This window comes from Momordica charantia (genome assembly GCF_013281855.1).
Source record: "Momordica charantia cultivar OHB3-1 chromosome 1 unlocalized genomic scaffold, Mcharantia_2.0 BLBB01000001.1, whole genome shotgun sequence".
Lineage (NCBI taxonomy): Eukaryota > Viridiplantae > Streptophyta > Magnoliopsida > Cucurbitales > Cucurbitaceae > Momordica > Momordica charantia.
The window spans coordinates 17,932,235-18,001,355 of NW_028275157.1; the positions used below are offsets into that span (position 1 = coordinate 17,932,235).

The 69,121-nt window shown below is 31.8% G+C and overlaps 5 protein-coding genes across 16 annotated transcripts; 2 read left to right on the plus strand and 3 right to left on the minus strand.

Moving 5' to 3' along the window:
* The first annotated feature begins 167 nt into the window (after window positions 1-167).
* On the plus strand, window positions 168-3,218 carry LOC111005991 (Peroxidase superfamily protein). 5 transcript variants are annotated; one of them, XM_022277730.2, is made up of 6 exons: window positions 168-326; window positions 1,269-1,357; window positions 1,855-1,981; window positions 2,205-2,396; window positions 2,473-2,635; window positions 2,717-3,218. In XM_022277730.2, exons 2-6 carry the CDS (start codon window positions 1,344-1,346, stop codon window positions 3,124-3,126), a joined length of 906 nt encoding a protein of 301 aa, XP_022133422.1. In that variant the 5' UTR covers window positions 168-326; window positions 1,269-1,343; the 3' UTR covers window positions 3,127-3,218. The 5 variants fall into 5 exon arrangements, with proteins under 5 accessions (XP_022133422.1, XP_022133425.1, XP_087982321.1 ...); XM_088126195.1 differs by having other exon boundaries at window positions 190-326; window positions 1,826-1,981; XM_022277733.2 differs by lacking the exon at window positions 1,269-1,357 and having other exon boundaries at window positions 181-326; window positions 1,826-1,981.
* A 6,864-nt stretch (window positions 3,219-10,082) lies between these two features.
* Window positions 10,083-14,805, plus strand: LOC111005932 (CDPK-related kinase 5). The gene is made up of 11 exons (XM_022277631.2): window positions 10,083-11,069; window positions 11,844-11,974; window positions 12,126-12,167; window positions 12,292-12,400; window positions 12,808-12,886; window positions 12,993-13,289; window positions 13,369-13,481; window positions 13,659-13,766; window positions 13,843-13,905; window positions 13,990-14,157; window positions 14,316-14,805. The coding sequence occupies exons 1-11, from the start codon at window positions 10,467-10,469 to the stop codon at window positions 14,451-14,453; spliced, it is 1,851 nt and encodes a 616-aa protein (XP_022133323.2). The 5' UTR covers window positions 10,083-10,466; the 3' UTR covers window positions 14,454-14,805.
* A 762-nt stretch (window positions 14,806-15,567) lies between these two features.
* Window positions 15,568-17,790, minus strand: LOC111005261 (NAD(P)-binding Rossmann-fold superfamily protein). Its single transcript, XM_022276698.2, has 5 exons — window positions 17,255-17,790; window positions 16,907-17,166; window positions 16,700-16,793; window positions 16,288-16,399; window positions 15,568-16,164 (listed from the first exon to the last, which is right to left on the minus strand). Exons 1-5 carry the CDS (start codon window positions 17,388-17,390, stop codon window positions 15,954-15,956), a joined length of 813 nt encoding a protein of 270 aa, XP_022132390.1. The 5' UTR covers window positions 17,391-17,790; the 3' UTR covers window positions 15,568-15,953.
* Window positions 17,791-24,590: 6,800 nt separating this feature from the next.
* On the minus strand, window positions 24,591-28,481 carry LOC111005958 (ternary complex factor MIP1 leucine-zipper protein (Protein of unknown function, DUF547)). Of its 4 annotated transcripts, none has more exons than XM_088127700.1 (12): window positions 28,291-28,481; window positions 27,967-28,189; window positions 27,748-27,815; window positions 27,385-27,495; window positions 27,177-27,293; window positions 26,511-27,047; window positions 26,103-26,428; window positions 25,919-26,018; window positions 25,743-25,802; window positions 25,495-25,578; window positions 25,240-25,356; window positions 24,591-25,079 (listed from the first exon to the last, which is right to left on the minus strand). In XM_088127700.1, the coding sequence occupies exons 3-12, from the start codon at window positions 27,802-27,804 to the stop codon at window positions 24,777-24,779; spliced, it is 1,812 nt and encodes a 603-aa protein (XP_087983826.1). In that variant the 5' UTR covers window positions 27,805-27,815; window positions 27,967-28,189; window positions 28,291-28,481; the 3' UTR covers window positions 24,591-24,776. The 4 variants fall into 4 exon arrangements, with proteins under 4 accessions (XP_087983826.1, XP_087983821.1, XP_022133370.1 ...); XM_088127695.1 differs by having other exon boundaries at window positions 27,385-27,498; XM_022277678.2 differs by having other exon boundaries at window positions 27,748-27,862.
* Window positions 28,482-32,771: 4,290 nt separating this feature from the next.
* LOC111005538 (uncharacterized) lies at window positions 32,772-39,751 on the minus strand. Of its 5 annotated transcripts, XR_015790339.1 has the most exons (5): window positions 39,549-39,751; window positions 36,780-38,622; window positions 34,299-36,227; window positions 33,767-33,878; window positions 32,772-33,239 (listed from the first exon to the last, which is right to left on the minus strand). XR_015790339.1 is itself a non-coding variant. In XM_022277056.2 (4 exons), the coding sequence occupies exons 1-4, from the start codon at window positions 39,593-39,595 to the stop codon at window positions 33,231-33,233; spliced, it is 3,828 nt and encodes a 1,275-aa protein (XP_022132748.2). In that variant the 5' UTR covers window positions 39,596-39,751; the 3' UTR covers window positions 32,772-33,230. The 5 variants fall into 5 exon arrangements, 4 of the variants coding, with proteins under 4 accessions (XP_022132748.2, XP_087979211.1, XP_022132750.2 ...); XM_022277056.2 differs by lacking the exon at window positions 33,767-33,878; XM_088123085.1 differs by lacking the exon at window positions 32,772-33,239 and having other exon boundaries at window positions 33,260-33,878.
* Window positions 39,752-69,121: the final 29,370 nt, after the last annotated feature.

Here is a 69,121-nt window from a genome sequence, read left to right on the forward strand (position 1 = left end):
TAGTTTATTTAAATAGTTAATTAAATTGAGCTAATTATTTAAATATTTATAGATTAATAAACAATTAGTTTAGATTTAGTTTAAATTAGATTAAGCCCAAATTAAAATTACAATATTTTAAAAATTAATTTTGAAATAATTATAGTTAAATAATTCGTTTTTTTTTACAATATTAGAAAAAAAATAAGTCCAACACATTTCTCCGGTGAGACCAAGGATTTCGCCGACGTAACCGGCGATCTTAAGAAGAAGGGCTGTGGACTGAAAACTCTCCGTCGACGGGCGATCCTAGGCGATGGTGATGGCCATTCCTGCACTTCATATCGGTGAATCACTAAACTCACTCATTCCATTAGGGTTTACTTTATTCCAATCATTGTTTTCTCGAATGAAATGCAGAATTTTCAACCGAGTTGGTTTCAGAATTCCTAATGCTACGGTCTAAAAGCAAAAAGTTAGAAAGAAAGAATAAGAGAATTCGTGGTTCCTCCTTTACACTTTTGAAGTTTACCTGCTACTATGACAATAATTCAATCAAAGATAAATGCTAAAGATTGTAATTCGTACTGTATGTATCGTAAATGGAACTTTTATTTCTCCTGAGGATACTCATAAAAATGTTCTTGATTCTGAAATAACATTCTTTTCCTAACATTTTTACTCATTGGAATTTGGGGCTTTTTCATTTGGCTACATACAGAAGTGTTTAGTTTAGTTTCATTATTTGATTAAATTTACATACTATTCGTGCGCACACACTCACACTCATGAATGAATGATATAAAAAATTGTATAGTTTAAACATGATGCATATAATTCACTTAAATCAACGAGGATTTGTGAAGTTTATAAAATAAAGTTCATTTTGAAGCATACATCATAATCAGGAAAATGGGCCTTATGGTTTCTGTGGTCTATATTGCTGTGAGAGTAAGCAGTGGTATTTCCTATGATTTGCTTGGTAGAGTCTGATTCAGCAACCAAAAATAGTAGCCAAGTTGGATAAGAATTTTCTGCTAAAGTTGTAAGTGAAGTCATCGGGTGCCGAAATAGCTATCTACTCCCACATAGCCCAGTTTTAAATTTCCTTAATGGTTCTTAGACGGCTTATTTCTTTAGCTTTTCTCTGCATGGCATGAACTCCTTTTGGCTTTTAGGTCTGTATATACATATTCAATGAAATCATCCATGTTCTTCTGCCTCCCCCATTAATTAAAGTCGATATATCAATAGAAAATTCCTCATTCTTTTAGCACGATTTCTGGCAGAACAAGCCTCCCCCATCTTCCACTAGTGGACTGACTACTGACGGAAAGCCATTTGCTGGCGGCCCATTATTGGAGATGAATAAAGAAAGGTGAGCTTTGGGTGCAGGTTTTTCTTCTCGTGAGAGGAAGTAAGTCAAACTTCTTGGGAGTGTTGTGTTGTACATTAGTTTTTATATTCCTTTTTTTTCCCTGGAAGTGGAGTGCCATGAAAGTGTGATATGCATCACTTTATCACTATAGCAATTTTGATTTTCAACAAGATGGGGCCTAGCTTAGCTCTGAAAAAATTGTGAGGTTGTACCAAACTCAATCCAAAAAAATATTTTGAGTGGCTGAGCCACTAATCCTATTGGACCGGCTGAAAATTATCATTCTCTTGCCAACTCCTAGCTTCCTTTATTTGTATATAAATAGCTGCCATTGAACACTGATAGTAATACAAAACTTGCATCCATTTATATTTCTACTGCTTTCTCAGAAGCTATTCTGAAGACATGAAGGATAACTCCTCAAAAGTTGTTGTTTTGTTCCTTATAAGCTTCTTTTTTTTGAATCAGCTCCTTGTGTCCTCGCAACTTGATTATAGGTTCTATGATGACTCTTGTCCCAACCTAACAAGGATTGTCAGATATGGCGTCTGGATGGCCCTTTCTAATGATACTAGGATGGCTGCCTCTCTCCTACGGCTTCATTTTCATGATTGCTTTGTCAACGTAATCAGATTTTCTATATAAACAATTGAGTTACTAATAATTTCTGCTTTTTAGAGCAAATGTTCAATGGCTCTTTTTGAAAAGATGTTCTCTTTTCTGTTTTTCGAGTATTTCTTTTTTCACCTCATGGATGACTTCTTTCAAATGAAGTTTAATGGCCTTGGAAGAAAAATAAAAGTGATGCCGATACTAACTGTTAGTAAATTTTTTGTTTCTGCTGTAGGGTTGTGATGGATCAGTGTTGCTTGATGACACTAGCACATTCAAGGGGGAGAAAAATGCGCTCCCGAACATGAACTCTATTCGAGGTTTTGAGGTCATTGATAATATAAAGGCTGTTTTAGAGAGAGTCTGCCCATCCGTCGTTTCATGCACCGATATACTAACTCTAGCAGCAAGAGAGGCTGTCTACTTTGTGAGCAAGTTTTTGGTTTACACATCTCTCCCAAATGTCATGCTTTTGTATATTTTTCTGAAACCTTCCTTTTCAGGCTGGAGGATCATATTGGCCTATTCCACTTGGTCGCCGAGATGGCACAACAGCGAGCGAGAGTGAAGCCAATCAGCTGCCATCACCATTGGAGCCATTGGAGAATATCATTGCAAAATTCACTTCAAAAGGTCTTAATGTAAAGGATGTTGTTGTGCTCTCAGGTAACCTTTCTCATACCCCATCCGCGTACTTCCCTGTCAGCTTCAAATCTATGAAAACTATTCTAATTAACTGACGTTTAGGTGCACACACTTTCGGATTTGCTCGGTGCATGATGTTCAAACACAGGCTCTTCAACTTCAACAACTCTGGAAATCCTGATCCAGAACTCAGCACATCGCTGCGACAGAACTTACAGAGCATGTGTCCTAATCAAGATGACTCCAACAACAAACTGGCTCCCTTGGACGCCTACACGACCAACAAGTTCGACAATGTGTATTACAGGAACCTGGTGAACAAGTTGGGACTTCTGCAGTCGGACCAAGCTCTCATGCAAGACAATACAACTGCTCCTTTTGTGGTAGACTACAGCAGGTACCCATATCTGTTTTACAGGGACTTTGGAGCATCAATGGTGAAGCTGGCCAATATTGGGATCCTCACTGGCCAGAATGGGGAGATTAGGAAGAACTGCAGGGTGGTGAACTAGAACTTAGAAGATTTGCCTTTACAACCTATTTGTAAATTTGACCAACTCTCTTTTTATAATAAATTGTATGTTGGCTAGTGTTTATACTACTACATTTGCTGTTACTTTCTCATCAACTGCCATTCTTTGGCATATAAATCCCGAGTTTAGTAAAACTGTGTGGAGATTTGTGAGTTTATCAAGCTAAATTCGAGCTTGGCAAACACTAACGTGAAACATGATTATAAGCCTAAACCATCCTCCAAGGGCCTCAGAGTTGAATTTGGGCCTGCGTTTGGCCCAAAAACTCAGTTTCTTATGGGCCTGCTGGTGGGAGGCCAGTTCCCCCATAGTTGGCTCCTGCTACCAAACCATTCAAAAAATTATAATTAAAGAAAGAAAGGGAAAGCCAAATCAAAATCAAAGTGTTCTTTAAGTAAGAAATCTGTTTAATTAAAAAGAGATCAAAAGGAAATCTCAAGAAGGGATGCTAAGAAATGTAGCACAATGACAAGTTTATCCTCATAGATCAACTGAACTGGCTTCCAGATCTGAGTCAAATTAATATTTGTTTGAATGGTGAGCATGTCAAAACAAAATTAAAAAAAAATCTTTTTAAAATAATATGGTGGGTGCATTAAGTGAATATTTTAAATATTTTTCAAGAAAAATCGAATATGCCTTAATTAACTAAATGTCAAGGGAGATTGTTTTCACATCAATGTCGATTAAAATTTCACTAATTCGTCATTTTCGTATAAAATAACAACTAATGGTTTTGTAAAATTCCACTTGTAAAAAAAAAAAAAAAGGTTTGAATATATATAAATTTGATTTTTGTTCCTTTTTTGCCCTATGTAAACGAAAAACTTAAGTATGCATGCCAGAAGAAATAACATTAAAAAAAACGAGCTTTCAGATTTAATATTTGCAAGCAAACATAATAATTTTTACTCTTAACTCTTAAGCAATCGATCAAATTTCTTGTTTAAAAGAAAATTGTACAGTAAATTTAACTATTGTAATTATATTTATAATTATTTTGGTCTTGTACCATGAAATAGTTCAATTAGCTTTGTACAACACTAATGATAGTAAAAGTTGAAGTTAAAAAAAAATAGTAATTTGAACTAGATGTAATAATATTGTTTAGAATAGATTAAGAGACAAATCAATAATAAAATTTAGGGTGTATACTATTCTAATTTTACAATTTAAAAGAATAGAATTATAAAAATTAATTCATTTAGTATCAATTTCTTCCAAAATATATATAATTTAGGGGGAAATTCCAACTTGGGAAGCAGTTGAGATATATATGTCATTTGAGGAGGGAGGGGGTGAGCCGTCACTTCTGATTAATTAAGTGTGATTGCATCATTTATGTTTCATTGCTTAATTCATATGTATTTGTAAGAGCTTAAGTCATTAGCATAAAAATTCATCATCATCAATGAAAAATAGGAATATATATAATATAATATATATATATATATATATATATATATTATATTTTGCGGTCTCGAATTTTAAAAATTTCATAAGAAATTGTTTATATTGGTGAATAATATATAATAACAACAATTCGTAAAATCTATTAATCTCATTGTAATTATATATTTTTACAATATTTCAAAATAAAGTTATTATTTTTGTTATATTCAGTCGAACCTTTCAATTTTTTCTAATCGAAATATCTATCAAAATGTAATATATATGACGTGTCAATAAAAATTTAGTTCCTTGGATTTGGCGGGCTTTCTTTGCATCAATTGATATGATATTATAGGTTCTCATGAGGTTGCCCAGCTATTTAATATTCCTTAAAATACATATGATTTTTTTTCTTTCCATTTTCATATTATAGTAATCCAATACAATTTATTACTTCATTCAATTATAACCACCACCTTTTTTATGGAAGATATATCCTTTAAAATGTTGACTCCAACGCTGGTTGGAGAGTAAGATACAACCTATCACATAGAACAATAACGAAAGATAATCTTACATGATCTTTGTCTAAGTTACTTCAAAAATATACGGTAATCGATCTATATATGAAGCTCGACTAGAACAATCATCAAATAGCTCGAACACTACCACTAAGGGCTTTTTTTTTCTAATAAAATGACAATTTTATTCTAAGAGTTGTTTTCTCAACTCTGAGTCAAACAAATATTTGTTTGAATGATGAATATGTAAACTAGAAAGTTTTTCTAAAAATTTAATAGTAAGATGAGTCTATTAAATTGGTAATATAAATAATTTCTAAAGAAAATTTTAAAGGATCGAAGAGTAGATTTGTTATAATTTGGATCCCACGGAAGTTTGAAATTTTAAATGGTCAAAGGAATTAAACCATGAATGCTCACCAAGTAGATTGTTTTCTTTCTTTAATAAAAAAAAAGGAAAAGAAAAGAAATGAAAAAGATTGTTATCTTCTCTGTTATTTTATATATATTGTTTTTCTTTACTTCTCCTTCTCTCTCTTTTTCTTTTTTTCTTTCCTTCTTTGAATTGGTAAAACAACACATGCTTGTGTTGTCATTAAAAAAAAAAAAAAAAAAATCATTCTCGTGTAAATTCTAATGTAAAGTTAAAAAAATATAGTTTCAGTAATATTTGAACTTACCCAACTGTCCAGAATTTATGAAAATCAATAAAGTCCAACTAATAAATTATTAAAATCCAAGCTAACAAACATCTAAAATTCAATTATAAAAATTTTGAAATCAAACTAAAAAATATCCCAAAACCAACCACAAAATGATCATCAAGAAAATACCAAGACCCACACAGTACCCTAACACCAAAACCTAACAAAAACAAAAACAAATTTCCTACCCAATTCTGAAAATAACACACATTTTTCGGGTCTCTACTCACTTTTTTATATTTTTTTTCTATTACAACATATGTGTGACAAGAGAATTAAACATTCGACTTTAAAGAGAGTCACTTTAAACTAAGACATATTTCATTTTAATTTAAGAGAGCTAAGTCAATAATAATTTAATGATATATTAAAAAAAACTGATGAGTTAGGAATATTGACATGGACCACATATTATTAACAGTGAGACAAAATTTGATTATGTATGCTTATGGCCGTAAGACATGATGTTATCATTGCCTTCTATTGATTGGACTTCTAATTTCTTGAGCTACGAATCACAATTCACACCACATATATTTTTAACCAATCAAACATAATAATATCGAAATAAGATATGATAAATTTAAATATCAATTTTACTCTTTAATGGTATTATTCAACCTCCAAAATAATAAAGTGAGTATGCAACGAATATTCAAAGAAAATGAAATATAGAAATGTAATATAATGTATGTATGGCTCATCTCATCCAATATATATGCCACATGCATTTAAAGTCAAATTAATGCCTTTTGAGGAAACATGTATGATTAGTATATGATAATCAAGTACAATATGTGAGGTGGAGATTCGAACTCACAGTTTTTTAATTGAAAATCTATGTTTTAACTAGTTAAGCTATATTCAGATTGACATTTAATAATTAAGTTAAGCATTATAAGCTGCTAAGACTTAAATTCTGCAAATGATGTACATATGTTTATATACATTCGAGTTAAAAGGTTTATCACAACTATTTTCTTAATTATATAGGAGGCTGAACTAACTTATTTAATTTTGATGGGGATACACATCATACCTACTATCTTATCCTCCTCTGAGAACATTTTTGACATGCTTGTCATTCAATTTTATAAGCGCTCACTCATGACAAAATTCTTCCATAAAAATTTTAGGGAAAAGTATTTTTTTTTTTTTTTTTTTGTCTAGGTCACTTTGGTCCTTATCTTTCAAAATTATGCACTTTTTTGGTCCCTTGGTTTTTGGAAGAGTTATATATGGTCTCTCAACTAACATATTCATTAGGTATCTCATGGAGAAGATGATTGGGCTGACGTGACATATACAAGTTGGAAAATATATCCTTCATTATGTACCTATATATTCATTCCACGAGTGCTGGGCATTAAGCTCATCACATAGCATAATCGAATAAATTAAATAGGAATGCGACAAAAACCTAACACGTCCATGTACGTATGTGAAAGATAAGATTGCGTTGGTCTCTTCTACGAGATCACTTATCACGATGTCACTTATAAAACACAATCTTAACTTTATTGCGATGCTAGTCAAAAGATCGCGTTATGCGATCCTTATATTTCTAAAACATGTGTGTATATGACGTACATAAAGAAAACATGTGGATTGACATATCCTCGGTAAACTTCCGCAGGTCTTTTTTAATAAAATATGTAACTCTGTCAAGAAGTTATATTTTTTTTTGTCTTTGCGTATATCGTACACGTACGTACGTGTTAAAATATAAGCACTGTGTAATGCAATCTTGTGACTAGCACCGCAATAGGGCTAGCAATCACGTTTTATACAAAGCATTGTATAAGTGCTCGCATTGGAAGACGACCAGCACGATCATATCTTCCACATGTACGCGTGTTAGGATTTACGATTGCATTGCTAAGTTATCCAATCGAACTACATGATGGCCAATAATGGCCAGTTAATATAATGTGGATTAACAATGATATGTATTCCACGTGGACGCTTCAAAGTTTCATTGCATAGTTTTATTTGATCATGTGTTATTACACGATGGGCCTAATATCTAGCACTCTGGGTGAATATCCATATAATGAAGGACATTTTTCCAACTTGGATATATATATGTCATGCGTCGATGCAGTCATATATTTTGCATTAAAAATACCTAATCATTGAGGAATCATTTAAACGCAATCTAAAAATCCAAGGACCAAATGTACACGATTTTGAAATATAGGGATCAAAGTGTCCTGTAGGTAAAATTCAAGGATCAAAGTAAAGTGATACTTTTGCCCAATTTTATTTTAATTATAACTCTTCTATTGGAGCAAATTTTTGTTATTTGAAACTCCTTTTTTTTTTTCTGAAAGGAAATAGGAGTTTATTTACATAATTCTATTTCAACAGTAGTCAAATTTCTCATTTTATAAATAAAGATCTTTACCATATATATACATATGTATTTTCAGAGGATTTTTCTATATATATATGGAGTTTATTTTCATAATTCTAGTTCAACAGTAGTCAAATTTCTAACTTTATAAATAAAGATCTTTACCATATATATACATGTATATTTTCAGAGGATCTTTGCTATAATATTTGCTATAATGGAGATCTTTGCTATATATATATATATATATATATATATATATGTTGCGTAGGATCTTTGCCAAATATATTTTTTGAATGGATCTTTGCCAAATATTTGAGAAAGGAAAGCTCCTCTAATTTCTTTTTTTATTAACCACTTTAGCTTAAAAATTTTTTTAGTACAACAATATGAATTTTCCACTTCAAAAGAGCAAGCAGTGGGGTAAGTGCATATTGACCACTTTAGCTTAAGGTTGTTAAGCTTATATTAATTAAGCTTCTTAATTTTCTTTTTGAGTACAAATAATTTTTTTTTTTTACAATTTACTCAATAATTTGTAATAGTATATATATCTACACTAATATATACAATTTTGGATTTTTTCTTCTTAACTAAATAATTTTAAAAAATCTCAAATAGCCAATAATAGTATGAAGTTGCATAAATTGCTTATTTAATTGCAGAAACCAATTTATTTTAATACATAGAAAAAGTTAGTTCCACGAAATATGGCTACACTTGTTGGGAGGATATTTTACCTTATTAAAAAGGCCATGGTTACAAAATTAAGAAATACATAATTAAGGAATAAATCTCCATTGATACGAAACTTTTTAGGTAATACTGAAAGTAAAGTCATGAAAATTTATATTTAAAGTGGATAATATCATCATTAAAAGATCAGCTGAAGTCGATTATTCCTAACAATAATATCAATAAAATGAAAACTTATATCGGAAGTGAACAATGTCATCATTAAGAGATCAGTTGGAGTCGATTATTCCTAACAACAATACCAATAAAATATAAGAGAATGATAGCTTACGAGAGTTTACGGGCATCTCTTTAAACCATTCATAACAAACATTATAATATTGGAAAATAAAATTGAAGTTAGGAGTGTGGTGGGAAACAGAATCAGGATGGCCCACATGACCCAATTAGATTTGCTGATTTTTATTGAATCAGTCCATAGGATCAAACTTTTTATTCTTTTGGTCGGTCGGGTTGACTTTTCTTATTATTATTATTATTATTATTTTCAGTCTTTCCATTTTCATAATATTTAAGGTGATTATTCGAATTTTTTCAACCCAAACAAATAAAAATAAAAAATAAGCTGGATCCGGCAAACAGGTGGAACCTGAATTTCCATTTTTGGTCAAACCCAACCCATTACTTGGTCTTTTCCAATTTCCCCTGTTGCCTCTATTGCAAGTATTTGTTAGGTATTACCGTTTCATCTGTTAAAAAAAAAAAACAAAAACAAAATCTATTTTCTCCCGTCTCTATTATCCACTTCATTTTTATTTTTGCAAAAAAAAAATATTTTTTTTATTTTTTTAACATGATTTCCCTATTTGTTTTCTTTGGCCACAATTTCTCCAACTAACTATTTAGTTCCTATCCTACATACTCCAAATTGAAAACTTAAAATATAAATGGTATGCTTGTGTAAGAAGCAAACGAACAAAGTGGCGTCGTTTTAGCCTAAGGAGTTAGTTTTGGAAACCCATAATTAATATAGTTAAAATATAATTATACAGAAATTGCCAAATTAACGAATCTTCCCCATTTGGTCGTTATATTTTGGTAAAAAAATAAAAATGCGTTTAATTAATCCCCAAGAAATGAGATACAGAGCATCCAGATTGGCGCCACGTGTCCAAAATTTAAAATGGCGTATTTTCTTGACCTCTCGTTTTCTCGGCCAGCCAAAACAGTGCCTTCTCTTTCCAAGGAGAAAGCTAACAGAAAATATAAGAGGCGATGGGTTGATTCAGTGTCACGTTATTCAATGTTTCATCTGACTTTACTTTTTTTTTTTTTTTTTTTTAATTTTTTGGTGGGTGGGTGTGTCCCTCTAATTCAATTGCAATTGGGGTCCGAAAAAAGGGAAAAAAGTGGAAGGGATCGTCGTTTGGGCTTGTGAGTTGTGATTTGGATCTTCATCTCTGTGGCAGCTCATCAGATAAAATAGAGAAAAAGCTTGATTTCTATTTTTAGTTTTCTGTTACTTGGGTTGGGCAAGTGAAGATTAGAATTTCGAATTTGGGTTTTCAATATACATTACAATTTTTTTGTATCTGCTCGCTCCGACTCGGGAATTCAGTGTTTCATTTGCGGGGTTTTAGGGCGTAATCGATGGGTGTCTGCGTATCCAAACCGTCGACGACGACGACGACGACGGTTCTGGCTATTCCGGCGAGGGGTGGTTCTGTTCAAGCGATTGAAGGTCCGCCGCCATCGCAAGCACCTGCGCCCTCAGTCGACAGCGGAAATCGTAAAAATGAGAGGGAGAGGGAGAGGGAGGGAAAGAAAACTAATTATGAGTTGGAGAATGGTAAGAAGTCACCGTACTTCACCTTTTTCAGTCCCAGCCCCGCCCACTACCTCTTCTCCAAGAAATCTCCGGCGAGATCTCCGGCGAATGCGAGCTCCAACTCCACGCCGAAGCGGTTCTTCAGGAGGCCATTTCCGCCGCCGTCCCCTGCAAAACATATATTGGCAGTACTGGCGAGACGGCAAGGCTCGGTGAAGCCGAATGAGGTATCTATTTCGGAGGGAAACGAGATCGAAGGGCCAGGCCTCGACAAGAGCTTTGGATTCTCCAAGAATTTTAGGAACAAGTATGAACTTGGAGGAGAGGTTGGAAAGGGGCATTTTGGGAACACATGCAGAGCGACGGTCAAGAAAGGGGAACTTAAGGGGCAGCAAGTTGCTGTGAAAGTCATCCCTAAATCAAAGGTGTGGTTTATTTCTTCCCGACTTTGTACTCAATTTAGCTCCTACTTTGCATTAATATATTGCCCTTTATGAGTTTGTGATGTTTTGAAGAAGGATGAATCACTTGTTAATCTTGATATTTCTGAGGCTATGTCGATGAGATCTGGTAATATTATGAGCTAGTAATCAGAAACATCCTCTTACAGATATCCGAATGTCATGGAAAGCTTAGGTGTTAAGAAGAATTGTCTGCATAGATCAATTATTTCATTCTCATCAGTCACAATTTGTTGGCAAACCATAGACTTTTTGAGGTGCATTTAAATGTCAAAATTTTAAAATTGCCTTAGTATGGTGCTGTTCACAGTGCGTTGACTCCACCTAACCTATTAGAAATCTAGAACATGAAATAGTGGAATGTGTTTTGTGCATTGGTAAATGATATCAACTGCTGAGAATAACATATGTTCATAGGTGCTCCTCCACAAACTATTTTGATTTTTATTCTTTTGTAATTTAGAAGATACTAGTATTCTCGCCTTGGGCAGGTGCGGTTGCCCTTGGGTATAGGGGAGAAAAGCTCCGACTCCTAGTTATCAAAATAATAAAAATAATAAGTTACTGGTATTCTGAACCTCTTATTAAATATTTTAATGTTCATTTTGTATCTTATTTGAGTAGTATATAATATATTACTTTGATCTTGAACTTCTGTGAAAGTCTGCGGCATCTTTTTGAATTGGACTTCTGGTACTTTTTTCTGTTAACTAATCCTTTTTCATGAATTGTTGACAGATGACCACTGCCATTGCCATTGAGGATGTAAGAAGGGAAGTGAAGATACTGAAAGCTTTGAGTGGACATAAAAATTTAGTCCATTTCTATGATGCATATGAAGATCATGACAATGTCTATATAGTAATGGAGTAAGCTCCAAACTCTTATTTATAATGAATATATGTGTTTGTGGCACTGTTTTTATGCTCTGCAAATTACTTCTCACCCCTTTTGATTCTGACTAATTTGTAACGAAGTTTCATTTCGGGGGACTGTACTTATGTTCTATGCGATTTTCAGGTTATGTGAAGGAGGGGAGCTCTTGGATAGAATACTCTTCAGGTATCAATTGCATCACTTTTTTCCTGCATTATCTCCAAGGAGTCATTCTACTTAATGGATTTTGGGCCTTTTAAAGGACTTGAAGTTGGCTGGTCGATGATGTTTTTATTTTCCATTATTGCAGAGGTGGGAAATATACAGAAGATGAAGCAAGATCAGTCTTGATACAGGTCCTGAATGTTGCTGCATTTTGCCATCTCCAAGGGGTGGTGCACCGGGATCTTAAGCCCGAGGTAAACTGATAGCAATTTTGTGCTGAATCTGTCTGGAGTTATATTGTTTGCTATCCCATATAATTTCATAACATTGCTCAGATACTCGTTCATTTGGAATTCTAGAAGATACCTACTCCAAAATCCTAATTTCCTATATGGTTAATTTTCCTTCTATTCATAACAAATCCCCATTTGTTGTGCAACCTTACTTTTCCTCTTTCCCTCCTGCCATATATGTATCTTCTCTCCATGATGGAATATAAGGGTTGTGGTGGAAACTGTACGCCAGCCATATTTAGTGCTCAGCCTTGCTAGACTAGTTATACTTCCCTTTCTTTCCCTATTCCACCAGCTATCCTAATGTTCATATTTTTTTCGTTTACAAATTGTTACCTGAATCCTAATGTAGTTTCTTTCTGGATCAGAACTTTTTATACATGTCGAAGGATGAAAGTTCACAATTGAAGGCCATAGATTTTGGTTTATCAGATTTTGTAAAACCAGGTTTGATTTATTTTCTTTTTTCTTCCAAATCCTAAAAGAAACTGCTTTTGCCTTTTAATGGTTCTTGAAAGTTTTGTATAATTGTGACCTTGTGATTTATTTGCAGATGAAAGGCTCAACGACATTGTTGGCAGTGCTTATTATGTAGCTCCTGAAGTTCTCCGTAGATCTTATGGCACAGAGGCCGACGTCTGGAGTATAGGTGTGATTGCATATATTCTGCTGTGTGGCAGCCGTCCATTTTGGGCTAGGACAGAATCTGGCATTTTTAAGGCAGTTTTGAAAGCGGATCCAATTTTTGAAGATCCACCTTGGCCATCTTTATCTTCTGAATCTAAAGATCTTGTTAAGCGCCTACTGAATAAAGACCGAGAGAAAAGAATGACAGCCGCTCAAGCTCTAAGTGAGTGAATTAAAACTTTAAAGTGCTTCATTCTTTTTTATTTCTACCTCTTCTTATCAACTCAGGTGTTTCCATGCAGGCCATCCTTGGTTTAAAAATTGTAAAGAAGTAAAAATTCCTCTTGATATACACGTGCTTAAGCTCATGAGAGTTTATATGTGTTCATCATCTCTCAGAAAAGCTGCTCTAAAGGTATGTACTGTGCCATTCTATTAACTTTTTTCTTTTTCCTTCATGCGGCCTTTTTCTTTATGTATTATCTATTAGTCTGCATCTGTTGTTCTCATTTCTCTTAAATAAACTACTCTTCTATTCCCCCATAACCTGTTCTAGTTTTTTTTATAGTTCCTTTCCTATGGTATTGTGCAGGCATTGTCAAAGACATTGTCTGTAGATGATCTCAACTATTTTAAAATTCAGTTTGCACTGCTGACACCAAACAGAAATGGCACCATAAGCTTGGAAAATATAAAAGAGGTTTGTATCATCTCTCTTCTTTCCTTTTCCTGCCTTTGCCATTTTTTCTGAGATCACATTGTTTTACTCTGTCCAGACCTTGATGAAAAATGGAACAGAGGCCATGAAGGAATCGCGAATCACTGACTTTTTAGCATCGGTAAGATATTTGAAGTGTTCACTGCATAATATCGTCTTAATAGTTTTGTAAAATCATAATTAGATTACCTTTCTTTCCTGCCAGCTCAATGCATTGCAATTCAGAAGAATGGATTTTGAGGAGTTCTGTGCAGCTACAATTAGTGTCCATCAATTGGAGGACCTCAGTCACTGGGAACAACTTGCTCGTGGTGCCTATGAACTTTTTGAAAAGGACGGAAATAGGGCTATAATGATCGAGGAACTAGCTACGGTATGTTCAATCGATAACATGTTTACTAAGTCGTAATTTGACCAAAATTGATAAAATTTTTGGATGTGAGAACTTAGATTTCTATCGATGAAAAAGATCAAACCTTTAACAATCACCCCGTTCTGAAACTCTGGTTTCTGATCTTGTTTACTCTTCAGGAACTCGGTCTGGGCCCTTCAGTCCCAGTTCATGCCGTTATCCACGATTGGATTCGACACACCGATGGGAAGATGAGCTTCCTTGGGTTTGTCAAACTATTACATGGGCCATCAGGCCGAACTGCTAGACGTCCATAACAGGGGTCGTGTTCAAGTAGAAATCAATCTCAAAACTATTGATTACCCTCTGCCTTGGTTAAGTGTAGATTGCAGAATGAGAGGTGGCTAAAAGATTTGGTGTCTATGTTTCACCGGAGCTGCCATCGTTCCCGATCGTGCCGATCGCTCATCTTCAAGCAGCAGAGACTGCAAATCTCAACAGTACTATATCCATGTGATAATAAAGATGAAGAGTAGGTTTAGGCGTTCACAGGTCCCATTTTTAATGTACAGGTGTTGTAAAATATGTTCAGTTTCAGGTGATTAGAAGATTACATTACAACATTTCTGACGATTCAAGAAACGATCTTGTTGAGTTCTCTCTTCTTTACTTGGTGACTCACTGAGATCATAAACCTAATTCTTCATCAAAGAATTCAATGAATTCTTACTGAAGTTTTCTTTGGATGTATTATTTAGAATTAAAAAAAAAAAACAGCGAAGGATACACCTACAACAAATATATATAATTTTCACTATTAAACAAATATGTGACGTTTCATCTGTCAAGAAGGATCTATGTAAGACATCGACAAATTGAAGATTACATTATTGGTGCTTAGTGCTTTGGTGTTTTAAGACCAATTATTGAAGAATTAAAGTTAGCTTAGCATCACTTAAATGCAGAGACAAAATACGATAAGGTGACTATTAGTCAAAATTTAGCCCTATATTTCTATTTGGTCAACCACTAACAAAAGGATGATGTTGTACTAAAGAAACAAAAACAAAAGGATGATGTTCATTATAAATTGGCTTTAATATTGATGTTGCAAAAAATGATGTTATGATTCTTAAAAAGAGGTTTTTTAAATAGCAATGACATGTACATCTTGAGAAGCTCTAAAATCTATTGCACTCCAAAACAGTAAACACCTTCCCGTCCATGTGTCATCTTCAAGAACCACCAAACTAGAGAAAAATCAACTTCCACTAATTTAAATATTATTTCTTTAAAAAATAATAATAATATTTCTAAAGAACAGAGCATTAAATAGAGAAGAAAAAGTCGAGGAAAAGGAGCGCCCCACGAAACCCCACCCTGTCATCTACTGATGGGCCCTCGTGAGAGGGTCCATGGAGGACAAGTAGATCCAATCACAACACCAACATAAATCAATTATCATTAACAAACCCCAATTCAATCATAAACACTAATCAATCCAATCCAGTCTCAACATCATATTTACAAAAACCAAACAGTAGTAGTAATAGTAATCAACAAAACCAGTAGTCAATGAATCCCCAGAAAGAAAAAATCATAGCCAAATTGGAGCATCTTCCTTCTTCTTTAAGGGTAAGAAAAAGCTTTGGATTTTGACAGGCAGGTGGGGGATTCCGAAGGACACATCTGTGAACCTAAATGATTGGTTCCGTTTGGTGGCAGAATAATATAAAAAAATGTGGGTCAACCACAGAGCACGACATTTCCTTTTGGTTTAATTTTCTGTAGAATAAAAACTAGAACTAGAACTAGAACTAGAACAATCTGGGGTTTGAAGGTCGTAGATCAATTTCCTGGGTCCAAGCGGTCCGGTCCTGAAGATGCAAGTGCCAATAAGTGTGAGCCAGCGCATCTGGGTCCATACTCCCATCTCCAATAATCCCACTCTGTAAATGAGATCCAACCGATGATGTTGATGACGACGATGACGATGATGCTCCTCCTCTGTGACACGTTGGACTTGTCCTGAAATCAATCTCTTCAAATTCATTTCGAATCTGGGCGTGTTTGGATGCCGAGAAAATAGAGGGAAAAAACGGAGTATCGGATTCTGGGTGGGAAAAGAAGAAAGAAATAAAGAAATTAAACCTTGGTGGGCCAATGACACCGTCAATGATGATATGAGCGACGTGTATTCCCAGGGGTTGGAGCTCTCTGGCCAGGCACTGAGATAATGCTCTTAATGCGAATTTTCCACAGCCTGTCTCAAATCGTACCCACACAGACAAAACAAATCAATTTTAAATATCAATTCTCTCCTCTTCCTCAATCATCAGGGATACTGATTTGATTTTATTATTGGGCAATTATGTGAGAAAAAGGTTATAGATAATTACGTCAAGGCTTTCAAATTAAATTATAGACTCAAAATATCTCTGAAAAGACATTACACTGCGTGAGATTCTCTCCTGTGCAAGGAAAAAGATCTTCAGGAAAACAAAATTGATTCCATTTTCTTTTTGTTGACAGAAACAGGGAATGTGCAGAGAGTGGAACTCACAAAGGTCAGAGAAACCAGCAAGGCCATTCAGAGAAGCAGAGCAGCCAGTAAACAGAATCGTACCCCTCCCTCTTTCCACCATGCCGGGAAGAACCTAAAATTTCACCACAAAGAAAAATTTAACGAAATGGGTCGAAACTAACGAACTAAAGAATGTTTAAGGGATTCTTGAATTGAAGAGATGGAAATGGAAAGAGGGACTAGTACCTGCTGGGAGCAATGGAAAGCTCCCACTGATGAAACAGCAAGCGATTTCTCAAAAGACTCGAGACCAACGTCGATGAATCTAGTTGGCTGCCGAGAAACTTGTTGATTAGCGTTGTAAATCAGAACCTCCACAAATCCCAGAGATAAAACACCTTCAAATGCCTCCTTCACACTCCTGGAGTCGGAGCAATCTATTCGAATCGCAAACACTTGAGCCTTCTCTTCCCTCGCTATCTCATCCGCAAATCTCGATAGCCTACCTGAAAAATTTTGCACAAGCGAATTGAAATCCCTCACAAAATCCCAAATTCAAAAATGTAATTGAAGACGGGAAATAGGAGAGAGTACCCAAGTCTCTGGCGAGAATAGCGACGGTGTAGCCCTCGTGGGCGAACTTGCGAGCGACGGAACGGCCGAGCTTCGGCCCAACGCCAACAATGGCGACGATGCCTCGGCTGGAGCTTGAGCTCCCCATATTGCGCATCTTGGAAATAGAGAAGCACAAAGCAAAGCAGAGGCACAACAGAATCGTAGTGAATTAGAGAAGAAACCCACCAAGGAAACGAAATCGTTTTTCTACTTCGTCCTGAAAATTGAAGAAATGAACAACTGGGTGAGGGGGAATATGGTTGTTATAGAAGAATGAAGAAAGATGAGTGAATTCAGTAGAATAGAAGATGATGTTCTGTATCGTTGTGTGAGTTCATTGGGAATGCCTCCATTGGAGTTTGGAATTTGGAATTTGGAATTGGGATTTGGGGTTTTAGAGGGTTCTTTGGGTTTCCCCTTTTCTCCTATAAAACTTTCTCCCCACTGCCAATTTGTCACACCCTCCATAATCACTCACCATCTACCCTTCCCCTGCCCTCGCTCCAAATACAAATGAACGACTGAATTTGTATTTAAAATTGATAATAATAGAATTGCCTTTTCGTTTTTATCAAATCAAATATTATTATAAATATGTCTCTATTATTTTTTCTTCTTAAAAAAAATTACTTTTCCATTATATTTTCCTTTGCTTTCAACCTCTTACTTCTACGTTTTTAATGCCATAATTAGTTGCTAGTGTGTGTTTGTTTGTTTATTTTAGGTAAATTTATGTTTAGTGTTTATTGTTTAGGTGTTTCTTTTCTTCTTTAAATTTAATTCAAATTTGTTTCAATATTTTTTAGTTTCATGTGTTTGAGGTGAACTATCGACTACTATGTATCAATATTAATGGTTATCAGAATTAAATGAGTCTTCTGAATGGATTTAAGTTCTGACTGTTCAGTGTTCGAAAATCCAATTGTTTACCCGATTTTTGATAGGCATAAGCCGATTCTGAAGAGCACAAACAAGCGCAAATGTAAGATTCTTCGACAAGACGTCATGATTTTTAGACGATCGAAGAGCCATTAAAGTACGGTCGAAAATCTAGTCAAGAACTCACTTCTATAAATAGAGATTTTCACCTCCCATATTCTCATTAAAGCACGGAAGTCCAAAATATGCAAAAATATATTCTCTCGAATTTACATCGAATTTTGTATTGATTAAGACGTCAGAGTTCTAATCTATTTTGTAGGTCCTTCCTACGCCAATGTCTCCGAATCCAAGCTTGATGAATTTTCGGATGAAACATAGTTTTTCATTATTAATAGATATTAAAATACCCAATCATAAATTTAGATGACACAAATCCGATAAATTTAGGAAAGAAAAAAAAACAGTATTTATGTATATAGTGATGTGTGTAAAACTCTAGAAAAAAAACGCCATTCAAACCGAACATAATTCTTTCATTGAAATTTTGAGAAGTTACAAATTTATTTATGTATTTGGAGATAGCAACAAAAAAGATTAATGCTGTCTCAATCCTAATTTATTTTAATTTGGACTACATGTCGTCTTCTATTGACTAGGATGAAGCCACAATAAAAGATTATAATACAAAGTCTCTCTACACACAACCATTCATGTGAAACTAACATATCTCCTACTATTCCTCCCAAAAATAAAATTAAAAAAAAATTTCATACCATATACTTTCTATAAATCATAAACTCATACGGGTGCATAAATCCTAGTTTTTTGTTTTATTTTCTATTTAATTTATTTGAAAACATTTATGAGTTGTTCTTCAAAATTTGAAAAGAATAAGAATGGTCTGGAACTACATTCCTTTTCTAGTTTTTAGAAATTTGGTTAGAATTTAAAATATGATTTTGAAAAGTAACAATTATCAAATTAGTCTTATAAGGTTTATAAATTAATTTATTTTGAGTGTGTGAAGTGCTTTTCTGTTTCCTTTCATATAAACATGATATTATACTATTTATATTTAAAAATGACTGTTAAACGTTAATTACGTTTCTTCAAAAAAAAAAAAAAAACGTTAATTACGTACCTGACACAACCTTTTCTCCTTGCTACAGTTTTTAGCTAATATTATACCTAGGGTTTCTTAATCTATCTTTTGTCCTTTTGTTTTCTTACAACATATATTTTAAAATAACTTTAGATCATTGCTATTATTATTGTTATTGATGTTTTTGAAGTATAAATAATATTTTTATTAAATGCATTACTAAAAATATAAATTATCACTATTCACTCCTATTATAAATCTTTGTTAAGTCTTTTATCTTTTCGAGATCGTTGACATAAAATCACACTTTTCTTATTTATTTTAAAACCTTTCTTATCATGACGGGAGAAGATTAAAAAAAAGAAAATCTTTATAAAACTTATATGATCAGAAATTAAACTTAAAATACCAAAATCAGTATACAATTAGTATATGTCACCATTGCGAGTTAGATTCTCATTCCGCCGTGTACTAAAAAAAATTGAACTTCGCTTTTTTTTTCTTTCCCTTTCTAAGTCCACCAAATAATGGAAATTGAATGTTTAACTTCTAAAAACAGTAATAAATGATTTATCAACTAAAATTATGATAGACTGGTTTGCGTTCCACGTACCTAAAAATTAATTTTCTATAAAATTAATTGATCGGGGTGATTGTCCCGTCAAATATTTGAGTTATGTAATTAGGTTAGCGTTTCGATCAACTCTATAATTTTTAAAAATAAATAAACCCACCGGCAGGGGCAATAAATGATCTGATTCCTGGCTTTCTGAATCCTGCGGCTGCTGACAAAAGCCACCGTGGCGACTGACAGCACCGCCAACGTGGCTTCCAGGCTTACGTATACGTGTCCACTCCTGCCGGTCTTGGTCCAATTATTAATTAACTTAGAATTACTAAACATATAAATGCCAGCGTAAAAAGCATACAGTGTCTGAATTCTTACACCGTTATTTTACTTAATCAGTCTTTATAATGGTGTCCAGAAAATATGAAAGTAATAAAAAAAAGTAAGGGTTTAAAGCAAGTACAGTGGTGTGCACAGTATTGTAGTTGTCCCGCACGCGACGGGAGGGTGGGTTGGGGTGGATGGATTCTGTCGGATTTCTATTGACGGAAAAGGAAATTCTAAATTTACAAAATTAGACATAACAGAGAAACAACTTTGGGTACCAAATAACCAAACACAATAATTTAACTTCTATGCAAAGTCCTTTAATAATCGTAGAATGCTGAAAATTAAACTATATATAACGAACAATATTAATATCATTATATGTTCTTAAAAAAAAAAAAATCTAAAACTACATCATGTATGCTATGGTATGGTATTGTCCACTTTGAAACTAATCTCATCACTTTACTTTTGAGATCATTCTCTTCTTTAACCAACATTTTGTAATCCAACAATTCTCTCTATGTCACTTGTATACGTGATTGACAATGAAAGTCAATTTCTATCCAACAAATCTAGATAGAGTAGTTGCTACACGAATGATATTGTAGGAATATCATGCACCCCGTTGAGTATTGCGAAAATTTGCAGACTGTACATTGATATTTATCAAGTGATGGATCTAAGATTACAACCAATTTTAGTCAACGTTAACATTGACTGAATTTGATGTATGTTCCTATTTATCATTACGCTAAAACAGATTCAATATCCACATCAACTACAACAACAAATAATATTAGAAAAAAAGAAGATTTTTTTATGTGTATGAGAAAGAAAACAAGTGTGGATAAGAACACCAGGTAGACATGCAGTGTGAGTGTGTGTGGAATTTGAAAGATCTATATTATTCGAAAGAGGCAGGAGTGGGGAAAAGGGAAAGATAGTGGAAGATGGGATTTGATTTCAATCATGGAAAAGAAAAAGAAATAAAAAAAAAAGGGGGGGACCATATACCATATACCATTACCCAACCCAAAAAGTTCCTCTTTTTGGAACCTTCAATTCAATTCCCTCTTCCCCTTTCTTTACCACCTACTTGTTCTTCTTCTTCTTCTTTGACCACTTCCACTACCTCTCTAATTTACCAACATATTGGATATATTCTACCTCTTTAGCTCTATTAACACCTTTTGTTTCCCCTCTTCTTCCTTTCTTTTAATTTTAAAGTTTTATTTTTTTGCCGTTCATCGTTCATCATCCTACTACGATCAAAGTCTCAAGTTGATTACATCATAAGAAGAAAATCATTGGATATATAGGGGAACGATAACATCCCAAAACAAAAAATAAAGTCATAAAAGTTATGTAAAGATCAGCGAGCAAGTATCATATTATTAATATTTATTATCTCAAAATCCATTCTAATATGATCGAATAATGTAATTTTTTAGGATGTGAACTCTAATAACCAAACCCTAAATGATTAAGTTGAGATACAAATATCTCACTTTCTTTTTATAGAATCACTAGTCCTCTCTGAAAATGTAAGTTACAAAATTTAGAACAAAACTATATATGTTGAAAGGGTAATTTGAAGGTAATTAAAATCTTAGAAAACAGAATTAATCCTCCAAACCAACCGTGCAATCCCATCATCATCCATTATCCTAGTGGATCCTGAATTAAGTTGGTATTCCTGTAGAACAGACTTGTGGAATCAGAATGCCTTTATTATTATTGTGGTTTGGATGAGGGGTGGTATAGGTACTGGGCAGCAATTATTACAAAATTATATGAGGAAAAGCGAAGCAATTTATGGTTTAAAAGGAAATCTTGACAAATATAATTCAATGGGCGATGTCCCAAAAAGAGAGGAAAAAATAAAAATAAAGAAAACAGTAGCACTACCCCCACCTTTACTGTGCAGTCTTAAATGTGGTCACATGGGCAGATCTCCACCGCCACCGCCACCGCCGCTCATCTCCGGATACACCTCCACCTCTTCACCATTTCATGCTCATATATAATGCTGCATTATTATTATATACAATATTATTATTGGAATATCATAATATATATATCACTCCCTCTCTCCATGAAGTTTATTTTTCTGTTCTTTAGATTTTAACAGAACTGAATACCTGGGTTCCTCATCCTCTACTCACACTGAATGCTGAGGTTGGAATGGTAATTCACTTCTTTTTTTTAATTTGAGGTGCATGTTAATGGATTCCTATTACCAAATGTTTCACAACTAGGAGAAGAATACAGATTTTTTTTTTGGAAATTTTAAGGATTTTATATTTATTATTTTATTTTATTATGTTATTTTACTTATTTAACTTGGTAAGTAATTCTTTCTAATAAATAGGAGGGAGTGACTGCAACTTGTTAAACATGGAGGGAGTGTTTCCTAATAAAAGGGGTAGAATCTTAACGCTGTCCAAAAAAGAGTTTTCACATGTATTCCGAGCAGAGTTTCCCACAAATTATATTTCAGTAAAATATAAAGAATTTTGTTTTGAATTTTATGGTTTTGAGCATACAAGCAATTGGGTGTTCGTAAGAGAACTTAACTGCTACATAAGATCTCTCGAAGGATTATTGTATCTTCCTAGTGAGGTGCCAAATAACTCAGAACAGTGTGGTCACATCTTCTCTATGGACAGCACGTAGAAACGTGCCTCAATCTAAAATTTACAGGCTTTTCCTACCTCTATATTTTGTTGTAATTTAATTAAATTAAATGTTTATATTTATTATTTCATAAATTTCATTTCCCTAACATATTTTCAACATTTTTTTTTATAAATTAATGAGTTGCCAATTTTTTTTAATGATAGCGAGGACAAGATTTGATCCTCACGGGTTAGGAGTCAAAGTATTGTCTTTCCAGATATTGGTTTGGTTCAACTAGAAATACATATAAGGTAAGAAAGAGAGAATTGAATTGGGATTTAAATTTTTTTACCTACTGATTATGGGTGTTGTGTGGTTGAAGTTTTGAAATCACAATCGAGTGTGAGTTCCCATTCTCTAGGGAAATTTTCTTCCCTCCATTCATGATTAGCCATAAATGCAACATTTTAAGAATAATGTATATGTCTATTGAATAAATTAATATATTATTTAATATTGTTTTAAATGTGAATGAAATTAGTAAGTAATATGATAATATTAAAAAGTATTTTCTTTTTCTATGAATAAAAGATATGGCTATGAATGATTGACGCGTTGAAAAAGACACCACTCTTTGAGGTACGTTTGTTAATGAGAAAATCTGGAAATACCATATAATCGGATATGGTTTATTAGATTAAAATTTATATTGGGCTTGTATTGACCCATCAAGTTAGATTTTTAGACCGACCCATTTTAATAGTTGTTTCTAAGCCTTTTTCTAAAATATTTTTCAGACTTTTTAAAACTATATTGCATTAAAACTTATTAGAACAATATTTTCAATTAAATTTTCAGTAAATTTGTATTTTTTCCTCAATAAAGTACTTAAACTTTATTTTAAAAAAGAATAATTTATTATTATTTTACCAATATAATTTTTTAAAAGCAGGTTTATTATGCATGTATGTATGTATTTTTGTATTGGATCTTCAAGTTTGAGCTTAGTCTAATGGCTCGGGCTAATGAATTAATCCAAATACGAGCCAAATTTGGCAGTTTAAGAAAGAGAATTGTGCCCAGAGGCATGTATAAAATTAGTTGGATTGAACATTGATTTTGGTCCAGCCCTGTAGGCCGAGGCCATTCGATGAGGTCGGCGTGCAACATATCTGAGTAATTACTAAAAAGGTTTTCAAAGTTTTAACTTTTTCTAATTTTTAAAATTTAGTTAGAATTTTGTAAACGTTTAAAAAATTATATTACAACTTGTTATCAGGTTTTTCAAAATAAAAAACAAAATTATATTATCAAATCAACTATACTCAAAATTTCAAATGTTGGCATCAATGGAAAAGTTGGATCTCAATTTAATAAAAATATTGATGGAAATATCGGTTAAAGTGATGGATATTTTTATAAAAGTTAGAAAAAAATTACAAAAGTATTTAAATTAATTAAAAATATATATACATATTGCTAAATAAATTAAGAATAATTAATATTAATATTACGTATATACTAGTGATATTTTGATAATATTTTTCAACATTTATTGGTTTTTGTTCTAATATATCTCTCATGTCCATGTCGAATCAATTGATACATGTAAAGATCAATATGTCGACGGATATTTAGTACCATAACCATTTGACAGACAAATTCCAATTCTCCTATCTATATATATATATAGAACCAACTAATTGAAGCAAGATTTTTCAATTTGCTACACTAAAAATAGAATCTGAGTGTTTAAAATTATTCCCCAGAACTAAACTTTTATTCAACCAAATCCCATAATCAATACAAAATCATAACCAAAAAAACTAATCGCTATGTATCCTTATTCTCTAGTGCAACTGTGTCTTGTATGTTTACAGTATATAAACCCAGCAGCACATTCAACTTTCAAAGAACATTGAGGATTGGAGAGTTGAAACACAGGCAAATAAATGATTAAACAAAAAATATATATATATATGATAGAAAAAGGTTTCCTCTCATCTGTGTAAGAGCATTCTGAAGCTGAAATTATATGGCATTATTTGGACTAATTGTGAAACGGGCTCTCTTCCTTTCCTCTCAAGGCATTTTACAGCCTCAGTTCTCAGCTCATTTGGAAGTTGGAAGCAAACCCAATCCAACAGTGACTCCAAATCCTTTGCAAAGTCAAGCAGATACCAATCCAAAAGCTTTGGAATCTTCAACTTATTTGCCTTTGAAATCCCAACTGCTGCCTCTAAATATTCCCTCTTTGCTATTTCTAACTCCTCTTCAATTTTACCTCCTGTGTACACCCTCACCTTCATTTCACACAAGTTTTATACATGCATCAGTAAAAACCAACTTCCAAATTTGGCCTAATTTCAGTTAAAAATGGAGAGATTATAGTAAAATCTGTAGGGGGCTTATGCCTAAAATCAACAATATCATAACTTTAATGTGCTAATGCAGCATACTTACAGCAGGAGACGACCAGCTTCCGCAACAGAGTGCAAAAGTAACCAACGGTTCAGAACATTCCAATCCGAACACACTGCGCACTCTCATCTCGTCGTTCTTTACTGCTTTCGGGCAGGTCTGGAGTTCATCGACGAAAATGCAGCGAAACGATGACTTAGCATTGGATTTTACAAAATTTGAAAGACTTCAGAAGAAGATTGGGGAATCTAAAAGTGTGTTGAAAAGTTCAATGGAGCTGGAAAAGGATGGACTCACAAACTTCAGATGATAAGGAAGTCTCAAGATGAAATGCTCAATTGTTATTGCATTTAGAACGTGTCCTCCCACAATAATTGTTGCCTGACATGAGAAGAAAGATTTTAGTTTGAATGTAACGAACCGCGAGAATTGGACCGAGATTAGGCTTCCTGTTCCAGTTGAGGATCTTAAAAAACTCTATGCAATTTAAATCTGCATTTGATGGTAATGCAGATAATGCAAACAAGACAGCATATTGATTTTACCTTTTGCATCAGTGTTACTACTCTTTCATGAGTCTCAGGTATACCGTGCTCTAAAAATGCCTAAAGTCAGACACAATGCAGCTGTGTTAGATTCTTGATTTAGGACTCTAATTAACATGTAAGTGAAGATCTTGTATTGTAATCTTCCTGATGTAAAATGGATCATAGTTACCCACATTCATCATGCAGGAATTGTAGGTGTTGATCCAGAAAGCTAGCTTCTCCTGATGGTTAAGACCTGCCAAGTTAACCGAGGCGAGCCTCTGGAACAAGTTTCTGTGAAGTATAACAAAATCACTTCATTAAGATAACAAAACTAACAGAAGTTTTCAGACAAGAAAAAACATCCAGGTAACTTACTTAAGCCTATGAATTAGAAAAACTACATTAGTTGATCGGTTGAGATCCACGGAACTAGCTTCGATCGCACAGAGATGTCTGTAGGGACCAATGTTTCTAGATTTGAAATCTGAACAGACATCATAAGGATCTTGCAACTCTGCTGTTCCGTTTGCTTCAGACGAGTCCATAGCTTTTTCCTTTGATGAACTCAGTCTTATGAAAATGGATGACAAACACTTCACAATGTCTTCAGAAATTTTGTTAGGTGAGCTGCTAGCCTCTATATCATCTGACAAACAAGATGAATTGTCCTTTGCTCTTTCTCTTTCTAGTCTGAAATCCAGCTGAACATTTTGTAGGAAGTCAATGAGTAAACTGAAAATTTAGTATGGTGAAGATAAATTCAGATTGGTAACAAGCAAAAACCTGAAACTTCAAAGGACTTGAGTTCTTCTCCAAAAATTCTTGCTTCAAAGGAGACTTCTTTAGTGGGCTTATGATTCTATCAACTTTCTTATCAGGAGATGGCTTATTTTTCATAGAATTTGCATATGATTGATTCTCTTTTCCTAGCCCATCTTCTGGAAGAAACAAAAAGGAACTCGGTTTCCCAAAAGCATGTTTGGCATTGGAAAACCTGTTAGAACAGTTACCATTACGATCGAAGATGTTGTCATTCGATAACAGCTTTCGACTCGAAGAACATCTGGCCAGTGAAGGCTGCAGCCTGGCTGTTGAGTTTACAGAATTGAGCTCATTTTGGCAAAATGACTTCGTTCTTCGATGCTTCGGAATTCTTGTCGAGATAGGCTCCATTGTATCTACGGAATTGTCCAAATTCTTTGTGGAGGATGATACATATACAGCTTCCTGATAAAGTCCTTGTCTGAAATTGACAACCTGTTCTTCTAGCCTAACAACCTCTTCCTCTAAAACAGCTACTTCAGCGAGAAGTTCTAATATCTGCAACAAGGAAGGAAAAAGGAAAATTCAAAATTCAAAGTGATTTCAGTCCAATCCTTCACCATTCTTAAGAATGGAAGAAAAGAATCAGAGAGGATGTGATAAATGGAAGTTGCAGGTTCTACTAACATAAGGAGGGAGATATGGAGGAAGACGAGGGAGAGCTCCTAAAGGTCTAGTAAAAGCCCTTTCCAATGCCTTGTGAACATTCTCTTCATGTCTGAGCTTCTTCTTCAGCTTATCAACCTGCAAATTTGAAAATTACAGAACCATCAAACGAGTTCATCAGTGGCATTTTCCCCTAAAATGGCAGTTGGAGGACAAAGCACTTGATTACATCTTGTAGCAATGCCATTTTCCTTTCCCAGTTTGATTTGCGCCGATTTATGATAGTCCCAGATTTGTCATTCCCCATCGCCTTGCTCCTCCCAGTCTCTAACTTTTTCACCTTCTATCCAAATTCAGCAAAAGAAAAAAAAAAAAAAAAAGAAGTGCATCAGAAAGAACAACAATGGCAGAAGAATTTAATGGGATAGTTTTAAACTTCAAATTTATTCAAGAGAAATCCTAAAACCAAATAAATGGAAATGCAGGCTGATATTCTGAAGAAAGTAATTTAAAGTTGGAACGAATAAGGCCCTTCACAAGGAAAGGAGAGAAAAAAGAAAAAGAAAAAGAAAAGTAAAGAAATGAAAATTACCTTGTCATGATTCAAAGTTTCCACGGTTTGAATGCTGGCGCGGACTCTGGCATTCATCTTTACTTTTACTGGGAAAAAGAGAAGGAAAGGAAAGGAAAGGAAACGGAAATTCCACCTAAAATCAATATTCCCAAGAAAAGTCGAAATGTATCAAAACAGATGAACAACAGAGAGCGGGAAACTTGAAAGACAGAGAGCGAAGCAGAAAATGAAAATCACCTGGAAAATGGAATAAAATGAAATGATAGTTTTCCTTTTGGGGGGTTTCTTCTTTATTTTTTAAAGAAAAGGGTAATGGGATTTATGAATCTCGAAGAGAGTGAAAGGAGAAAGGAGTAAAAGTGCGGCAGAAGAAGATGCAGAAAACGACGAGGTTTCGAGGCGAAAAAGCGCCTTCCAAGAAGAGAGTTGCAGAGCAGAGCAGATAAACAAGAAAACCCAACTGCAAAATTTCATAATAATAATAAACAAATGAGCAATTCAGCAAAAGTAAAGCCAAATACAGAAAAATACATAACTACAAGAATGGGTTTCAGAATATACAAGTCCAGAAGTTAGCAATAAGCAAAAAGAGAACTGGTTTTGGCTTAGAGGTTAGAGCTTAGAAGTTGTTGCAGAGCAGAGGGAGAGCATCTTTTTTATTTTTATTTTGAAGCTGAAGCTTTTGTGCCAAATTGCCAATGAGAGGGAGAGAGATGGAATTGTCGGAAGCTGTTTGGCGTACAGTGGGTGACAAAGGAGGGATTGTCCGAAGCGCTTTTTTGATGGGTCTGCATTTAACTTCACACCACGCTCCCATTCACAAATCAAAATCCAATCTTTATTACTGCTTTTCAGTTCAAAACCGCTTTTAATCTCATCTTTTGTTATTGCTAATCTCAAATCAAATCACCAGGAGTTTACATCACATTCTATTCTATTGACTATTACTGACCTTTTCAATTATAGTATCGTCGTCTTCTCTCTCGATTCAACTTATTTTCTGTTTTTGGAGGGCCAGCCAAGGGTAAGAAAAAGGCTACTCTTTTTCCAACAGTTTTGGGATGGTCAGGTTGACTAAATTTTAATTTTTGTCGTTAAATTATATAGTAGATTTGATTGTTTTTCAGTTTTATGTTCTAAATCTTTTTAAATTTTAAATAAGGCTATCTATCCAATAAAAAGTTAAAGTTAATAAACATTACGACTTTCTTCTTTAAGGTCGCTTCATCTTTCCTTTACGTTGCATTAAATAGCATGTCAAGTAAATTTATCATTAGTCATTTCGGATATAGTTAAATTGGTTAATGCACAAATTTTTAACTAAAATATACGGTACATATTGTACTCAAAAGAAAATAAATAAATTTATCACTAGTCAATTTTAATATTCACCGACAAGAAGAAATTTAATAAAAAAATGTTAAAATATAAAGTATTAAATTGAAACTTTTTAAATAATAGAGATTAAATTGAGGGGAAAATGCTTAAATAGTAAAGATTATAATATATATTTAATCTTTAGAACATATGGACAATTTTGTTTTTTAGAAGATTAAGGAAAAAATCAATTTTAACCACGAACTTGACGAGGTGTATTAATTTTTATTATAAACTTTCAATTTCATCAAACTGCATCTTAAACTTGGAGAGGTATTTTAATCTTCAAATTTAAATAAGGGTTCAAACCTTATTCTTCTGGTAGTTTTCTTTTTTTTTTTTTTTAAATTTGTTGAAAAAAAATATTTTCATATGTGTTAGATGAATTACAAAATACATGTTAGTATGAAATTGATATGATTCAAACAAAAACGACAATCTAAAATTTTTTCTTTATTGAAATTTATAAGTTTTGACAAAGTTATTAACTAGTTGATTATGAGTATTAATCACTTACTTGTGTGCATAAGTTAATTTTCATTAAATTAAATGAGCATTGGGGGCTTTTTACATTTTTGTATTAAAATTTATGGGAGAATTATAAGAAATTGAAGAGATGGTATAAATTGCAATATTCATCTAAGTCTACAATTCATTGTGATAAAATAAAAAGTGTAAAGTGAAAATTGATTAAATTAAGTGGTTATGTTTAAGAGTAAAAAATAATTTGCTCTAAAACACGGGTAAAAAATAATTTAAAAAAACGGTTATCATTTATCAAAGGGTCTTTAGCTGTGATAAAATAAATCAAAATAATTAAGGAAAGATGAGACAACTGTCTGCGTACGTAATCAACAAACTTTAATTTCTTAAATTGTTTTTAGGTTATTAAATTGCCAAAATTACGCATAACAATGATCAATTAACCACCTCTTCTGAATATACATATAAATAATGAGGAATCGTTTTCCTTTTTTCCTTCTTTTTTTAAAGGGCTCTTCCATTATTCTATTTGTTTTTAAAAAATTAGATTTGTTTATTAATAAGTTATTTATTTTGTAGTATACTAGTTAAATTTTTTTTAAAAAAATAAAACTTCAAAATATATTTTAAAAATTTCAAGATTTAGCTACGATTTTAAAGATATATTTTAAAAAGTGGGAAGTGAAAAGAAAAAAAGAGTTGAAAAATCATTTTATTAAAAAAAGAAAAAAAAGAACTAATTATTTCAATGAAATTATATTAGCATTTTAATCCAAAGATGCAAAATTTACTACTAATTTCTATTTTATCTACCATGGATTACCCTTTTTGAATTTAATGAAACATGAAGATTAAAGAAATACAACTCAAATAGAAATATTAGACGAATCTATGTGTCATTTGATAATTATATCATTATTAGTTAAAAGGGAAAAAAATCTGAATATTTAGAGGGAAACATCGAAATTACCCCTAGTGGACCCAGCATTGATCTGGCATTAGTGTGTCCAAATTAGGACATGTCCTTCTAAATTTGGAATCCTAAGTTGGACCAAATGAACCCTACGCCAAACTTTGATAATATGCCATCATGTCTCATTTTCTAAATTGAAGTAAGGAGTACTTGTTTTTATTATTTTTTTTAGTAAACAAGTTTCTAAATTTTTATCCACATGTTGATATTTTCATCGATATTTACCTGTATCTATGAGTTCAACATCAACATAAAGGGTATATCAATAAAATATCAATAATATTAATATTAATCATTTTTATTGAATTGTTTATTTGTTAATTTAAATATTTTTTACAAATTTTTATTTTTATAATTTTTCAAAAAATATATATCGACATCGACATTTTATCGTTATTTATATATATATCGACATTTAAAATCTTGATGCTAAAGGAGTATTTGTTATTTGTCTTCAAATTATGAAATTATACAATTTGTATAATACTTTTTTTTTCTTTTTTGCAAAAAAGAAATTGTATAATAAATTATTACATTAACTGTTTCAAAATTTAAGGTTTTTATTGTGAGATATTATGTGCACTCTCAAATACATTTATATGCTAATTTTAGGCCTTTTCAAATTTTATGTCACATTATTCTTAAATTTTGTAACCAATCTTCTGCTAAACATAATGTGAAAACGAGCCTAGCTTAGCATATGCCTTCAATCGAGTTTGAATCCCCTCCCCAACATGTTGTACTAAAAAAACATGCCGACAAAATTCAATTAATTTGAAATTTTAGAGGTGTAAATTTTTTTTTTTCTGTTTCTTTCTTTGCCCCCACAAGATTTGACAATGAAGATAGGGAAAATGGTAGTGTAACCTATGAGGTATTAATATTTGTTTTTTTTATACAACATGTGAGGGTGGTAGATGAAACTCACAAACTCTTGGTTGGTTGGAGATATATGTCAATTACTATCTAGATATGCTCACTTTGACTATAAAGTATTAATATTTGTGATTTTAGGATCAATATATATATCATTATGTATATTAATAATTTAACGTAATCCAACTTTCTTGATAATAACGTTTTTGTTTATTTGTACTTATTGAAATTTATTTTGGAAAACTAATTGAAAATTAAAATAAAATTTCTCAAGCTATAGGATTATTTTGAAGTTGTTTGTTTGTTTTTCTTTTTTTTTTTCTTTCATATAGCCCTATAGCTAAATGAAAAGCTATTTGGTTGATTGTTTTATCTTTTAAATTATTTCCTCTTATTTTGTTTTAAAGATGGCATGTGTTTCCAGAATAATTAAAGTTATTCTTACTTTCAAAATTATGGTTTGTGAAGAATAATATCTCAAATGCACATAAATTCTTATAAACTTTATATACACGAAAACTCTATTCTCAACGTTTTTGGTGAAAAGTAAACCTTATTGTCTCAAATACATGGGCCAGCAAATAAAAGGACAAAAGACAAACAATTCCCTTTTTTCCTCTTTCAAATACTTTTCTCCTATTTTTTTCAGTTTCAAAATTACAAAATATGTAAGGAACTAATTGACTAGAATAGAAATTAAGTCAAATTTTGTCCACAATGAACTAGTTAGATCAAAACTAATTGGGAGAGAGACATAGGGTTCAGATTCTATTTTCCTCTTCCATTAAATAAAAAAAGAAAAAGAAAAAGTCTCTGGTCCCAAATTAACTCTTTTTTTTTTTTTTAAGAAAAATATTTGGTTGAGAATGAAATGAAAGTGAGAAGTGATGCCAAAAGCTAAAGCAAGCACATTATCAAAGCATTTATACATATGCTGTAATTGTAAAAGAGAGCAAAAAGCAAACTCCTATGTCTCTCTTTTGTATTTCAAGTACATCAAATAATTCCCCACATATATTTATATATTTACATGCCCATGGGCCTCGCAGATACATGACCACTGTGGTCTAATTGCATTGAAAGAACTACTGCATGTCCGGTGGAGGTTGGATGTTCGAATCCTTGTTTGTCATTTAAAAAAAATTGAAGAATATATTAAACACGATTCTAAAAATTTAGGGATTAAATTTGTAATTTAACCATAATTTCGACAGGGGCGAAGGAGACATGTATCCTTTTACAAGTTGACCCTTGAGAATCTAGAATGGGATGGCAGCTAGTAATCTCCTCCCCCAGTGACATGCATGAAATGAATGATACGAAAGAACAGAAATACACACAAAATGGAAGGTTGTACTTTTATCATAGAAAGTAACGTTTCATTATTGCCACACATGAATCCCTTGAAGAAACTCAGGGAAGTTAAAGATACCCATCATGGGCCCAGGCCCTGCCCATGGGCTGGCTGTAAATGTGGTCCAATGGACCACTTTTAAATGGGCCCACCCAGAAAACCCAGATTGAAGAACAAAGCTAATTTCGCAGAAAAGGAAGGCTGGATTTGTAGTTGCTGGGTTGGCACAGTCACTTTCGTTGGGTCTCTCAGACTCAGGCAACCTGATCAAAAATGGCCCCTTCAAGTTTCTTTTTTCCATTCAAATTCAGAGAGTAAATGCAGTGCAAAAGGGATTGGCTTTATTTTCTCCATCGACACCTCCTTTTGAGGGCCATCTCCTTCCCTCTCTCGTCGCTGTCGCTTCGTCAATGGAGATTCAACCCCTGTTACTATTCATCATTTAACCTATTTTCGACATAAAGGTCATGAGTCTCCCACATATTATTGTATATTAAAAAAAATTTCAAAACCTATCTAAGGTGAAAATTGATATAACTTACCAAATTTAAGACTAAAAAATAAATCTCCAATTTACATTCAAACTTTAGAAAGTTCACTTTCTTCTGTTACTCTAAAAAGAGAGGGAAAAAAAAAAAAGAAAGAGAGAATTATAGCTTACATGGAAGTTAAAAATCAACATACACTCATTACTCAACCTAAATATTTTGAGTTTTAACATCAATTTCTGTTGTACATTGACCTATTCCAACTGCATTTTACTTTTTACCCCTAGCAAAATGTCATTCTATCCTGACCAAGAAAGTTATCCTAATTATCAGTCTATTGATTTCTCGTGTTTTACAATATTGAACATAGAATGACTTCAATAAGATATAACCCCAATATCAAATTGAATGATCAATCTAAACATAACTTAATTGATCTAAACATAATTGATTAAGTCATATAAAGATAATAAGTCAAATCTACACCTCTACAACATGTCGTTGTACTCAATCAAATTTCACGATTATCTCTTCTTCCAAAGTCAATGCAATTCCATTGCAGTAATGCAACCACCATACATTGATTTCTCGAGTGTTACTACAATCACAACTAATGGTTAGTGCAAAAGTTCAACCGACGACAATCATCAAATGGCTTTAAGTGATACTAAAATTTATTTGTTATTTGACCTTTGACCCAAGTGCTCATGATGAAGGTTTCTTCATTAGTTTAATTATTCGTTCAAATGAACTCTAAAGTAAAGACATATTAAACTAGAATATGTCAAGTATTCCTGCATATATTGGCCACTCTCGATCCTACAGAATATGTCAATATCCCCATCCAAACTGAAAATTCTCCAACCCCTGTGAGAGATTTGTCATCCTGGGTTTTGTTTAGAAAAACTGAAAAGGAAATGGCCAAGAAAATTAAATTTAAAAAAGCCACGGAAAATTTGGACTTTTTCTTTTGGTATTTAATTGATTAAACTTGACGATACTGATAAAAAGAACTTACAGACATTGGGTGGGACTTTGCGACGAGAGTTTGAGGACTCGTTTCAAAAAAGCTATCAGAGTCCTTTTCTATGGTACTGGGGATCATGGAAGGGACATCTTTTGATTTATTAATCAAATGAAGTCCTGAGAAGTGATCACCCCAGATATCATATTTGTATTTATCTTGAATCCCAGACTTACCATCCTCTTCTAAACAAGCTTTCTGGTTGAAGATTTTAGAACCAGGAGCTCGAGCATGTGGAGCAATTTTGGATGTCGAAGCAACCAGAGGAGAGCATATGACATTTGGTGCAGGCCTCCCAGCAGAAGGAAAAGTGGCAGAAGGCAGCAAAACAGGTTTACTGTAATTCTTTTTCAATTCCAAAGGAGCCTCTTTGGGAGATGAAACCAAGCTGTCAGTGCAGTTCTTTGCAGTAACTTCAGGTTTCGATGTGTTCGTAACAGTAGGTTTGGATGTTTGCATCTTGTGACATTGGGTATCGTCTACCACCCGAGCAAACAGATTAGTTGCCTCTATGGATTGGTTCACATCGGGAGACAAAGGCCATGTACGTTTTGGTGTACCAGATGCTGTGGGTGACAACGGAGATGAAGGCGTAGAATTACCACTTTGACTACTGGAAACTTCAAATAGACCAGCTAACTTCATACCACCTCCCTTTTTCTTCTTTCGCCGCCTCCCCCTATCCCTCTCCTTTCCAGTTTTCACAGTGAGGTAATTTGGTTGAGATGCTTGAACAGCATCAGAATCCTCTATTGCTAGAGATTTTGACTGCAGAGAGGCTTGTGGTGCTCCTTCCTCTTCAAAAACAGACCAAACATCTGAGAATTTACTGCTTTTCTCACCATGACGCACTGAACAAGGTTGCTCAGTACTCCTTGGAGAACTAGAGATGAAATCGATACCATACTTGCCCGAGAAATCCAGAAAGCTGAAAGATATCATGTGTGGCAAAATCCAACAGAAGAACAGAAGCATTAGAGAAGCAACTAGGAGAACAGCGAAAGATAATTTCTTCAATCGTGTCCACAACACTGATTTTCTGCAATTATTGAGCATATAGAAGGGGAGACTTGCCTTCATGGGTATTACAAGTATACCAGTAGCCAAGGCCAGTTCAAGATCTCTATAAACCACAGCTGCGGAAAGATCAGTCTGGTATGATATCACAAGTTTCTTCGACTCTCCAGGTTCAAGGACAAAATCATTACAATTGTGTACTAAGAAACCATCTAATGCACATTCTGCACCAGAGATTTTTATTTTCTTGAACTCTAAAGGCAAGTCGCCAGTGTTCTTGGCATAGAACTCTTTAGACAATGGCAATGTACAAGTATGGCTGATCTCTTCCATACGGACTGATCTTTCTGAAGGGGAGATATTGAGCAAAATTGGGGATTCAAGCTCAAACTCTATACTGATAACAGGTTTTGAACCCTCGAGAAAAAGCAGAGAAGATGAACCCCCGTATCCTCTCAACGACAGCCACTCTACCCCAGATAGATTATTTCTTATCAAAACTGAACTTCTCCAGTGACATCGACCAGAAGGGTAAAAGACTACTGGTCCCAAAAGCACATCCTCAAAAGGATGAACATAGGCCTCCGTAACTGCACCCTCTGATAGTGAAAATCCATGCTTCTTCGGCATAGTAAAGTCGTTGTGAATTAAGCCACCGGATGGTAGGTGGATAAGTCCCTCACGATCTCTGCATTCGTCAACCATTTCACCTGAATTAATGATTAGCTGCATTACAACTGGCCACTTGCTTGGATTTTTCACAGTGATCCACTTAGTCCAATGACTTCCAACCTCGACCATGGGAAAAAATACCTCGTGTTCATCAAGCACAGACATGGATCTTCTGGTCCCCATAGAAATCCAATTTTCAAGCACCAATTCATCTGCTTCTGCTCTCTCCATGGCCTTCAAATTCACAGAAACATCTAGGTCATTTTGCATATCACAGAATGAGGTGCTAATTATGCAAGTATATAGAATCAATACATGAACATGTAAAAAGGGGATAGAAAGGGAGGCAGGAAAGGACAATATCTCAAGCAGTCACGTTCACAAGTCACAAAAACAACAATAATGCTTGAAAAGGTTCAAACATATAATCCTAATCCAAGTATCATTTGTCATCAAGATCAAAGTCCTTAGGAACTGCAAAACCCAGCATGATCAATCCAAAAGCAAGTAATATGAGAATATGAGTGTGAAAATAATTAGAGAAGATAGGTGTTTGTAATAAAGTATGTTCCGCCAATCTATATATACAAAAAAATGTAAGAGCAAACAAAACTACATAAGTAAATAGTGCAGTTATAGCAGCAATTATGCTCTTAGATAAGCATGAGAAATGCATACTTGTAAAAAACAAATATTGTCCTTAAATGAGAGACAACAAAAACTCATGATATGCAAATTACAATATTGGTTAAAATAAATAAATAAATAAAAGAAACAACAGTATACCTTGATCTCTGACTGTAACCGCACATGATTGCCCAGAGACTCTATTCTCACATTACCAGACATGAAGCGTTCAGATAGCTTTCCATTTCCCATGAAAGAGTACTTCCAGTATTCTGAACATAAAAGGAATATATCCTCGCAAGGAACTTCAATATGGGAACTACTTGACTCATTAGTCAAGACAAGTAATTTACATTTACTATACATATTGAAAATTTCAGGTGAAGACTTGTGGAAGTGAGCATGTCGTGTATTACAGGTAACCAGAGCAACTTGTGTGGCAGTTCCAGGGAAAAGTAGCAAGCCTTCCAAGCTTTTAAACTCGAAAACCTTGCTTTCAGCCACTTCAATGATCTTAAGAACACTAAGCATGTGAGAAGCAATGTTCTTCAGGGCAACAGCAACAAAAACATTTCCATGGTACAGTAAAGGCTCAAAAGATGCAAATACAGACCCTTTATGATCATCATGGGTTGATCCCCCTTCAAGTTCAGCTTCAAGAGGCACCACAATTACATCAGGCTTATCCTGTGAAGGCCTTGATAACTGCAGCCAAAATGTGCCAATGATTGTCCCACCATATTTGAATGACAAGTCCACTTCTATAATAGTTTCATTGCTGTGAGGATCTATCTTCCACTGTTTGTAGGGCTTCATAGACAACAGTGGTGAGCCTATCTGACCATGTTGGATAACCAAGCCATCTTTCACAATTGGTAACTTTGGTTCATCAAATACCTGATATCTTTCTACTCTACAAACTGCTTCTGCATGGTAGTATTCATCCTCTTTAAAAACTGATATCCATCCTGTTAATTCCTCAACATAGAGAACATCATCGAAGGGATTGAATAAAGACAAATTTTTAGTCAATCTCCCACTTGAGTGTACATTTAGGCTTAACGACGGCTGGATTCCATAAGGTGACTGAATGGCAAAGCCTTTAGCCGATACCAAAAAACCACCAAAACTTGTTTGCAAAATCAGATGGGCAGAGGACGAGCCCAAATATTTTGGGAAGAAAACAAAGTAAATAGAAACAGCTTCACCAGGTCCTAAAAGAGCCTCACTAAAATTGCAAGAATAGAACTGTGAGTCAGTGCTGAATGGTTCGTAGATATGTAGAATACTTTGGTTGCATGTATTCGTCACGGTTATTGAAGCTAAAGAAGGTAAGTATAAAAATTCCTGCTTCCAATCCAACTCAGTTGGACTAATATCTACATCGGGAGATATAGAACTCTCTGAAAAATCTGAATTCATGACATCAATATTTTTCTTTTTCGTAGAACTTGGGATTTTATGATTAAGTGGATCCCCTCTACACGTAGAAAGATCAAATTTACTAGTGCTATCAAATTGTTGTATGGAAGACAATTCATTAACACCCTGTCTTGAGTTTAAAGAGCATGAAATTATCCCACCTTCAAATAATTCAAACATACCATAATCTGATAACTGGCTTTTGTTTGCAGCCAATTTGTCATCTTGAGTCGATCCAATGGAGGATGTACCGTCAAACTGATCCAAAGAAACCTCTACATCTATCCCTTTTTCATTCGACGAAAAGTCAGGTAGCGTTGAAGGAAAGCAAAATAAACGACTGTCAGTACAAACACTTTCAAAACTTAAGCACGCCGTTGGATGACTGCCCAATCTAATGACTGCTGGAAATGCGTCATGGATGCCCTCAGGATTATTCATGTAATACCCAGCGTCTTCATTTGACACTGATTGAAGCTCAGAAATGAAGCATGGTTCACATGAAGCATGATAAACGAAAGTACAAAACAGAACAAGGATAGAAATAATTGCCCTGGCCAAGTCTGGATGAAACAGTCCCCTGAGTAAACCAAAAGGGTATAATCAAGTCATTTGCAAAATTTTGCTCAGACTAACACACGCAAAAAGTGCAGGGAAGTTTAACAAAACACAAAAACCAGACATTATAAATTGAAAAGCTACAATGAGACGCTTTTTCATTTCTTTATTTTTTCATCAATTATTTCCTCCCGCCATTCACTCTCATCAGTCAGACGATGCCATGTAGACCAGCTGCTTGCGAACATAGAGGAGAGCATAAAAAATAGTAAAAAGGAAAAATGTCTATGTATGTCCAAGATTACCGCTTTAGAACATGATAATTATCAATATCCAACCGCAGTTACAATGACTGATAAAATCCCATCACACCTGATTTTTCTGCTACAAGTTAGACACAGAGTATATTTTTAAAAATGTCCAAATACAACAAAAAGTGATTTAAAAGTGGCTCAGTAGATTCCGAATAACATGGAGACCGTTCTTACCGGAACCACGAATAGATTAAACTTCAAATAAAATTAGCATACGTTTTTAAGAAATTAATAGACCCAAAAATCAATTAACAGTAGCAGAAATAGGAAGCCGTTAAAATTAAACAATCGGAGCCAAACCCACCAAGCCAACCTATTACCCGAACCATCTTTTAAGCTCGGAGTAACTTCAGATGAAAAATCCCGACACAAAACGATTAAACTCGACAAAAGAAGGCAATCGCACAGCAACAGCTTCAGCAAAATGGATACGAAGTTGCAAGAAAAAAAATTTTAAAAATATGAAGAACCAGAAAAGGAAAAGAAATCTAATGATAAGTGAACAATCTATTTTCTTTCCATTTTCTGGGAACATGGAAAGCAAAGTAGGTGGATGAAGAGGAAAGATAGAAGAGAAAGTAGAAGTAGAAGAAGAAGAGTGAGGTTAAAGAGATGATGAAATGCGAAAGTTTACCGGGTAGATAAGATTGGAGCTCTGATATTTAGGGCTCTGAACTCCATGTAGAAGCACAGAGAAATACCATCTGAGTTCCGATGGACGGAACTTTCCGTTTTTAGGGTTTAGGTTTGGGTTTCTGCTCACAAGTACGCACAGACAGCTGATAAACAGCAATCGAATGGCTCCCGGCGAAAACTGGAAAGGCCAAAAACAAAACCAACGAAAAGTGGCCTAAAGGTGAAAAATAGCCTTTGTCGCTTTGAAATTACCGAAACACCCCCGTTGCGCCGCCCGATGATTCACGGCGTCGCGCCGTCTAACTTCTATGGCTGGCTAATTTGGACTTGGACGACTTGGACTGGACCGGACGCTCTTTTTTACGTATTGGAATTTTGAATTTTGATTTCCAGATATTTTACCCAAAAAAAAAAAGGAAATTTGTTGGGACTTTAATTTAATTCATTCCAGTTTCATAAAACTAATTTTGGGAAAATTACGAACATACCATATTTTAGAAAATTAATTATTGATTAGAGGGATTAGCTCCATTAATCATACAAGTACAAGCCTAGGCAAAGTTGAGGAGTGAGCCTCAACACTCTACCATTCTAATAAAACTGAAAAAAAATATATATATCAAAATATTCTATCAAATCGAATCGAAAACTTTCAAATATGATATTGAGTTGGAAGCTTAGCTAGTATCTCTTTTCTTTGTAAGCACAAAATTTTTTAATCAAATTATTCGTCTATGTAAGTTAGTAAGGATTCGAACTCATTATCTTTGATCGAAAAGAGATACTTTAACCAATTAAGTTATGTTACGTTCAAATTAACAATTTATCTTATTTATATAATCTAACTTAAAATTTAGTTATTTTATTAAATTCATTTAAATGCTTATCTTTTTCTCTCATTTAGAATTTGATTGATTGTCAATTTTCAATATTCGCATGGCCCGAAAGGGAAGTATCGCAAAGGAAGGCATCAGCTTTACATCTACCCTCTCGTTTGCAATCTTCCAACTTTCTTCCAATATCTTTTTAAAAAATCCCCAAGAATTTAATTGAATTGACAACTCAAACCATAATATTTTTTATAAATCACATTGGAAGATAGTGTGGCTATTTGATTATTCGTGGTCTCAATAAGCCAAAAAATAATGTTTACCTTTGTTTGCCTCTAATGAGGTAAGTAAAACAAGTTTATACACTTGACTATTTGTTTAAAAATTAGTATCGAATGAAACTATTGATTTAAAAAAAAAAACGGTCAATACTAAAATGGACTAACTTTTTGTTACAAAATCCATTATTTTGGCGAAACCGGTAGAAATGAAATTGATAAAACTTATTGAGATTTGAATAGACATGCTATCCTAATTGTTGATGTCGAATTTAGGCTCCTTCTGATTCTACCAAATTCGCATTAAATGAAGAAACGAGAATGAACATGGATCCTGCAAAACCAATAGCACTGAACACTTACATGGTGCTAGCCACATAAGCTTTAACGATACTTAAGTCAATATTGGATATAGCCGAGTTGGAAAGAGGCTTTATCGGAGTTTTCGATCGATGGCTGAGTCGTAGTTGGTGCTTGACCAGAGTTAGCCTTGGTCGATTCGTGTCGTTCAACCTCTGTGTGTCGGGTTATGGCCTCCCTACTTGGCTTTGTATATCGAGGCCCTTTTCACTTTCAGTCAATTTAGTTCTTTTGTCTTTTCGTTGGACTTCATTTGATATGCCTATAACACTAGTTATAGCTATACTTTATGAATTGAATTGATTACTACAATACGAATTATCAAACCTAACTCAATTTAATTGATTCGGACTTGTACCTTTGGTATGAAAGGGACGGTAAAGTCTATGAATCCTTACCATCAAGTTCAACAAGCAAGAAAAAGCTTTCAAATGAGAAAAATTGAATGCGGGTGAATTAAGTAGATAAATTTGAGACTAGAAGGTGTTAGAATATGTGAACTGGATGATCTTTTTTCCTTGAATGGTATATAGGTTAATTTTATACTCAATTTGAAATTCTCCAATAAAAGTAAATTAGTATTAAATTCTCTGGTGAGAAATATCAAAATCCTTGCATTGCAAAACACACATGAGAATTTCTTTTTCAATACAACCTTAGTCATCAATTCTAGCTCTCTCTCAATTTTCATATATCTTAATTTCACACTAGCTAGGCACTAAGCTTGGGCTTGGAGAAATATAACAATATAATGTAACCAAATTGGACTCATAAATTGAGAGTTTGGACTTGGAGTTGGAGGGTTTGCCACTGCCAATTGCGGGGAAAGCTTAAAACTTGGAGAACCCATCAAAAAATAGCGTAGAGTTTTTTTCTTTTCTAAAAATGGTTGAGGCTAAAAGACCATTTTATCCTTAGTTCCATAAAATTATGTAAGGGTTGTTTTTCAAAATCTGAAAATTTGAGAATTATATATTACTGTTTCATTAATTATGAATTGACTTTTGTGTGTTGCAGAAAGCACATGGAATGTGACGACGCATTTGGCTCGTTGTTGTCTTCAAATTTTTCCACCAATATGGAAATCGATTTGTAATAAATACGCCGTGACGAACCAAGGGTAGTTTCGGGAATCTAGAGACACTATTCAGATCAAACTCCCTGCTACACGTATACCCCAGTCGCTTCGATGTGGACACGAACACGACAAGTGGGAAAAAGATCCCAACAAAGGACCCTCAATTCTGAATTTTTTGGAAAGATCAATTTCATCCGCTTTGACATAAATGTTCCACTAAATTACAAAATATATATACATATATAACTTTGCTTTTCACCATGGTTAGTATTTTGAACAGAAGGTCTAAGTGATAGAATTTAAAACAATGTGACCATTAAAATAGAAGTTTATTAGGAGCAATTACCTAACACTTCAGTAGATTCGACATTTGACATTGTTTGATAATATGATTAATCTCATGGAAAAACTGCTTAATCCTACAATAATTCATATCGGGAAGTCTATTAGAATTAATTCTTAAAGTATATGGCTATTACGAAATTTGAATTCATCTCCTCTCAATTCATCCTAGTCTATTTGGACCAATAAACCACTCATAATGGTTACCTAAATGGATTTATAATAGTTTGTTCTAAAATGTCAAAAAACAACCCAATCAAATATCTCTCATAACTTAGGGGATTGCTTGTCATTGCAAAACCATAAAAATCCAAACTTATTTAAAAAAATACTTTATTTCATTATTTTGTTCTTAAATAGAAACTCTAGGGTCAAATATTTAACCACAATATTAGTGATTAGCAATGCAATTAGTAATATGAGTTCAGCTCAACGAGAGTTGATACATGCCTCCTGCTCTTAAAGTTGGAAATTCCAAGTCTAATACTCTAATCTTTTGTACTTAAAAAAAAGTCCAAATTTTAGATTTTAAACTCTAAAATGTATAATTACATTTAAAATATAAAAATTATAATAAATATATTATTTCATGTTATAAATTTATTTCACTCGTCTATCTAAAAGAAATGGATAAAGTATCAATTTCTAAACACATAACTGTTGTTTTAAATTGAATTTCTTGTTTTCTTATTTCGGTTCAAATTGGGGTAGAGATTTTTTTTCTCCCCTGAAAGAAAAAAAACAGAGACCTTTTTTTTTTTTTTTATATAATAATATGTTGGACGTCACCGAATATTCATTCGTAAAATAATTGATCGTCCATGAAGTGGGACCAGCTAGTATCCACCACTTTTCTCGTTAACTTTGTGAGCAGAGCACGAGCAACTTTGACAAAGATGGCAAATTCCCTACGGAAGTGCAATATATAATGTTATTTTCTTAATATAAATTGAGTATTCTACAAGGGGTTTCTCTCTTTTCTTTTCTTCTTTTAATGTGTAAAGAAAAAAGAAATTAAAAATGTTAACTGGAGTATTTGATATATACACAGTAGAATAAAGATATTATAAAATAAATATTCCATCAATTGAATTATGTTAGTATTTTTATGTATAAAAAGTTGGTTTATTTTCCTAATTATTACAAATATATATATATATATATATATATTTTTAAATAATCTTAATTAGAATTTTTATTGGAAAAATGCGAGAGTAGGATTTCGATGGGTGCCCCTCCGTGCACAATCTAGGGAGAGCGATAGGCGGAACGGTGGAATAACGCCTTCGCCTAACGAGGAATCGAAGAAACGGAAAACGTTAAACGACGGCACGACAGCTTGGCGGCGGTGTCACAATCCCCTAGATTCCGTGTCCACTTGTCCGAATCGTAGTCACCTGTCCTAAAAGCCAAGAAGCGCTCACGACCGTTGGATTTAATTCGATGTTCGCAAGGTCAGAAAAATGGGTACGCGACAGGCGGGTCCCAAGGGCCTTGTATTTAATGTATCGGACGACTAAGATTGATCTGGGCCCCACGCTCGACAGCGTAAGAGTAAGGCGGAGTACATGGTCCTTTGCTTCATCAGCTGTGGGTCCCATCTTCCCCACCTCCTTCTTCCCTTTTTTACTCTTTTTTTTCCTTCTTTTCCTATTTTCTTCTTTAATATATATATTTTTTAAAATGTACTAAAAAAAAAAACTTTGAATAGTTATCAAATTTATACAAACTTTAATGTAATTGTTTGTACCAATACATATTTATGCAACCAATAAACTTTATTCGGATCTAGGTAGAAGATAATTTTTTTTTGACGGAGCTGGAAGATAAACTTAAATCTTATCACTATCATTTTTTAAATAATTTTCTTCACACTTAAACGAATTTTCAATTATTAGTAATGGATTGGCCAACCAGCTACTTAAAACTAATTGATTAAACATAAGATGGGCTATGCATAAGTCTGACATAAAATTGTCCCTAAGGGGGGCTTTGGTCATTGCATTACTTTTTATTATTAGAAAAAAGATACGATTATTGTATTACTAATAATTGAAATTTATCATTAAAGTTTTTCAATCATAAACTATTCTAAGAAAAAAAAACTGACTTGAAGTACTAATGTCAAAAATTTTCTTAATTATCTTAGGTGGCAATTAACATATGATGAAAACAATTATAAATAGAGATGAATATATGTATTTTTAATAATCATAAATTTTGAGATGAAGTTGATACAAATATATTATGTTTATTTTTTAACTCGATCTTTACCCTATATAATTAAATAACTTATATCTTATTAATAATTAATTATATTTTAATTCAAACTATCTATGTCCCTTTTTTCTTTGAAGATTATATATGTCTTTTTTTTATATAGTAAAATAGAAATCAAACAATATTTTGATTCATAGTTTAGTTAAAAAAAACCCACCTATTCTTAAAAGCAAAAAAATTCAGGGAGTGAATCAATATCTTCAGCCATAAAATTAAAAACAGAAATGTTCATAGATCAAAATAAATGGGATAAAATTTTAGATTTAACTACGAGTAAAAAATATATATAATTTTAGTCGAGGGGGAGTAAAATTTAATTCTAAAATAATTATAAACATCAAAGATCAGCAAACATAAAATTTTTATATTTATTTACTTTTGTTGTTGGATTATCATTATTTTTAGATGTTTCAAAGTCCTAGGTTTAATTTTTAGATAGAAAAAGATTTGATTTGTGGAAATTAAAAAGAAGAAGTTATATTTGGCCCTATACTACCTTTTTAGTGTACTTCTAACTTGATAGGACATTAAAGAAATTAAAACAAAGGACAATGGAGTCGACGCTCTTCTAGATATATCCATGCAACCTAATGCTCATAAAGTGTCCCATTCACTTTGCGAGAGGAGTGCCACTAAAATATATATTTTATGTTAGATTAAAATATTATTTTGGTTTATGTACTTATCATCTTGGTTTATTTAGTGTTTGTATTTTAAAAATGTTTATTTTGATCTTTATATTTTTAACTTTGATTCATTTTAGTCTCTGTATTTTGAAAATTTTCATTTTTGTTTCTGTACTTTTAAAAAAGTGATCATTTTTAGTTCCTCTTTGTAAAATTTAATACAAATTTTACACGTAACGAAAACTCTTTAGTATGAAGTAATGTTTATATTTTAAGAAATATATTAATTGAAAATGAACCAAAGTTAGACTAGTATTTTAACGTTTATGTTATTATTTTTATTTAATTATATATAGGCTAGGATTCAAATATACGACTGTTTAATTTAGTGACAAAATATTTAGTTACTATTTAACATTTTTAGTCACATTAATTCATTACTATACATCAAATCAGTAAGATGGATTTAATTATTAAAATACGCATTATTCGCAATTTTCTTTACATAATATTACAAAATGAAAAGATAAGTTGACAACGCTAATTAATTAGAATTTTTTACAAATTCGAACCTGGCAACAATCACAGTAAATTTGATGAGTTGAATTGTGTTTATAATTTTTTTGGGCAGAAATTTTAATAAGTATATTGTTGTATTCAAGTTTTTGGTACACCTCTCACTAGCCATGTATAATTGTTGTGCGTTTTTTTGGATGATGATCAAGCAATTTTAATTATTAATCGCGAACACGGACACATAGTTTAGAGATAATTAGTATTTACTCTTTGTCTTGAAGTTCGAGGTTCAAACTATATGACTATACCTCTTATTCGTTGTACTAAAAAATAAAATTCTAATTGTCAATCCATATAATAAGTTTCACTTTTACAATAATTTTCTCATATACTATAAACAACAATATAATATCATAAACTATATTTTCACTCCAAAAAAGAATATATTTTCAGTCCTTTCAAACGAGGACCTAATTTCTTTAAGAAAGATTTACAAATTAAAATAATGTGTGTTTTTTGGAGACGTTTTAAGAAGTTAGAATCGGTTGGGAGATGCAAAAACATGAGCCATGAGGGTCGAGCCCAACGGCCTGCAAGGTGCAATGATCTGAGAGAGTTTGGTTTGCTTACTCAGATCCAGAGAGACAGAGCTGGTTGGAGGTAAATCCTTAGTCGTACAGTACGATCCACAGTAAGGAACATGTCACTAATGTCGAGAACAATTGAATAGTTTGATTAGACGGACAACTATTCCTCTACCTCCAATAATTATACATTCATTCTACTCAATCAGGTATAAAAATCATTTGAAGTTGATTTGCTCCGCTCGTACTCACAATTAACTTGAGCATAGTTGGAGTGCTCTATCTATTTTTGCAAGTCTCTCACTTCCAGCTTGTTCACCCACAGCTCACTATGGCTCCAAACATATTGCTCGACGATGTTGGACAGATTTTGGCATAAATAGAATTGAAAAAACCTATGGTTATACATTTTTTTTTAAAATTGTATAGAATAATGATTTTAAAAAATTTAAACTCATAAAAATATGTGGTGTGCTATGTATTGATTTTCACGCATTAAGTTAAAAGTAGTAAAAATATTTCCAAAAGTTGATTGAAGAGTGAAAATATCTAGCTAAAACAATTATTAAACGGAATGAAATTAGTTAAAAGAGACGTATGCATGCCTAAGTAAAAGAAATTAATAAAAACCATAAACTCGGACAATTCTATAAAATTGCAAAAATTTATTTTGAACCATTTGTAACATTCAAATAAGTACATCATTGAAAATAAAATATAAATCAACTTGTAACATTCAAATTAAAAATAAAAATTTTTCTACAGAGGGATTACAAAATCAAGAAACAAAACTTACCAGTACTTTGTCAGAGAACCATACATCTAATTTCAATATATGACATTTTTTAGGTGGCCATCCCTTCATAATTAGATGTAAACGGGTGGAAAAAATAAAATTTAACCTACTTGAATTAGAGTAAAAAATTAACTAGTTGAAATATACTCAAATTAACAAATTTTAACCTACTTGAATTAGTAAAAAAAAAAAAAAAAAAAAAAGTCTAACATGTCAAATGAAATAGGTAACAAATTAAAATGGAGCCAGAGGAAAAAAAATGTGAGGGTGTCATAAAACGCCCTATAATGTATTACTTTATTAAAATCGAGGATCATGAATGAAATGCATATAACATATAAAGTAAAGGTAGGTAGTTGAGATAGGGATGTGGTCTAAGCAATGTGATTAAATATTTTGGCCTCATTTTCGAAAGTATAAAGTCAAGACACTCATTTTCAATGTTATTTAGATTTTTTTTTTTTTTTAATTTATAGAATATGCACTCTCTACCTACTATTGGTTTACTTTTTTGATATATTTTTTAAGTTTTATTTATAAATAGTAAAAAAAGTTCTAAAAAAAAACCTCCCCTCCCCCTGCCAAATTATTGAAAACTAAACTGATTTTATTGGATTTTACTCCACTCCTAGATTTAAAATCAAACCCCTACTCCCACCTATTGTTTAAGTTAAAAAAAAAAAAAAAACATATAATTTCCACGCTTCATAATTTATATAAAATGTGCTCACCTAATCCATATTGGTTCACTTCAACGTAGTTACAATGAATAATAAAATAGTAAATCTAAACTTATACATTTTTAAGTAAGTATAACAATGGTGGACCAAAACATGAGTCAGAGTTCACATTAGCTGAAATTATACATCTAAGTGGCTATAATTAATTTAACATTTGAGAGAAGACTTTCTTTCAGCCAAGCTTCATCTTAATTTTCTCTAGCGCTAGTTTTGCAAACAAACGGACCACCATATTACTCTTTTAGTGAAACTACAGGATAGTAGATAGGACAGAGAACATAAATTTTGATTTTTAGTCAAGAAAAAAAATATTTATTTATATATTGTTCATTTTTTAAAACATGCGGCCCATAGACATCTATGATTATTTTTACATCAAAAAATATAAAAATACAAAGTACATCAATGAATCTAGGTAACTTGAAGTGGTTCAACTTCATTAACCTAACTTTAAAGAAATCAAGTTATTGCCTTTTTTATTTTTTATTTTTGGTAGAAAATTGCCTATTGATCAATGACACTTTTAAAGTCTTTTTAACTCTAAGAACTTTTTTTTTCCTAGATGATTTGAAGTATTAATTTCATATATTTATTGTTTAGCTTCTAATTATTTTTAGAAATTTTTTTACATCTTTAGAACCGATCACTTTGTATAGTTCAATGGATTAATATACATATTTTAGATCAAAAGAGGTAGGAAGTCTCATCTCTAAATGATGTACTAAAAAAATGGACCCTTTGTATTTTGTATTTTACCAAATGTCATGATTCAAATTTACCAATTTAAATAATATTTCTAGATATATATTTATATGATTAGGTAAGAAAACAAGTTAATTTTTGTCGACTACAAAGAAATAGAATGCTCTACAGTCAATTGAGAGTCGAAATCAAGTTAAATTAGACTTCTCCCTCTGAATTTTTCCAACCAAATTCGAAGAATCCACTTCTTTGGAAATTTTGTTTCATTGGAGAACTTAAATTGTATTCAATATTTCTATTCGAATTTCAATGCTAAAAGTAAGATTATTGAACTTTGGTATTCTTGGAAAAGTTAGATTTTTTCTTGTTAGTCTAATATAATGACTTCAGATCAATCACCAGAGTCCGTATATGCCGTCATTGTAAATTTTTTAAATGACATTTTATTTATTTTTATTTTTTGAGCATAACGACTCAGATGAAATATTCTAACTCATGACTTTTACTGATAAAATACACATGTCAATTATTAATTATCCCTAAACTAAGTTCATATTGAAAATTTCTCTTCAATGTAATAGTTTATTTAAAATTCTAAAAGGTTGGTGCTTGTATTAAATTAAAAGATAAACATTCAAAAGGAATTTAAACAAATAGATTATTTGAAGAAGCATGTTGTGATATGCATGGAGTCATGCTCCATGTCAACTTCCAACTACACCTCTTTTTATTTTATGATCTTTCCCAACTTACATCAATTTTCATGCCATATCATATCCAATCCTTCATCATTAAGCAAACTTAATTGTCAATCAACTATTAAACTTTAGGGTAATTATCTCAAAAAAGAAAAAACTTTAGGGTAAGAATTGTTGTTTTAAATTTAATTTCCCTAAAGTGTGTAATTTGATTTTGACTATTTAACTTGTATCCAAATATGTATTTTAAATTAATAAAAGGACTGATAAGGATGAAATTGTCCCTCAAAAGAAAAAAAAAACATAATAGTGCTTATGTTTAATCAGTCTCAAGTCTAATCTTGGGCTTGGGCTTGGGCTTGTTTAGTTTGATGGGCCTGTTCCTTTCGCCCATTATGTGAACTTTGAAGAAAATCTAGTGTATCCGAAAAATTTGGATCGAGAATCTATAAAGATATGGCTTTCTCAATTTTCAACGATTCCTATTTTCTTTTAAAAAGAAACAAATTCTTATATGGTTTGATGGACCTTAATTTCGTTAATGCCTTATTTTTTCATGAATCTAGAAGAATGTTGTTATTTTGAAATTTAATTCTATCAAGGTTAAAATATAGTTTTAGTTTTTAAAGTTTACCTACGTTTACAATTTCTAAAAGTCAGGGATGAAATTAGAAAGAAAGTAAATTCTAAAGATAAAAATTATATTTAGAGTTCAAATTAATCAATTTAAATTTTTTTGGTCCAGCAGTAATTTGATTTTTTAGAAAGGCAATGAAATGATAGAGAGATAAAAGGCATTGGAATAGCACAAATTCACATGGTTGTAAGAGTTTTGCCAGGAAACCAGCCAGCCAAAAAATGTCATCTCAGATTCTCAGCAAAAGCATATGGCATATCAATCTAATTAATCAAAAACACCAACCCAACCAAGAACAAAAAAAAAAAAAAAAAAAAAAGCTTTTGATTTTCTCTCTTATGGAATCTCACTTTTACTTACTCTGATGAGACTTTTTGCTGCCTATTATTTAGCACTTGGCATTCTTATTTTTGTTCCCAAAACATATGGATTTGATAAAAAAAAAAAAAGAAAAGAAAAAAGCACACACACAAGTTTTCTTTTTAAGAAATATAGAATTGTCAAATATATTTAATTTATTCTGGTCCTAAGCAAACTTTACCATTTATTCGGTATGTTTTCACATTTTTAAAAAATATATTTACATTTGGAGCCAAATTTCAAACACAAATTTTTGAACAATTAATTTTTTTATTTACTATGAAATTGTTTAAGAAAAGTAGGCAACCAAAATAAAGACATACATGGATGGAAAGTAGTGTTTAAAAGGGTCACTTTTAAAAAATAGAAAATAAAATAGTGAATTTTTCTAAAATTCTTAGAAAGGTGACGTTAGAATGAGTGAGTTTAAATAGCTAAAAGTAATGTTGTTTTTTTTTTTTTTAAACAAGCTAAAAGTAGTGTTAAGGAAATTATATATATGATTGACTAATCAAAATCATAATTTAGCTGTGTCAGTGTGTTAACATGGTTAAATATGCAAATATTTTCTTTTAATTTTGTCTCTTGATTATTATATTTGTTTGTAGATGCCCAGATGCCCTTGTTTGAAATTGACCATCATTATTATTTTATTTATCAGAATATAAATGGGATTGGGATTAAGATTCGCATTCTGAATGGTCTTTGTCAATCAAATTATCATTAATTGAGATTTATTAGTCGTTAGTGAAAATGACATTTTGATTTAGATGGGATATATAGGTAGGATATTTGCCAAAACCTAAGGAATGTAATTTTTGCTCAACGAACGTAAGTCTTTCTTATATTTTACCTGGAATGAAAAGATGATGGAATCAAATTCTATTCCAATTCTCTCTTTATTTATGAAACCAACATCCAATATTTCTTAACCAATCCAGTGGTATTAACTTTTAAATTATCATCAAATTCTTATATTTGAGGCCCACTAAAAAATTATATTTTTTGTTCTGTTAACTTTTTTTTTTTTTTTTTTAAATTTTCGTTCTAGTTTTCCAAATTTTGGGTTAGAATTGGAAAATTAGAAACAAGAGTAAGTAAAATTTGATTTAAAAACTGTAACACATTTTAACTTAAGTTTAAATCTGAGTATTCAATTTTATTCTGATCAGTTAATTACCAATAATAAAAAGCAATATCCATACTCAAGACTGTCAAGTAAAATTTTCATCATCAGTAATGAATGATATATAAATTGCTACTTCTATGATATTGTCAAAATGTTGACAAAATATTAAAAAAATAAGTCAAGAAACATAACCTGTATATGAATAATAGATACCATTAAAAATAAAGATTCAAAATTTATTAAAGAAATTTTGAAGCTCAAAATATTATTAAAATCTAAAAGGTACCATATAGGTATTAGGTAGTAATAATAAAAATCTAGAACTTAGCTAGTTTAGAACGGACTGATTTTAGACTCTATTGTTATTGTTTGACCTTGAATTATCGTTTATATTTAAATATTACTTTTTGAAAAATAAAATTATTGTCAACATTACTATTTGAACCATAGTTTAATGGTTGAGTTAGGCCATCTAATTTTGTTGTAGAATAATAGCCATCTAATGTTGAGGATCCATATACCCAACACAGAATATCATACGCTTTTTATTAGACCAATGGACATTAATATATATTCAGTGAACAAAAATAGTGGTGTTTTGTAGGTAAAGTCCCAAAGGAAGCCTCTTATATTCCTTTTTTTTTTTCCTTTTTCAATCAAAAGAATCACAACATTATGATCTATCCAATCATTTGAGATATGATAAGTTTAAGGCAGATATTGGCCATCAAGTTAACATGTATATTTTCAATATGCCTTTGCTTTTATAACTTGGGAAAATTAATAATATACAAGCTAGCTACTATACCTATGCTCTTTGAATTTTAAAATGGATGGTATTTGAAAATTGTTCTCAATAGTTATAGTTTTTTAGACCCAAAAAAAAAAAAAAATCCTATACAGATATATTTTAGTTGCATGTTCTATGATCAAAATTCAAAATCCACGAGCTGTGTCTTCTTTTGGTGGGTCCTAAACCATTCTTGTACCTTAAAATGAAATAATTAAGCATCTTGAGACAAAAAGAAAAAAATAAAAAAAAAAAGAAAGAAAAGGAAAAATTCTAGATTCACTCTTTGGATATGTTGCTCACATATTTCTCTCTCTCTCTCTCTCTACAGTGGATAAAATAACTAACTAATCTATTTTAAAATTAGGCAGAATAGATAACTAGTTAAGGATAGAGATAGAGATAAAAAAAAAAAAAAACTCATAGATTTGTATAGTTTAGGATTGAGTAAAACTTCTGACTAGTATCCGAGCTTTTTTTTTATTTTTTTTATTTTATAATTGACATACAATATCCGAATTTCTAACTTTTGTTAGATCTTGTTGAACTATATTTCGATGTCTCTTTAAATTGTAATTTCGTTTACCTTTAATTTCGTTTACCTTCCATTTGTTGTATATTTCTTGCATACTTTTTGAGTGGGGAGTGATCTTCTTTAGAAAAAGAAAAAAAAACTATATTTCTATATTTCTCTATCTTACCTTTTACAATAAATTTAGGTTTTCGTTTTCATTTGATCTCTCAATATATTATTTAATTTTTGTGCATTATAAATTCATAATATAGATGCATAATTTTCACTGTTGTTTTTGACTTGAGTCTTAAAAATTCATATTTTGTTTTAAAAAAATATCGGGACCATTTCATTAAAGTATGTCAGAAACATACACAAAAGGGAGGCGGGATGAAAGAGTTCCAATTAAGAGAAATTGAAAGTATATTATAATTAAAAAAAAAAGAGTTGATTTGGAAGATCAAGAAGAGGTAAGAACTATGATGTCATCCCATGAGGAGATATGGACAACTGATTATTTTGCTCTAACCAACGATCCACAAAATAGCACCCATTGGATCGTTCTGGTGAACCAAGTGTTTATTAAAATGTTAGGTTAAAGAAGTACTAGAGGAAGAAAATTATAATTACTTTTATTTATACCGTACTATTATAAATGGTGTAGGTATAATTTATAAGTCATAATTAAAAAAAAAGTCACATATATTGGGGAGTGTTGATAGTTTTAATATGATTATTTATAATCGGTTTGATTCATTTATTGAACTAAAATTGGAGACTTGATGGCGTGCTTACTTAAACTAACTTAAGGACCACTGCCCAATCAAAAAGCCACCTTTTAAGTTTAAACTAATTTTTATTTTTCTCAATCTTCCCACCTACCATTTTTCGTCATTTTAAAAATCAAGATTCAATTTCACTTTATTTCAAAATTTTATTATTATAATGGCTCATATAGACTCCCGAATCTTTTCAAACTTCCACTTGATCTTTTGTTCATTGATAAACATGGTTAAATAATAATTGATTTAACATATAGTTTTCGATGTTGTCTAGTTCACAACCTAATTAAACCCACCATTTTACTTCCTAATAATTCAAGAATTAGACTTGATGAATCACAACGAAGTCAACACATAAAAAGAGTGGCCAAGCGTTAAAAGAATATACTGGACGGCTTACATTTACTTATCATAAATTAACCTACTACTATTCAAGCTTCTGATTCTTCATGTAATGGTTCAAGATTAATCTTGGGTTAATTTTATTATTCTTTTATTCGCTGACTCATCACGGATGATTCGACTTAACAAATTAATAAAGGCATACCATAATACCGGCATTTGAGCAAATAGTAATTTCTTTTGTGGGTTTGGAAGGCCTTCTAATTTAATTAGATCATAGAAACTTTACAAGAAAATTCCAATTTTAATTTTCTGTGGAAACAGAGAGAGAAACAATGGAACGAAGGGTAATGAAAGAGGATATAGAAGAAACAGAGGTTGGTTTTTTTCAGTTGTTGATACGGTGGCCAACTCCGGGGCTGTGGCCGGGCGATGTGGGACGAAAGTCTTCAACATGCTCTGCTTTGCTCGCCTTGTCTTGCTGCTGACTATGTTTACCGGCGGCGGCCTTGGGATTGAGGATTTTGGAGCAGTGTTTGGTGCATGATCTTGTGGACTTCAAATGGCGGCATTCTACGTAATAAACGCCCTCATGGCTAATACACAACACCAAAACAAGAACCAAGGCAGAAAGCCTCTGAGTACGAATAGTCTTCATCACCATCATATAATATTTTATCGAGAGAGAGAGAGAGAGAGAGAGAGAGAGAGAGAACTAGAAGAAGTGATGATTTAATTGTGTGTACTGAAAAGGGTTTGAACCTAAGGTTCTATATATATGGGTGGTTTTTGTTTTGTTGTTGGCATTAAAAATTAAAAAAAAAGGTTGAATAGTTATATGGATGGCTTGTATTAACTATTTAAGAGCAACCCTTAAAAAAATATGCACCGCATTACCTATGTTTAGTTGTCCATATTCTTGCTGCCCGGGCCCCATCCCTCTCACTTTTTTTTTTCATTCATTTAAATATGATATAATATAATGTTTTTAATTTAATATTAAAGTTAGACATAGGCAACCTAGGTAGTACCAAGTAGCTGTAGGGCTTCTCAGATTTCTCCGAAGCTTTTGGACCTTTGGGACAACTCTAGGGTTATATTCTTCCCTTTTTTTTCCTTTTCTTTTTTCCTTTAATTGTCTGTCTTTCTGTATGTGGTTTGTAATTTGTATTTTTGATATTTGTAAGTGTCCTTCCCACTATTCCCACATGCACTCCCACCAACATTCCCACTATCTCTTCTCCCATCAATTAATTTCTGCCGTTCCTTTGGATGGACTATTCAAGACATTTTTTTTTTTTTGCCTTTTCCGATAATAAAAACTAGAGATATCTCGTTTCATATTTTTGGGTGTTGAGATATTGTTATTTATTTACTAAAGACTACCAAATGAATATGGGTTGATTAAGCTACTAGTACCGGATCTTCGTTAATGGGTCATTACATGGACTTGTTATTCTACACTAAAATTATTATAGACTTGGAAACAATGAAATCTTAATTAAACTCACTTTTTTCATTTAAATATTACAAACTCCTCAATTGATTGAAGTGAAATAATCAAATCACCCCACTCTCGAAAATCTTGAAGATGAAGAATGGGAGAAGTTTGCAAAAAGGAGAGAAGGGTTTTCAGTCCATCCAATTGAATGACTGAATGATGCCTGATGCTGAAAAGAAAAGAAAAAAAGATGAAAATTATTAGAACAAAGAATGTACAATAATCATATTGAATAATAGTCCTTTTTTGGGGGTGAGAAGAGACACGAACCTAACTTTGATACCTGGAGCATTTAATTTGTATTGGCATAGTAATTACTAATTAAATTAAAAAACAGTACAAATTAAGGAAAAGGAGAGGAGATTCTCTGGCGGTTACCCGTCAAAATTAAGGTTAAATAAAAGGGTCAAGTGGGAGAGAGAGAGAGAGAGAGAGAGAGAGAGAGAGAGAGAGAAGAGTGAGTTCCGAGGCTTATGGAAAGTCGGTCCTTTTAATTTGGTGTGGCTGTTTTGTGCTGTCGTGGTCGTCCCATTTCTTTTTTGATATTCTAAAAATTCAACTACTTAATTTCTTAATACTAAACGTTAAAAAGGGGTGTCTTTTTAGGGCTCAACTTGCGCATATAAAATACACATAGCTCGTAAAGGACAAATCCAGAACTCACGAGGATTTTTTTTTCCTTTTTTTTAGTGATATTTATATTATATTATATTTACTAGAAAGGCTAAGTAAATGGCGGCCCAATGAATGAACAAAATGACACTGATTTTAATGTTGGAAATACTTTCCTAGTGACCTGCATGTGTCTCAGCTTTTAATTGAATGCCTTTGTCTTCGACAAATTTGGATTTCCCTTTTTCACTTTAGCTTCATATGCCAAACTCCATTGAATATCATACACAAATTCAACCATTTTTCTTTGAGAATTTATAGTAGGGTTCCTATTTATCATCCCATAAATTGATCTTTAATACTAAAAAATGTCTAATCTGTATTTTTCTAACTATTTTATAACCTATTTGATTATTATTTTTTAAATTAAAATATTATAACTTTCATTATTTCTTCGAGATTCTAACTTAAATTTTTATTTTTTTATTTTTATTTTTTTTTTACATTTCACTCCTAGTCTTTTTCCAATAACCAACTCACCCAAATTTAAGGAGACAGCACATTAGAGCGAGGAAGAGGAGATTGAAGGTATGGAACGAGGGAGACAGAAATCGAGTTGAAGGAGAAAGAAATCTTATTTTTGTATTTAATTGTTCTAGCTTGATTTTTGGTATTATATTCTAAGAAAGAGACCACATGATTTGAATTCATTCCTTCTAAATTCTTTAAAATTTACTTTGATCCATTTTGGACCATGGACAATTATTTTAGTTTTTATAAATTCAATTTCAAATGCCCAAAAATAGTTTATAAATATTAAAAGTAGCCCTCACCACTACTTTGAGATTAACTTGCACAAAGAACAGAAATTCTACCATTTTTTCTCTCTAAAAATTTGGAAACATATTCACGTGTCCTTTCTAGGATCTAGCTACTTGACCGAAGATTTTTTTATTTTTTATGGATAGGTCATATGAAAATACCTAAAATTAATTGTGACACTAAGGAACTAAATTTGGATTTTTTGAGATTGTATGCACTAGAATAGAAGTTCCCAAATGTAGATATCAAAAATAGTATTTTTCACAAACAAAAAAAGTATAATAATAATAATTTGATATAGCCAAAAAAATAATAACGTCTTACCACATAAAAATACTCATTATAGCTAGTAAAAAAATCAAAAGATCTAATTGAAAACAATAATTTCACTGCTCATTTAACTTTAGGATTGAATTCAATGGGGGAAAAGCACATTTAATATAGAATAAAATTTAGATGCTTACCACCCTAAGTACCACCAAATTAAAAAATTGGCAGCTACCTAAAAAAAAATCTATTTTCGCCTTGTCAATTTTCTAATGGTGGTAAGTAGAAGATACTACTTAGATAAGAAATTAGAGATTGACCACCTATTTTTAAACCATTCATCTTCAGTCACAATCTAGCACCTTTTCAATGACAACTTTCAGGATCGCTTCCTTCATCAGATAGGCATCTTCATCAAGAAGGATTTTATTTATTTATTTATTTATTTTGTCGTCTATAGTAGTGCAGTCAAAATGTATTAAAGATAAATGCGTTCAGCTAAATACTTTGGTACATCCTAGAACAAACAAAACATTTGAGACTATCTTTTTAGCACTTTCTTTTGATCGATTGTACAAATCTAAAATCTTTTACAATTATGACATTGCATCAATCTCCAAATTGGAGAATTTTCGTTTATCCTTGAGTACAATCGTTTCTATATATATATATATATATATAAATAAAAGAATGTAGAAAATACCTAGCGATAAGCTGGTAGCTAATTAAATATTTTTCTTTAAAGTAAAGCCATGAATCCTGATGTTAAAAAAAACGGTATTTTTTCAAAAAAAAAAAAAAAAGTGTTTTCGGAAACCGTTTCTAGTAACAATTTGATTAAATGAACGTGGTAGTTGAAATGGTTGGAATAAAAGATGGGAAGCCAAGGTGGCTCGAGTCGAACCAATGAAATCTCTCTCTCTGTCTCTCTGGTGCATGGGTCATTGGGTTAAGATATAATTTGATCAGAACCTCATGCCCAGGAACATCCTCAGTATATTCCCTTAAATAATATTCATCCAAATCAATACATACCCAACAAATATTTAGGATTCAGACACATGCAAAAACCTCACATAGTTTTTTTTTTTTTTCCGAAGAACCTCACATAGTTATTAACCCTATATATATATATATACACACACACTTTGATACCTAGCTTTAGCCCATACAATTTATAAAAATACGACACGTCATTATTTATCTATTGAGAATAGATTAGAAAGATAAAATTTATTCTAGTTTAATACCTTTAACTTTTTGAGTTAACGTAGAGTGAGAAATAAAGGTGGTAAAATTTAAGTCTCGTAGGCAATATAAAATTTTAAAAAATATTACATCATTGTTGTTAAGAACAAGGGACCACTCACATCTCCATTCATATCATATTGTCTGCTTTAAGTATAATCCTTGAAATCATCTGAAAAAACTTCATTAAAGATGGTATCTCTTTTTCGAAAAAAGAAAAGAAAAGAAAAAATATGGAGATGGTATCCCTAGTTGATATACCAAAGATCTTTCCCTCTAGCTAACACGAGACTTTGATTGTATTCCCAACAAACACAATAGTGCACTGTATTCCTCTAAAAAAAACATAAAACAAAAAACAAAACAAAACAATTAAGAGAACTAGTAAATATAATTAACATAATATATAACAATAGTACAATATTTTTGAGATTTATATAAGTCAAGGAAATGAAAATAAAAATACATTACATATTAAGCACAGCAGATACATGAAAACATTACATTACAATTTAAACTTAGCCCCCAACATGGAAAAGGAAAGAAAAGAAATGTGAAGGAAAATATAACAATAATGATGCCCACTCGTCCGTTCGAATCACCACGGGCACATGTTGTTGAACTAAAAAACAATAACAATAATAATAATGATTTAAACTGAGTTGGTCTCAGTTTTGAATGGAGTGGCCAACGCCGGGGCTGTGGCCAGGTGTGGTGGGGCGGAAGGCATCCACAAACCCATCGGCGCTTCTGTGGTGCAGCTGCCGTAGGGAGGCTCTGCTTTTAGCATTATTATTATTTTTGCTGCTTTTTCCTGCGCCCTGTTTGGTGGTTATGGCGATTGCAACGTCAGGACTTGAGCAACTCCCACACCGCAGCTGCTTTTTCTTTACCTTCAGACTTCTCCCTCCTTCGATAACAACAAGTTGGTGACACAAAATCATGAATATGAAGAAGTATGTTAAAAACTTAGAGCCCATTTTTTGACACACGCAAAGAAAAAAAAGATGGATATAAACGAGAGAGAGAGAGAGAAAAGAAAGCAGCCTTAGGTAAGCTTGGTAGGGGACGTATAATCCCTTGAGCTGATTGGGTATTTATAGGGTTCATTCAAAGTCTCTAAGGGGAGCGAGAACGAGAGCGAGACAAATTAAAAAAAAAATGGAAAAATGGAAGAGGAGAAATATTTGGAGGAGTCCCAAACACTAGGGAAGATTCGAATGAGTGACAAAAAGTACAAACCCTGCTGTGTGCTAAAAGAATAATATATTTCTCAGATTTCAAACCAACGGGCCGCCATAGCTTGCTCAGCCTTTTGTTTTTTTTTGCCATATTCTTTTTTGTAATTTCGTATATATTTCTCTCCCTGAGTTTGCCTTCTTTTTTCCATTTTTTGTGAATAAGGAGAGCCAGTGGACATGTTTGAAGCCATCATGTTCTTGTATTTTTGGTGTTGAGCCTTTTTATCCATTTTTATGGATTTGACATCTTAGAAAAGTTTTTTTCTTTTTCTTTTTTTTTTTTTAGTTCATTAGAAAAGTTTCTTCTAACTTCGCTCGTGTATAGGGATGTTTATTAGAATTAGTTTTGGTGGAATCAAATTAATAAAGCTTTCAGTTGAATGAAAATTGCACGTTTTTACAATAATTAAATTGGAGCTGTAGATTTCGACTAAAGTTTAGAAAATGAGTGGGTGTGTCTAGTTACAATGTACACTCAAATGAGTATTTAGAGTTTCATGAATCTATGTTCTTGTTATTATTTTAACTACATCATATTCAATGTATAGGCGTGCAAATGACCTGTTTTTAGATTATTACTATTTCTTGCGTTAGAAGAAAATTTTGGTCTTTTCTTTTACATGTTTTTTTCAGTAAGAATATGTAAGATACATACAAATGACTAATGAGGCTTAATTATATGAGATACTTTGTTTTCAAAAAAAAAAAATTGTATGAGATACTTAATCCACTTTATTGATGTACATATAAAGAAACCACTTTTACTTTTACGTCCCTCTTCTGTGTCTAAATTCATTGATCGTGAATTATTTATTTATTTTTACCGAAAGAAAATTGTTCTAACAAAAACGAAACGTTTATTTTAAATAAAAGCTACCCAACCCTTTATAATAACTAGATAAATAAATAAAAATAAAGAATTTTTTTAGTACAAATAGGAGAACGAAAATTTGAATTTCGAACCTCAAGAAAAAGAGTATAGATGTACCAATACTATGCTCATGTTGGCAAAATAAAGAGTTTCTTGAAACCATTATATATATAAAAAGAAAAGTTTCTTGAAATACATGGATTAAATGAAAAACTACTATAGAAGTGGGTAATATATGAATTTTAGATGATTTACTTACACCTATAGATTTATAATTAGAAATTTTCTAGAAAGAAATTTAAGAGTTGTTTAGAATCTATGCATAGGGAAAAAAAATCAATAAAACTGTAAAAGTAGAATTTCAAATTTTTAATATTTATTGAAATGTAATTTCTCAAAGTTTAGATTTTTAAAAGTTAAGAGTTTCTTTTAATTTTATGTCCACACGTTGATGTTTTGAATGCAGTCGTTTCAATATCATGAAAGAAATTAAAAAAAAAAACATATTTAAAAGAGCTTTCATATTATTAGTTTTAACAGGCATTTGTAACATTGGTTAAAAATTGAAAATGACTTAAATGGTAAGTATTCTATCATTTAATATCTAAAATTCCACTTATTATCCTTTCAAATCTCCCTCCCTCTCCCAAGTAGCATTGATTCTTTTCTGATGTCGCAATAGAGGATCCATTATGTAGAGCAATAATGCTGTGGTATTATCTGGATCATTTGGTTGGAGCCTAATAATCGTAAATTTTCTGATATATCTAGATTTTATTTTCATCTTTGGAGAAATATTAAGACCTTAGCATCGTATTCAAAATCTCATTTTTTTGTGATTATGATATATGGACCATTTCGCTAAATTGGAGAGCATTTGTTTAGCCTCTCTTTTGTATTTATGTTTTTTACATATCTCGAATGGTTTTCTTTAAAAAAAAACGACAAATAATATGTAAAAAAACCGCAATCTGAACATAGTAGATAAAACATAAATTATCTTTACCAATATTTTTTTTAAAAGAGAAATTGAAACCATTTCATTAAGGAAAGTAGTATGTGAGGAACATACTTTATCAATGTTAAGGAGATCCCGTTTTTGGATCCGATACTTGTTTGAGCTTTCTGGACTTTGATGTTATATCAATATTTATGAGGTGTTTAAGCGTTAAATTTCATTATTTATTTATTCGACGAACGTCATCAAGTCTCTGACCAGAGCAGAAAACACGTATGAGGGAAATATAAAAAGGTGGCACCAATTCGGCATATACTGAATTGGACACCCAGTCATCAGATCGGTTTAAATTTGCTGGGACGCGCCCTCATGACTCAACCGATTCCCCAACTACACGCACGATTACCTAAATCTCAAGAGGAAAAACCGCTCATTTGAATTTTGATTCTCCTCTACCCAACGATTATATGTGTGCCTCTAACATGGAGGGGGAGTGGTAAGCAATATAGTTCTTAGACATTTCATCATCTTTTCTCCATTTATTAGCACGGATAAAATCTTTGGGGTGCTAACTCTATTTTGCAGGACTTATTTTTTAGTGTTGTGGAAGATATATTGTGATTATCGAAACTTTTCGGTAAGAACAATGGGTTTCCATCTAAAAACCAATTAATAATGGGAGGAGTAGCTCATTTACATTATAAATCCTTGTAAGGTCTCTTACTGTGAAATCCTCCGTTAACACCTATGATTGACCACCAATAAAAATTTGACAGTTTTTTAGTTTTTGGTAGATAGAAAAAATTTCTATTTTTTTTTTTTTAAGATTTCTCTATCTACTTAATGTAAAACATGTTATGATGGGTAAGCACCAAGTATTTTTAAAAATAAGGCTTATATATAGACACTCCCATTTAAACAATCACTAATTGAATCCGAATTAGAAGCCTTTGCGCAATTCGCTTCTGATCTCGATAAAGCTACTCAGAATCAATTGGCAAGAGGTCAACGATTACGTTCCAACCCTCAATTCTCTTTTCTAGGCTCATCGATATTGAATCAATCGAACGCACTTCTAATACTTGTTCCACTTTTGGAAGACCCGAGGAAGGGCCAAGCAAGGTGGACAACGGGTGACTTATTTGATTGAAATAAATTGAATGCACAATTCAAAGCCCAACTCTCTAAATTTGAGGCATTAAATTAGATGATTATCATATTTGCCTATACCCTTAAAAAAATTATCAGAGATATTTCATGAGGTCATTGAGCTGTCTTTTTTCTTTATCACTACTGGCATTTCATTTAATTTTGAATTATATTTTGATTTGCATGGGATTCCATTGAACCATTAAAATCCATTAATACACTTTCAAGGAGCTGAAAGGCCATACATAAATTTTGAAGAGAAAGTAGAAAGGCAAAATGAACTCTTTCCCTCTTCCCTTTGTGTCCCCTTTTGATTTAATTAAGAAATTGAGCTAGTTGGTTCTTGCAAAACCTAACTCACAAAACCCTAAAAATTCCTTCTTTTTTTTTTGCCTTCCCCTCTCCCAAAAGTTCTCTCTCGAACAAAGTGAGAGCTATAGAACCCTATAAAATAAGCAACACACAGAAACCCACGACCACACACTGGCAGAAAAAGAAAAGAAAAAAACTTATACAAAATGAAGTGCATTGGCACAAGATTCTGAGTGTTCTCAGTAAGTTTAAGGACAAAGGATCTGCATCTCTAAAGTTTTAACAGTTAGAAGAGAGAAAACAGCAGCACATGGTAGACGAGAGAAAGCTAGCTGCAGCCTTTCTGAACCAACGATTCCTTTTGTCTTTTTGAAGAGCTTTTGTTTTTTTAAGTTAAAAACTAGAGAGATCGGTTGAGATTTTGGCATTAATTACTAATTAGTTTTGGAATTAGTGAAGCTGCAGCTAAGTTATTATAAGGGTAGGCAAGATCCACCCTGCCTTCCATTATTTTTGCGGCTTCCTTTATAATATCAAAGATCTTAGTGTAATAATTTCCCAATGCTCAACGACCATGTGTGGAGTTAGGTACTTCGGTAATCTCTTTTTTTAGTTCAACAATACATCGAAGTGCACGTTCGAACCTTCCACTTTTTAGTCGAGGATATCTTATTTTATCCAGTTAAGTTGTATTCAGGTTGACTATTTGATAATAAATTTGGGGTACTTGTAATCGGTAGTAAAAATATTTCTCATACTTACAAATATAGCAACGACTTTTTGATGGGGGTAAATATGACATAAATTTTTAAAATCAAATTCTTTTAGAAAAAAGAGACCAATTTGCAAGCTTGATGGTTCAAACTTGGGTAGAATATAAAAAAAGTGGGCCAATGTTCAAAATTGTTATGTTTTCCAAATACTTTCTAAATGAATCGCGTGGTGTCTCCTTCCGGAAAACAAAAAGTAACATTATAATTATTATATCAAATACATTAATAATATACTTCATTTGATGTATATTACTAATATATATGACCGATATACTTAATATTAAGTATTAGGTCACACCAAATATATAATAATATACTTCATATTAAATATATCACTAATAAATCTTTTTTTTATTGAAGATTTGGGTTTAAACAATATTATTGTAGTTCTCTTATTGATTATATTAGTAATATGCTTTATATTAAGTATATCACTATGTAACCAATATATCTAACATGGAGCATATCACAAATATAATTGATATGTCCTATAAATATATATGAAGTAATCACTCACATCAAATATATGAATGATATACTTCATATAAGATATTATATCATTAGTAAATTTTCTTTAGGTTGAAGATTTTCATTCAAGTTAACATTGGAGTTTTTTTTTGGGCAAAGAAACATTTCAAGTTTCTTATTGATATATTAAGTGTTCGTCTTAATGCTCGATGAGTAAAGATTTGAAAAGGTTTTTTTTTTCCTTTTTTTTTTTGCCTAAAAGGGTTTGTAATTGATACTATATCAATATTCATGGGATTTCATCTCGAAGTCACTTGGTAAGGAGAGGAATAGCTCATGTACATTATAAACGTATGCAAAATCTCTTTTCTTTTCAATGTGGGATCCTTTAACGGACATGATAGAGAGATAAAACTATTTTTTTAAAAGAAAATTTTTTAGAGATGGAAAAAGAAGATTGAGATAAGAGAAGTTAGATGAAAAAAATAGTGAGATAAAAGTTCAGACACCTTAGAAAAAGAAAGAAAAGTTATAAAATGCAAAATTTGAGAGAAAAAAATTGAGAAAATATTAAAATTTAAGAGAGAGAAAATTCAAATCAAATTTTGGAGGGAGAAATCAAAGTGAATTTTTTAGAAATGAAAATTTTAGAGAGAGAAATTTAGATAAAAAAGTTTTAGAATGAAAAAAAAAATATTAGAGAGAAATATGTTAAACAAAAAAGTAGAGCACGAGAAGGAGAGATGAAATTTTGAAAAACATAAATTTGTTTTTAAAAATTACTTTTTTATAGTTATGACGTACCTTCCATTTTTTCTCAATTTGAATGTTTTTATATAGTCATCCTTTTGCGCATGTTTGTACTTTTAATGAAATTGTTTCAATATATTTTAAAAAATATATATAATATTGAACATAAGTCTATTTTTCTAACTAAAAACTAAAAATAGGATATAGAATGATTATGAAAGTGCCGGCCTTATTATCTCATTTGGAGCTGCCAGGGTCTATCACTCTATTTTTTTGTGTTATATGTTTTAGGAAATTTATAAACTAATTAATATCTTTCGAAATTATGGTAGTTAATTTTTTTTTTAAGCAAGAGTCAACTTCTAAAGGAATTGTTCATATACTCTTAAACCAAAGTCAATATAAACTTAATTCAATGATAATTGACATTTGAATTTGACTAAAAATTAATGAGTTCGAATTCTCGACCCACTTGTTTTATTTAAAAAAAAATATACTCTTAAATTAAAAAAAAATGTTATTACGAAAATAATTTTTAAATTTTTATTTTTCACATCAATAGACTGGCAGCATATTCTGAGCATTATTTTACCTGTCAGACCCATTTATAATTTCTAAAGTCATGTCCGTTCGTACTTTGATGCCTTCATCAAATGTATACTCAAAGAATTTCACAATAATCATTCTTAGGTTTCTAATTAAATTAAACTCTTTCTATATTTTTGTTCATTAACAAATTTTTATTTTCAATTGGAATGTAATCTCTAATCCAAAAAAAAAAAAAGTAATATCTCCTCGAAATTGTGAAACCCCAGTTTTATTATTATTTATAAATCTTCATTTAGAAAACCTCCATTCAAAGTATATCCAGACACGATATACCTTCTTTGTGTTAGGGAGGGGATTCGAACTCCAACCAAGAACTCACAACTTCTTGATTGAAGGTATATGTCCATCACCGCTGAGCTACACTCACTATGGCAGATACGATACCTTCTTAAATTGGAGCATTGGACATAAAATAATTTCTCAATTTTTATTCTCATATTTGATGAAGCTTTTAAAGATTTACAGAAGCTTAAGAACTTTTTCTCACTCAGACATGAACTTAGAAAAGAAAGCTCCAACCAGAAATAAGATTAACAGCTTGGAGACTTTGAATCAGAAAAATAAATAGCGATGTGGTGAATCAGCTACCTTTCTTACCCAAATATATTTGTTACAGAAAATGAATAAATAAAAAGGGAAAAAAAATGTCCTAGTGGTTGAATGAGAAAAAATTTAGATGGATAAAAATTGAAAATATATTCCTTAGAGAAAATATATATTAGAAAGAGAGAGAAAAATTATAAAAGGTGAAATTTCAGTGAGAAACATTCTGGAAAATATTGAATTTTTAAAGAGAGAAAAATTAGAATATTATATTTGAAAAAAAGAATAAATAGAAATATATTATGGAGATGAAAATTTTTTGAGATAGTCAAAGATAAATATTTTAGAGATAAAGTTTGGTAAAAAAAAATTTGAGTAAAAAAGAAATTTGTTAAAGCGAAATATGTCAGAGAAAATAGAGTTCGACACTAAAAGAAGAAAAAAAGAGATTTTGAAAAATAGAAATATATTTTTAAAAACTATTTTTCTTTTTAATTTACTTAAAAATTTTCAATAACAATTTTAAATAACAGAAAATTGAATTGATTACCACTGATATGTTTTCAAAAATAAAAAAACAAAACAAATGAACCCTTAGTAATCTCATTTATTGTTAACTATTATCAGCAATTATGAATGATGTGAAAGTCATACTAGCTATAATATCAATTAATTATATGTCGAAGTGTGAATAGAAAGAATATCTGTGCTACGTTATTTTAAAAAGTGGTCATCTTTTAGCACACAACAGACATATTTATTTATGCCAATATATGGAAAACTCTACTGCCTAAAGATATTATCTACCTTATGTTATTTGTCATAAATGGTCAGTTTTTGACAAATTCTACAAATAAGGACGCAAATAAGTCAACTTGTAACTCTTTTTTAAGCACATAACATATGGTTTATATCGTCATAAATCATCCTATCAAATCTCTTTACTCTTTAGGGGTCTGAGATTAAGATGTCTGAGAAATAAAGATAACTGTATTTGGTTATATATATGTCCGATAGTAAGATGTCATGTCTGAAAATAAATTATATTATGTTTATTTTGTGTGATTACTCTAGAAATATGCATTTTATGTCATGGTAGACATTGATTAATGACCGATCAAATTTAAATCAAAAAATAAATAATATAAATTAAATTATTTTATATTAGTATTCTAAATTTTAATTTAACCATTTAGCTATATTGACAATTTAACACAATAATCAATTGAATAATTAATATTAAATGTTATTTAACTAAAATACAATATATACATATTTAGCAAAATAATATATTTGTATAAAGCTTTAAAATCAATCAAAATTAAGTGCAAAATTAATCATTTTCACTTATTAATTGCATCAACTAATTACATTTTTTTAACTACAAAATTAATCATTTTCACGCATCAATTAGTTACATTTTTTATGAAAAAAAATTAATTTATTATGATAGGATAATTAATTTAGTATATTATCGACAAAATTTTAATGTTGTTTTATTAATTATAAATATTATAAATAATTTTAATTAATTAATTTGAATAAAATAAAGTAAATAATTCATTAAAAATTTATTTTAAAAAAGAGATATAAGAGTCTGCCACAAAACACACCTAGAAATCCATGTATCAAGTCGGAGGGAAAAGAAAATCCTTGTCCATAAGAATAAGCTATGACATGAAAAAATTTCAAATAACTTTCCCATGCACATTCCCACCCAGAAAACCCCTAACGAAACGGTCCCTTAGTGTTGTACTACTTAAAAAATAGAAAAATAAAAAACAGTGAAAAGGTCATTTTTACAAGTCAATCTTGTCTAATTTGCATCTTTGTTTGTGGAATTTTTCAACAAATTATCATTTATGACGATATGTATTATGTATATCTCCATCGGAGATTCAAATCTCTACCTGGTAATGTACTATTTAAAATGAGTTATATATGGTTATTTACCGCTCGACCTTCTCTGTTGCATGCTTACCTTATTTGTAAGAGAAATTCTACAAAATCCTTTTCCTTTTCTTTATTGGCCGCTTTGCAAATGATCAGAGTGGCAGTTTCTTGTCTGCTCTTGTTTTCTCTCTTCCAAACAGTGTATATTCTGTTATAGTTCTATGGTTAAAAATATATTTATTTAACTTCATTAAGAGGTCCTCTTGTATTTATGATTGTAATATTCTTTAATTAAAAATACCCACTAAAGTATAAGGATGGAGATTATACTGAATCAAATTAATTAGCTTTTCACTCTTTTGCAAAACCCCCTGGAATGTTTCTAAGATATTTAGAATAAACTATAAAATAAATAAATAAATAAATAAATAAAACGAGTGCTTTGGTTAGACAGTAAAAGTAGTACAAAGAAAAGTGCATAGATATGATTGAACATTGGAAACTATTAGGGTTATCAAAAATCAATTGCTTTAAAGTTTTCAACCAACTACCACTAGTGCAAAGAAAGAACAAAAGAGGTGGTTTTCTTACTAATGGACGCCTAACATATATATATATAATCAAAACAATCTCATCAGTCCTTAATGTTACTACTCGGGTACTTTTTGAATATTTATTTACATCACTTTTTGACTCCAACACTAAACACTTGTTACAACCTTAAAACAATTCACACGCACATATGAGCTATTGTCTTGACACTTTACCAATTAGTCAACCCACCTCAGTCTGTCTACCAACATAAACCATGCTATTCATTTTTCTTCCTTTTTTCTTTTCAGTACACCTAGCAAGTTGGGCAAACAGTTTATGAAATAGTCCAAGGAACTTTATGAATAGTCCCAGTTAAATTACAGATTTGATTCCAAAACATTTTAAAATTGTGCCGGATAGTCTAACTAAAAGGTGTAGATCTTTAAATTTTCGATGTGGTACTATTTGATACGTTTCTAAATTTTTAATATCATGTCTAAAGTAATAGGGTTCTCGAACTTTCAATTTCATATCTAATTAATTCGTCTAGATTAATTAATTTAAAACTTTATTGGCATTTCAATTTTAAATTCTTGAATTCTAAGACATGACTAATAGATTACAACATTGAAAAGT

What these genes read in the sequence shown, in the direction of transcription:
- LOC111005991 (XM_022277729.2), top strand. Translation starts at nt 1,763, where the DNA reads ATGAAGGATAACTCCTCAAAAGTTGTTGTTTTGTTCCTTATAAGCTTC. An exon ending in CAAGAGAGGCTGTCTACTTT is followed by an intron (nt 2,397 to 2,472) that starts GTGAGCAAGTTT and finishes CTTCCTTTTCAG; the next exon opens with GCTGGAGGATCATATTGGCC. An exon ending in GGATGTTGTTGTGCTCTCAG is followed by an intron (nt 2,636 to 2,716) that starts GTAACCTTTCTC and finishes ACTGACGTTTAG; the next exon opens with GTGCACACACTTTCGGATTT.
- LOC111005932 (XM_022277631.2), top strand. Translation starts at nt 10,467, where the DNA reads ATGGGTGTCTGCGTATCCAAACCGTCGACGACGACGACGACGACGGTT. An exon ending in TCAGAAAAGCTGCTCTAAAG is followed by an intron (nt 13,482 to 13,658) that starts GTATGTACTGTG and finishes GGTATTGTGCAG; the next exon opens with GCATTGTCAAAGACATTGTC. An exon ending in TCACTGACTTTTTAGCATCG is followed by an intron (nt 13,906 to 13,989) that starts GTAAGATATTTG and finishes CTTTCCTGCCAG; the next exon opens with CTCAATGCATTGCAATTCAG.
- LOC111005261 (XM_022276698.2), bottom strand. Translation starts at nt 17,390, where the DNA reads ATGCGCAATATGGGGAGCTCAAGCTCCAGCCGAGGCATCGTCGCCATT. An exon ending in CTTTCCATTGCTCCCAGCAG is followed by an intron (nt 16,794 to 16,906) that starts GTACTAGTCCCT and finishes GTGAAATTTTAG; the next exon opens with GTTCTTCCCGGCATGGTGGA. An exon ending in GGTGTCATTGGCCCACCAAG is followed by an intron (nt 16,165 to 16,287) that starts GTTTAATTTCTT and finishes GATTGATTTCAG; the next exon opens with GACAAGTCCAACGTGTCACA.
- LOC111005958 (XM_088127695.1), bottom strand. Translation starts at nt 27,804, where the DNA reads ATGAATGCCAGAGTCCGCGCCAGCATTCAAACCGTGGAAACTTTGAAT. An exon ending in CTCCATATCTCCCTCCTTAT is followed by an intron (nt 27,048 to 27,176) that starts GTTAGTAGAACC and finishes TCCTTGTTGCAG; the next exon opens with ATATTAGAACTTCTCGCTGA. An exon ending in TAGTAACACTGATGCAAAAG is followed by an intron (nt 25,579 to 25,742) that starts GTAAAATCAATA and finishes TTCTCATGTCAG; the next exon opens with GCAACAATTATTGTGGGAGG.
- LOC111005538 (XM_022277055.2), bottom strand. Translation starts at nt 39,595, where the DNA reads ATGGAGTTCAGAGCCCTAAATATCAGAGCTCCAATCTTATCTACCCG. An exon ending in GCTCCAATCTTATCTACCCG is followed by an intron (nt 38,623 to 39,548) that starts GTAAACTTTCGC and finishes TGGTTTACTCAG; the next exon opens with GGGACTGTTTCATCCAGACT. An exon ending in GGTTACAGTCAGAGATCAAG is followed by an intron (nt 36,228 to 36,779) that starts GTATACTGTTGT and finishes GTGAATTTGAAG; the next exon opens with GCCATGGAGAGAGCAGAAGC.